Raw genomic sequence first — 72,089 nt, forward strand, 5'->3', positions numbered from 1 at the left:
AGTTCCTCTTACCAAACCAAAGTTGATTATTTTCCAATAATAACACATCCAGAAGTGTTTTTTTCCTCTTATACTACGTGCCAGAAGTTAATTTAAGTTGAAGTTTCCCTCTGACTGTTACAAAGCACTGACACTGAAGACTTCTTTCATACACAGATATAACATAATATAGGAGATAAACATCTCCTAACAGAAAACTTATATAGGAGATAAACATCTCCTAACAGAAAACTTCACTTCATATCAACAATTACACGTTTAATAAGTCTGCTTATGTGCAGCACCCACAATACAAGTCCCATATAAGTTGTTACTTGTATGTTGGATGCTACATATAAACAGAGTTATTACAATAAATCAAATTATACCATAGTGCTGTTGAATGCTCTTTTCTGATTGGTCAGAAGGTGTGGATAAATTTTCGGTTTATATTAATGCACTCGCGCAGCTAAAACTACTTTCCGAACCGTTGTGTTATAGAAAATTTATCCACACCTTCTGACCTTCTGACCTTCTTCTGGTATAATTTGATTTATTGTACACTGAATAATATTCTGGATCTGTAACTGAATCAAGAACAAACTGAGTGAGTCTTGAAAACCGTAAAAACTCTAAAAAAACATTAAACTGTAACACTGAATTGAACTTTTAATGGAAACCATCAAGCCAAATCCAAGTAGGAAGTGAACCAATCGGTTTTTTTTATGTTTTTTTTTTTTTTTTTCAGGCTGGTAAGGTTGGAATATAAAATCCTGATTTATCTTGAAGTGCACAAGTTGAAGTGCAAAAACTGTCCAGAGAGTCTTAAGTGCGAAAGACTTTGCGACACAAATTTTTAAAATAAATGACGTTTTGAAGAAGCTAAAGCATAGTGCCAGAAATCCACACTACACTTCCTGCCTTAATCTCTCTCTCTCTCTCTCTCTCTCTCTCTATCTCTCTCTCTCTCTCACCAGGTGAAACCTCACAGCCTTTGTAGGAAAGCTACAGGGTGGCGATAGACTGGATAAAATGACATGTCTGTGATTTTTATGAAATATCAACAGGCCACATTGGCAGCACATACGGGTCAGCACTTTGATCTCTGCTTTCTCTTTTCAGGACCTGTTATCTTTTTTTTTTTGCTGTGGCTCACAAGGAATGCTGAGCCACTTCTGCTCTCTCTCTCTCTCTCTCTCTCTCTCTCTCTCTCTATATATATATATATATATATATATATATATATATATATATATATATATATATATCCCAGTACAGATGTAGCTCCAGCATTTTTCAATTTTTCTCTCTCCAGTGCATTTGTAGCATATGGACAATTACCACTGACACAAATTTGATCACATTTTTCTGTACTGAGAAAAGAACAGAAATCCTGTTTACTTGAAACTCACTTATAATGGACATCTAAGGGCAGTTGTTGAGAAAGTTAATAAATGTTTATGCAGACAAATTTATGCACAACACTTTCACGACTTTTTCACTGAAAGCTGTTTGTAAACTAAGTACCCAACTATTTGTACCCAAATCTGAGTCATCTGTAATTTTTGTGTACTTTTGTGAGGGTTATGTGTTACTAGTGTAGCTGTGTGGTTCTGCTCATGTGTGTATAGCATAAATATTTAACTAGGAGTAACTAGAGCTATTCTTGTTTATAAAACTACATAAGAACAGTTTTGGAAAGAATCTCACATCACATTCTAAGACCTTTATTGTTTGAGTGTGAAGGTGCTAATTTTGAATTTGCGTTTTAGACTCATGTTTTAAATGTTATCAGAAACTACCTTTAGGCTCCATTATATGAATTTCATGTCAAAAGACTTTCTGTGTTGAAATCCTTGTCTATGGAAATCACTTGTATGCTACATAAGTGGCAGATTAGATAAAAAAAATTGGAGTATTGCTATAAAAATGTTATTAGTTACTTATCACCTCCCAGGGCCTGAGATATGAACAATCCTTTTATTCAGGAAGTACGTGTTTATGAATGTGAGACATTGTCAGTTCAGGTATTTGCCCTTGATTTGTAGTTAAATGTTTCAGTTGGAAATATGTGTATAAAGCAAGAAAATCACTCTTCCTTCTTTTTTCCCCTCACAAACACAATGCCACTTATTTTCAATGAGGTCAAAAGTTACTGCAATTTACACATGTGAGAATAGTGGAGTTTATTTATCTATGCCGTAATCATTCAAAACTCATAAAGTCACATGCCGTGTAAGGGGAGGACAGAGTGAACCCATTGATCAGAGACTATGCTGAAAATATGTAAAAATGACCCTAACGCCATTAATCATGTAGGTCACTAGAATTCATCCTGTTTTTCACGCTCGGCTTGGGGGTGAAGGCCTTGTTCCTGGCTTCAAAGCAGGACTTATTAAGTTCTTCTCATTCAGCTGAGACTTCGGCCAGCTTTCTTTGAAGACTTGATCAGTTGCTGATGTGCATTGTGGCAGTGCCATGGTTCAAAGTGACACCTTTATTTCACTGGCCATTAAAGTCAAGATGAGAAATGAATCAGTAAGTTTCCCATTTTTATTCCAATCACAGAGGCCAAAGAATAAGCTCATTAGCACTAATTACAGGTTTCCTATTCTGCTGCTTTTTCTTCTGATTTTAATTCCATAACAAAAACCGAATGCTAGGAACACCAAGAGCGAGAAGCCAAGTTCCACAAAGCGCTCCCTGCCCCACATTGTAAGCTCCGGGTTTAAAACCTCCTCCCTTGCATGTCTGCTTTGGACAATTTGTTCTCTGTGTAAAATAGCTGCTATAATTGAGTGCTAGATTTTTGAATCAGAGCATTGACTAGGAGTTGGAGAAAGGGGCAACTTCAAAATGGCTGTCTCCTTTCAATAAAAAAAAGGTGCTCACTTTCTTAGGTGTGTTAGGATTTCTGTAAATTATTATTAAATTGCTAAAGTCATTAGGTAACTATGTGACACGGATAAATGGAATGCAATGAAAATCAGGTTAATTTTGGGCACTGTATTCAACATACCTTGGTGGATTAAAGATCTTGTGACAGCCAATACTAACATCCATCCATGTACTGTACAGTAAGTTCTTGCTGTGAAGGAATATTTACTAAATTACAGCAGGTGGCTTTTTGTCAGTGGTGAGAGCGTTTTCCTGCATGCGTGCACTGTGCACCCCAGTGTTTGGAAAGATGTCACCACAGAGGATTATCTAGGAGGCTTTGGCACTCCTTCAGCAATCAGGCATGCTGCCAAATACACATGAGCTAACACAGACATTTCCTGTCATGTCTGAGTAGGGACTGTGACATATGCACTTCTGACATGTTGCTGACACCACAATGACACAACGTGATGACCTGATACAAATGCCGCGTTTCCTGCTAATTCTTATGATTTAACACGTGATAAATGTTTGTCAGCAGTGTCACCATAGAATTTTACAGCAAATCATCGAACCATCTTCGTGTGTAAGAATCACAGAGTAAAATATTCAAATGGGAATCTTACATTAGTTGCCACTAAACCAGCTTGGGGGAATTTGATGCCCTTTTGCCTCCAAGTAAATGCGATCATGTGGAATACGGTGCTCTGTGGTGATTTTAGATAACAGATAACTCTGCAAGCCAAAGGTTCAGGATAAAGCCCTGTCGATGCTGACGTTTGCCACTGGTGCAGGGTCTCTAGGAATATTGCTATCTAAGTAATGACTGTCCAAGGAGCATTGAGGCCAAGAGTTATTACCAATCAGAGTGGTAATAGATTCAACACTTATAAATGGAGGAGGGCACATTGCTGCAAGATGGATTATGCAGGGTTTGTAAGTTCAACATTGACACAGATTCATCGTAAATCATTATGCCAGAGACCTAGAGTGATTTCTGCATTATGGGCAGAAAATGGAGTTCACCCAGTCAATGGAGAGGGCATTTTTCACATCTATCACCCATGCTTATGTTATGGACTGCAGCCTGAGTAGAGCTAGCACTGGTGCAGTGGTATGTCCAGATTTTTAGACATAGCGTGGTAAAGCGTAGGGCAAAAGTACACTAAAGGGTGATGCAATTTAATTATAAATAGGATGAGGGTTCTTTTCTGAATCCTGGTGCAAACCGATTGGCCTCATTACTTTTTTTCATACTGAAATTCAAGGGATTTGGTCAAAATACCTATAATGCTACAATGATGATCTCACATGAGCTAGGTACAGTCTGCAGGTCTGCATGCATTGTATAGGATTAATAGACATATGAGACATATGTGGCCACACCCCTGCATAAAGGCATGTGAAGTGGCCAGTGTAGCTGACTTAGCTTTAGCGACTTTATTTACAAAAAAAAAAAGGCTAGCGACAAATCTAGTGACTTTTGAGACTACCTGGCACTTATCATGGCTCTCCAACTCACATTACAGCTGCTGGTTATACAAGTTGAGCAAGCAGGTTTGGTCAACTCGTCACTTGTGTGTAAAGCCTCACTGAGTTGTGCTTGCATGAGTCTGTATTCCCAACAGCAACCATTGTTCCCAACAACCAATCACTGGTCACCATTGTTTCTCTTACCTGCACACAACTTCCATCCATAACCATTTCCTTCACTACTTACTAACAGCACTTCATTTTGTCTGCATTGTTCATGGAAATTGTAATATGAACCTATTTTGTAAATATGCAAATAAATGGTTTGTGGTGCCATGACCAAAGGCTATTTCCTTCTATAAAAAATAAATTATAATATAATATTCATTTCTATTCTGATTAAACTCTATAAGTGTCTATAGAAAATGTCTTCCTTTGTAAGTGTCTTCCTTCTTCATGTAACATGTTTTGATATGAAGATATGCAAATTACAGCATTAGGTTATATTATATTCTCGCATGTATTAACTAGTTTGCATGCATTAAGTACTTTGTATGTATTAACTAGTTTGCATGCATTAAGTATTTTGCATGCGTTAACTAGTTTGCATGTATTAAGTACTTTGCATGAGTTAACTAGTGTGCATGCGTTAACTAGTTTGCATGAAATAAGTACTTTGCATGCATTAACTAGTTTGCATGCATTAACTACTTTGCCCTGAGAAAAGCTGGCACTGGATGTGGCACAGCTGAGCATAAGCAACTTGGGAAAAGTTGAACTAGTTGTGAGGAAAGAAAAGTATTAGTGTATTAATACCATACACATTAATTAAATGCATAAACAATAGTCTCTTGTTTTTGGTGTATAAATGCTAGTCAATGAAGAAGTCTAAACCGTTTTATAGTTTTATTTGGAAACAAAATAGAGGAGGGAAAATCCGCCATGTTCTGTGTGGTGGGGCAGCGCGCGCGCTCTGTCTCGCTGCGTGCAGCTGGCCGCGCGCGCGGAATCCGGATGTGATGAAAACCGTTTGAGTTGAACTTTTCTTCAGCTAACTTCACTCACGAGACGCATTCGCCTCAAAACTCTGCTGCTAACTGGAAATGCTTTTTCCAGAAGAACTCTCTTTTCTCCTGAAAAGCAGGTGAAGTTCCGCCTCGGTGTTATCAGTGAAAGCTGAAGCAGTGAAAGAGATTTATTTGGGCGGAGGATGAGTAAACAGGAGGCACACTTGAAGTGAAGAAGTGAAGCAGTGGAGGTGACATGTTGGAAAGGTAAAGCTTTTATCTAGCTTTCTGGCTTTCTGTGGTGAAATGTTACTTAAAACCAGGAGCAGACAGGTTGTTAACATGTGACAAAGTGAAATGTGTCGGCTGTTTGAGAGGGAGTGAACTGGTTACATGTTTAGGAAGAAGAAGAAGAAGGAGGAGAAGAAGAAGGAGGTGGAGGAGGGGGGCAAAAACTTTCCACTTGAGTTTAACGACATCTTGCTGGCTGACGTCACGTTTCTCCTCAGAAACAGCAGCGCTGAAGCTCCATAGCTATGTTTCAGCTACTGTTTTTGCGTCTTCTCTGACAGGGTCGAGGGCTGATACAAAAGGGTGGCTGTGTGTGTGTGTTTCGGGTGTGTACAGTATCTCCACAAGAGGTCTGGCTCATGTCCGCGGAGACAGTGTTACCTCCAGAGGGGCCTGTAGGTCCGGACAAGCACCAGCATGAGACGAGTCTGCTGCTGGCTAACTCCCAAGGTGAGAGATTTACAGTTTTTCCATCAGCTTGTATTTACACACGGTGTAACCAAGCTCAGAGCTCATCACTGCACTTTGCACATTCACTCTTCCTTCACTCTTCCTCTCTGAAGTGTGGACTGAGATGGCAGCAGTAGGCCTTAACATGTTGCCTGTATGCTTTCACAGTGTGTCAGCTGTGTGTCTGTAGATGAAGTAGAAGTTATGTGGTTCACTTCATGATGCAAAATCACAAAGTTTAAAGATAAAGGATTTCATCATCAGCTGTGGAAGTGAAATGCTTCTGAAGCTGCAGGAGATGGACACGGTTGTAGAAGCGTATCGCATGCACAGACGATGAAGAACTTTTCCTTAAACTGAGGTGCCATCTTTCTTTAAACTCCATCTACAATTATTTAATAACACTGTAGTTACAGGAGTGTATATATATATATATATATATATATATATATATATATATATGTATATTGTATAAAGTGTGTGTGTGTGTATGTATGTGTGTGTGAGTGGTCAATACTTTGTGGACACCAGACCATCACAGCCATATGTGATTCTTCCCCAAACTCTCGCCAGAAAGTTGTACACACACAATTGTATACTTTGTAAAAAAGAATGTCTCTGTATGCTGTAGCATTACAGTTTCCCTTCACTGGAACTAAGAGGCCCAAACCTATTCCAGCATGACAATGCCCCTGTGCACAAAGCGAGCTCCATGAAGACATGGTGTGTGAAGGTTGAAGTGCAAGAACTCGAGTGTCCTGCACAGAGCCCTGACCTCAACCCCACTGAACACCTTTGGGATGAACTGGAACACCGACTGAACCCCAGACCTCCTCACCAACATCAGCGCCTTACCTCACTAATACTCTTGTAGCTGAATGATCACAAATCCCCACAGCCACGCTCCAACATCTAGTGGAAAGTCTTCCCAGAAGAGTGGAGCTTATTATAACAGCAAAGAGGGAATAAATCTGGAATGAGATTTTCCACAAACACGTATGGGTGTGACAGTCAGGTGTCCACAAACTTATATAATATTTAATGTGACATTATACTGTATTATCGCTGTCATTTTGAAGACTGAATATGGTCCCAACTGCATCAATGCTGTTGCGAGTGTGCTTCATTAAGAAGATATATATATATTCATTTACAGTGATAATCGACTGCCCTAAAACAGTTCACTGCAAACAAAACATCTTCAACAAGCAGCAGATCCTCTCTGTCGACCTGCCTCGTGCTGACTTGTAGCTGTGGTAACTAGGTAGCTAAAGCAAAAGTTTGTTAGTTTCTGATTTCCGTCCCTGATGAAAGTTTGTTAGTTTCTGATTTTCTCCTCCTGATGAAACACTCTGGGATTCTTTACACACCAGGATGTGCTCTTAAAATGCTTTGAGTCACTCTCCAGAACAGGGAGATTGGATGTATATGAGATAATTACATGTATCAGAAAAAAAATTATGTTTTTTTTATGATTTTTATTTAAGTTTTTGCCACTTTATCTGGTATCAGCAGTTTGGGGGAAGTACACAAGGATCAGAGTCTATTTTATCAACTCTTTTATCAAACGGATGTACCGTTTGTTTTTTCCTAAGAATGGTGAGTATTTTTAGCCACATTTGTGGTGTGCAGCGAAGCCAGAAATTCAATTCCAAATACAGCAACTGCAACAGAAACACTAGCATGTATGTATACATGCTATGTATATATGTATATATATACACACACACATATACACACACACACACACATACACTAAGTATATATAATTAATGGGTGGTTTCATTAAGAATGCTAATGTTTTCATTATTTTCTGACTTGAGGGTTGAGGGAGTGTTTCTTAACAGGGACCACTACCAATTATAGTTTTTAATTAACTTTCTAGTTGCTGGTGAGATGATCACATATAAAATAAGCTTTGTCTCATTTTTTTAGCCACTGAACCGTTAACCAGCCTATTTATACAAAGCATCATTACAGTACTGTCAAAAATAGCAAAGTAGGACAAAGTAAGCAATCACAGGCTTTGCCTACAAATGGATAATCACAGGACCTTGAAAGCCTCACAGTTAACACTGGATTTCCCTTTTAGGTGCAGAGAATAGAACAATTTATTTCAAACTGTAATCACTAAATACTATGATGCATTACACGCTGGCCATACTGCAAGTGTGCATCGATTCATGAAGTCACTGTCTGAAAAAAGGCTTTCCATAAATCAGCCCTGGGCTCTGGTAACACCGTATTTATCTCTGAATATGAAGCTACTTCAGCATGTCAGCCACTTACTTTAGTCTTGTATAATAAGCAGTGCTCTGGGAAACAAAACTGAAACAAATGGTGTTGATGTTCCAGGAAAGTAGACATGTGCTCCTGATGACTCGTACTGCATTCCCCTCAATGTGAGCTTCCATAGTTGATCCGAAAACCCAAACTCAAGAGAAACAGGACCACATCCAAAACATGTAGGATGCCGTTTGATACGTAAAGTTAAACAAGCAATAGAGATATTCTCTCAGAAGACTGGCATTATCATCTATTGTATAAGCTTAGTTTTGAACATTTATTCTGAATAATCAGACTTTTCTATTGTATAGTTTCAGCATTAAAATGTATAAACACATCAATTTTTGTTATAATGTAAAAAATCAGGTATTGGATCGTACAAAGTGAGGGATGTTAAGCACTAATGACTAGAAGGAAGGAGCTAGTTTTTCAGAAAAACGGATAATTATAAGCTAAGAAGTACATGTAGATACAGTGTCATGTCACTGTCATGTCATTTACGACAGTATATAAAATGTAAAAGTGGCCTGTTTTTTTTATACCGCTATCAGTCATGCTTTTTGCTAACTTTTTTGCCTGTACTTTTTTCAGTTTAGATGAATACTGTCTTCCTGCCTGCAAAAACCTTGGCAGGTTTTACATACCTTTGAGCAAAGTTGAGAAAATTAGATCCAGAATTCTGGCTCGGGCTGTACCTCGTCGCCCACCCAGTTGCGCAACAGCTCACCAGTAATAAATTTGTTTTATCTGGCAAATTAAAGGTATTCTTTTTATTCCTGGTGCTGAAGCAAACCGTTCTTCATCTTTTTTCCCCTACCTTGGCTACTTTGAAAAGTGTGGATATATGCTTAATGCGTTCTCAGTTGGATTGTAAGTCTCTGTAACTTTTTTTTTTGTTTTTATAGACACATGTCAAACTGATGCTAACGGATTGCCTGATACCGCAGAGACGAGCACAACTCCATCTTCCAGAGACTGCTGTGCTGATGGGCAGGTGGGCGAGAACGGGGAGAGCTCCAGTCATGGTGAACCGATAAGAAGTAAGTGTTAATTTGTAGATTAAATGCTGACATAGCAAATACAGTGCAAAAATATTGTAGAATGTTGCCTGTCTTCATTCAAGTATATGTATAAAATGTTATTTGTTGAAGCTTAAAGTCGTACAAAAGTTCATGGTGCAGTGGTTTATTTTAACTTGTGGCCTGTGTTACTTGAGCCAAGTACTGGAGCGGAGTGTCCCAGTGTTTTCCACAGATCTGATATAGTCCTATGGGTGTGTGTGTGTGTGTGTGTGTGTGTATATATAATGACAAAGATATGACAATAGATATGACAGACATTAGAAACAAAATAGACTTTGGCTATTTCATTTGTGGTGATACTCTGTATTCTATCTGTCATCACCTGCATCATCATGACTGTAATGGGGTCTGCCGCGACCCCCGACCTCTCAGCCGTCTCTAACTCACCTGTCAGTTAGACTCCTGAAACTGAAACTACCACTTAAAATGTTTCTCATTATTTCCTCTTTATTTGTATTCTTGACTGCAGGTAACATAAAATTAATGTTGACATAATTTTTGGAATGTATATCTTTATCAACACATTTATTTATCTTACGATGAATTTATGTGGTTAATCATGTTGTTCCAGCTTCACTGAAATTCATTAAACCATAAAATTCCTGCACATAAAGTGCTGCTAACATGACAGGGCAGAATCTTCATTTTCAGAAATGCATTTTGACAAAATGTATGATGATATCGATATTATATTATTATTTTGCCCAGCCCTAATACCCAAAGTGAAATATGGTAGTGGCTCAGTGATGCGTTGGGGCTGTTTTGTGGCTGGTGGTTTGTGTGAAGATTAATGCCATCATGAATTATGCTAATTATAAGGATATTTCAGCCCAAAACCTGGTTGCCTCTGCCAGGAGGTTAGGACTTGCCCATAAGTAGAGCGTTCAACAATTACCAAAGATCCCAAATCACCCAGTGTACTGAATAATGCACAAATCCATTGTCCATCAGGAATCATAACATGTTTATAAAGCCTTTGTGCTTTTGTAACACCAATTTCATACAATGAATAAATCACCATACCAGTTTTTTAGGTGCTTTGTTTTATTAGTTACTTTGAAATGATCGATGACATGTTTTAAGGATTTTGGTCACCTGTTGTCTGGGTGTATTAACATATCACAGTTTGGGTTTGAAACAAACAAAAAAAAAGATTCATTCTAGAGAAGCAAATGCATATTTTTTGTATCCCCATGTCATTGCTGAGTTTTGCGATCAATAGCATACATAGCTTTTCTTCTATACAGCCCTCAAATAGCTGGTTGCAGAAATGCAGTTCAGGAGGTACGGGGGAGACACAGAGACAGACAAGGCAGAGTATAATTTGGCTGACAAAAATTTGAGTCAAATATAAAATTGTTTATATAAAATTGCATTGTATTTTTGTTAAGTGTATAAATGTATGAATATAGATTATAAGGGGGATTATTTAAAATATTTTTTTTAAATATTTAAAATGCATATAGTGATGTTCAAAATAAATGCCTTCGGATGCTCCTACGTTCCTCTGGGCTGCACCCTGAAAAGAGAGGTGACAGAGGTGAGATGATGCACTTCATTTAGTTCCTTGCTTTCAACAGCCGGTTTAAACACTTGATGTATTTTTTTCAAATATAAAAGGTACCATGATAGTTTCTCTCATCCTTACTTGCCTCATATGAAAGATACGAGTGCTAGATTCATAGAAGGTGAACTTCACTGCAAAAGCTACAGTGTTCTTAGACTTAACTTTTCTATTTTAACGTTTATCAAGCAGTAGAGCAAACAAAATAGTGTCTTCTTGAGCTTAACTCTGAAAATCTTTCTAAAGCATTGATTGTTTGGATTAATTTAATGGGCCAGTTAGCAAATTTATAGCTGTGGACTTGTTTGAAGATCTCCGTTATTAGGATACATGGAAAGAGAAATGTTTTATAATTAGTCAGATACGCGATATGAGACAGACTCTGATAAGAGATTCTGCGCCATAAACTACAAAGCATGCACATTTGGATCAGATCTCATAAAAAATTATCAGCACGGATATTAACGTTTCTCAGCATCGATACATACTACATACACGGAATGATATCACAACAACACATTAAAGTAGTTTTAATCTTTACACAGTTTGCTGACAATTGATTTGAAACTTTTCTGCATGTATTTACTTCTGATATTCGTGCCTGTTATCTACAGTGCTTGAGTTTGATTATGCAAATTGTGGTTTGTGAGCTAAGCACCGTAGTCTTCATTGGAAAGATGATTACAAAGAGAACGGCCTATTTTTTCATATAACAGAATGTGATGAATATGATTTGAACTTAACCTTCCACTTCATCCAGCAATTAATCTGGATCATAGTTGATAATTCTACATGTGGTTTCCTCTCCAAAGCCTCCTCTTTGAGAGCTGTGTGAGTAAGGAAATCCCGTTGTGGTTTGGCATTGGCATTGCCTGGCCTGGATCTGGGAATCACAGCTAAGAACTTGAGCTTGGTGAATTAGAAAGCTTTTCACAGGATAAAGTGTTGCACATATTTTAGAATTGAGCTTCAATGTAAACAATAATGTGTAAAAAAGTGTACTCAGAGCCTGATAGTTTAAAGGTTTTGCAACCTTGTATGTATGTTTTATGCAAATAGATTCACATCAATAGATATGGATGGAAAAGATGTTTCTTTCCTGAATTCCCCCTGCACTGGTAGGAAATAATTATGGAAAGAGATTTAAAACAGAGGTTGTGATTGGAAATTTCTCTACACTTGTTTTGGAGGGGAAAATTACTAACACACCCTCTTCCTACAGTTCCATTGTGTGGAGTGCAAAAAAAGACCTCATCACAGAGTGTCTCTCTCTCTCTCTGTCTCTCTCTCTCACACACACACACACACACACAAAACACGTGATCGATGTTACACATCATCGATATCGTGGGACAGTTCACAAGTTTTACTGTATAGTTTTCAGATATAAAACTCAGTTGTTCACATGGCTAAGGCCTTGTTTCACCCGTGGTACATCATGACAAAGGCAAACTGAAATTTAAGACAGGTTTTTTTTCCTTTGTATATATATTTTCTTAGAACAGTTTAGGCCGTCTAACAGCAGTTCTTTACTTTTAACTTTTTATCATCACCTGCTTAACTTAACGTGTTTCTAAAACATGTTTTTATTAATAAACCCTTTCTGAATGAAGTTAACCGTGAAGGACGAAGTATTTTTGCATTTTTAGAGCTGAAGTAGAGCTAAAATCTTCCTGGGAAATTGGAGTTATTATTAAACATGTGACAGACAAGTGTTATTGTGTCATAAAGAATTAGCGTCTATCATGTCCTAGGCCGCCAGACTGCAGGTTGTGGGTGTGTGTAGGATTTGTGGTGTTTCCAAGCATTCATAACTGGAAACAGTGTACCGTTTATTAATCGTTTTGTGGTGTTAGCTTTGCAGGACTGATATTTCAGAAGATATGCAAATGGGATTTCTTTAACGAACGTTTATTGTGTTTATTGTGAAATCAGAGGTTCCACATCCAAATCCGTGCACTCCAATATTTAACCATGATACCTCACAACTTCTCCATTTTGTTTAATATACAGGAGGCTTGGGACGAGGGATGATTGACGATAGCGTCGGGAATCGCTGATAGATTCCAGCAATTGCGATGGCTATCAAGTCAGACGATTTAAATGTCTGGTGTCTGCAGATTTAACATCGACAAAAATAAAGTGTGTTGTGTTCCGTAATGTGTGTTTCCTTTCCGTCTATTTTGTATACTATACGAACTTTAATAACCTGCTGTCTGTCTTCGGAGCAGAGCACCTAAACATCTCTGCTGTGTCTTATATTTCCGTGTCCGTGCTGCCAAACATGTAAAGCCAGGAATGTCTTCACTCTCAAAACATGAACGGGGTTGAAATTAAGAAAACGAAACAGCATGTTGTTTATCGGAATGACTTCACTATAAAAGAATTAAATAAGTATCGCTGTGGCTGTTCAACACAGAGCACATGCATGTGTAGTTTATATAATTTATTTCAGTTTGATAATGAGCTTAGTTACAGCTAATAACATGTTTATGTACAGTCCTGACTTCAGTTTTGCAGCATTCCTGACCTTATTAACAAGTAATTAACCCAAAAAAAAAAAACCAACTAACACTGACTAAATGCTAATCCTAGCAACTAGCAGCTACAGATGACTTGTAGCCAGCTTCTGGTATTTTTTCTGTTGTAATGAAGTAAAATGAATACAACATGCATTATATCTACACCCCCCCCCCATTAAACAATTACATCAGTTACATACGTATTGCAGTGCGACAGAGCAAATGATTTAGTGAAGAGATTAAGAATAATGACTTTCTGCTGCGTTATCACAGTAACTGTGTGCGACAACGAACATGCAACAACTTACAATCATCTGTCCAGCCGTCCATCTTCAGTAACTGCTTTGCTCGCCTAATTTCAGTGTGTTTTTGCTGGTCTGTTCTGAAACGTATTGCTCGTGGTATGTCAGGAGACCTACGATGCCATGAAGTTCATGTATTAGTTCTTCATATATTAAGAGTTTTGTTATTACTGTTATTTTTTTTACATATCTTTTTAATTAGCAGCAGTCTGGCTTGTTGAAAAGCTCTTGTTTATGTCTTTTTCTGTTGTCTAATAATATTTTTTTTTGTCAAGCAATTTATTATTATATTTATCAATATAGAGGCAAGTTACTAACTTGGTTGCATGTTAATCCATGGAACTAAAGCACTTCCCAGTTACTAAGTTACTTCCCAGTGGTATGAAACACTGTGAAAGGTTTCTTAACAGTACTTCCTTATTTCATTTCAGTTTTCTCATTTCATTTGTTTACTTTCTTATTTCATTTCTTTTAAGATGTGTTTCAGTCAGCGTTGCAGTTGATGCCATTTCAGTGTAGATGGCATAGCCGATGCATAAAACACTGGCTAAGGTAGTACTTTGGGAATGTTCCTTCTAGACTACTTTGACAATTTTAGCCATGATAGAAGGCACATTTTTATAAAAGATATAGAGAGCTGTCAGGCAAATTGATGATGATTGAAATGTCTTTTCTCCGTCATTGGTGATCGGTGTGGGAACTGCACAGGTTAGATCGTAGGATCGTGTGATTAACTGGTATTCAGTGTGAAGTAATATACTTGCTTTGCTGCCATTACAAGGCATATAATGTAAGTCTTTAAATGTTTTGCTTATTTTTAATAAAGTTTGATTATGTCTCTTCCAGAACAAATAAAACAACAGTTAAGTAATACATTAGCAAATGTTTAATCTCCAAGTCATGAATAGATTTACATCTCAGAACATTTAGAGTGTTCTGAGAGGTTAATACCCTCCAATGCTTACCATGTCTCTGATGATAAAGTTGGGGTTTTCCTGAAGTCCTTCGTAAGGATTGTATTTAAGTGTGTAGCAGAGTTTCTCGAGTGTCTTGAATCACACTTAAGTTGCGCGCTGACTGACTCATGACTCAACTTGCTCTTGACTGTTTCGTGACTCAGCTCAGACTCTATAAATGTCAGGATAAAACCATGAACAAAAGCCGATAGATTAGAAACACCAGCCTTAATGCAATAATGGAATAAAAACTTTCTCTTACTATCTTATGTGTGCGTCTGTCCATCGTCTATGAAAAACTCTGAAGCTGCTCTAATACACAAATATACAACTATAACTTTAGACACTGCTAAATTGGTATGTTTTAGAAGACAGCTTAAACAGTCAGAGATGTTTCTTAGTTTTGATATGTTTGTTACTGTGTTTCAGTCACTTTAGGGAAGTTAGTTGTGTTTTGAGTGGAGTGGATAGAATTACAACAAAAAAAATGTAAGACATGAGAGAGAGAGCTATTTTCTAATACCTCTATAGGTATTTCTCGGTGTTGTTAATCGGTCATGTCATTATAAAATGATGTCATCGTTTTATAATGCGATTGTTGCAAGTTTGAAAAGGAACACCGTATGACAGTGTGTTCAAATGAAAATGTGGTCTCCTGAATACTAGCCCGAAATAGCCATGCTTCAGTGCTTACTCTCACAAGGTTACATTGTTCCATGTCATTGTGCAGTGGCTCTGTTTATGTATATTATCTGTGTTTTTCATGGCCGCTTCATTATCATGAATACCACTCAATAAAAATAGTTCAGAGATTGAATCAAATTTACTTCACATTGGATGGTGTTTATGATGTCTGTGGTTAGAGAAGCTTGGTGGGGGCTAATATTTCATCCTGAGAACATGAATTTAGTACATGTGTAGAAAGAGGCACGGCAGTCTCAGTATGTTGTACAGAACTATTTAATAACAGACCGGATTGTGTACAAAATGTATTTAAATTGTCGACCCATATTAGTCACATAAATGGCAGGCACTAATCTTTTAGGATCTTTGTGGGTATTTTTTCTTTCCCTCAGACTGAGCAATGTCATTGTGAAGAAATTGGTTAAAAAGTGAAAGAATATAGCGGCATATGTTTTCCTCGCACCTGCGTATCCTAATCACTTTAGTTTTAAAGAATGGCTTCATATCATTCACGTTACACAGAATGCTAATTTTGTCTGATCACATGTCTCCAACGCAAGGGCCCATTAGAACAGAAGGCTAATTTTCAAGTGATTACTTCGCAGTGGGTCATGAAATCAAAGCGGTATAAATAGGGTGAAATGCTAGCACAGAGGTTGATTAAAATGGCCATTGTGATTCTACCTCTGTGATAATTATTTCCTCATTGTCTTGGGTGTAGATACAATTCATATGGAAAATTTCAAGCATTTTAATTAGCATTCTGCCAAAGCCTAAGCCTTTCAAAGAATTTCTGCATGTTGGATTTAGTCCAATTACCTCATGCAGGCATCCATTTCTTTCCATGTAATCATAGTGTGTTTGACTTTTCTCAACTTCACAATACCATTATGTCAATATATTCTGTGCTGAAACAAAATAAGGAACCTCAAACTTCTTAAACAAGGTAAGCTCATTCTGAAAGGGAAGTTTACATATGGAAATATGAGGTGGATGCGATGTCCACAGTGGTGTTTGCAGTCTACAGGGAGCTCGTATTCTGTGTGAGAATTGTGAGCTACTATACAGCAACACAGAACAAGGCCTGCCATCCAAAGCAAGAAACGGTGCCTTTCAGTGAAGGGAGAAAAAAAAACACTTCAAATGATAGTTGAGCAGGGGGATTACTGGCCTTCTAACAGGGTTTTGGCTTCAACATTAAGGTTAAACCCCTTTTCTATTACAGAGCTCTCTGGTGATGTGGCCCCCTCTGGCCCTGCGTGTTTGCAGGTTCACTGGCTCCGTAGTAGGTCATTCCGTCAGGCCTCTGATCACTCAGGGGTGACCAGGGAGCTGAAGTGCACACAGCGCTAAAATCGATACAGCCGTCTCCCGTTAAAAAGCCACTCAGACACACGAGCCCCTCTGTCCTTTAACCTGATTTTTAGGCTTAAGGTCTTGATTGGCACCCTAAAGCCAGAGCTCACTGACCCACAGCTGTCATATTAGTGCTGTTAATGTTAGAGATTGATACAGAGCAAATAAAGGAACCATGTCTATAGATGTTTTTTTATGAACTGTCCAGTCTGTGGGAGAAGCGCTTCTTTCCCAGATCCCATACTCTCTTTTTTCCTGGCCACTGATACAAGACACGTCATGCTTGTGTCAGTTTGTAAAGCTGATGTATAACGCTGTTGGACTCTTCAGCTAGTTTGTTTTCGGTCAGCCCTAAGCACTGGATGAGTTTTTTTTTTTTTTTTTGAGTTTGTTGGAATCTGTGAGTCATTTGCGTAACTGAAACTGAAAATACATCCCTCCTTCCATCTTGCCCCTTTCACCACTGTGTTGCTGGGTTTTTGTTTGGAGTTATTCGGGAGGCTGGGTGGAGCGTGCTGGCGCTGGCAGCTGCCACAGCTGCCTGCTCTGAGTCACGTCATAACTGATCTTTCGAGAAAATGTGGTAACTGTGTAAAAAGGCTAAATCTGTACAAGATGTGCATTTACAGCTGTACGTCTGGTAAAGTTTTGCATTTACTGCATTCCTCTGCTTTCCCAGAATAGAAACAGATTATAAGAAAAAGGCCTTAGTCATTAGATTAGTAAAAAGTGAAAAAGGAGAAACCCCTAAGTACTTTTTTTTTTTTTTTTAATTTTACAACTATTATGCCAGTGTGTTATTTGGGTCTCTTCAGTTTGCATTGTGATGATGATGGCACAACAAAAAAGACACTTCAGAGCCTGGATTCAGGCTCTTGAAAACTGAAAATGATTTTTCTCAGTGCATGTCATTTGACACAAATTGTCTCTCACTGAATGAGGTAATGATTTCTATAGCAGTCAGACATGTTAATCGCAGTAAATACAATTTTGAAATCAAAGAATGATTGATGATTGCCTCTGCTTTCCCTGGAGCTGCAAAGGATTTCTTCCATAAGAATCTCCACTCTTGTCTTTCAAGTTGCCTTCTCCACTGTAAAATGTAATTAAGCAGAACAAGGTCCGAAGGGGCTATTTTTTTCCACTCAATCAGCAGCCAAATTACCAAATTTGAAATTAGTAAATCCCAGAGCCTGGCTTTCCTAGTCATTATTAAAGAAGGAGACAGAGAGGGGCAGACACACAGTGGGTGAGTGTGAACGAGGGTGATTTGGAATATCAAACACCTTGTCAAGAGTCAGGTTTATACAGCAGGTGTATACAGTATTACACTCCACATTATTGACATTCGTACAATTTCTTTGATAAATTTACATTATTGTCACAGAATATAAAAAAAATGTAGCATGACACAAAACGATTAAGAAGTAAGGCCTGCTGTATTTCATTGTCTGGGTCAAGTGGGAGTAAAATAAGATATAACATGTATAGGTTTTCTGAAATGGTGTTGTACTGTAAACATTTTACATGACATTTCTTCTGACTAAACAGTTTGAGGCACTTTACTTTGATCATAGACGCAGGAAAATACAAAAGGTGTACATTTTAGCACTATAAACAGTATAAGACAGATTATATCTTAGTAAGGGAGTGACTTTATGCAAATGTAATAAACCACTTCATAGTTTATTTTCGAGAGAGTTAGAGTAGATCAAGACAAAAACAGATACAGATACAGATTTTGTGTGGTAGTGTGATTTATAGGTGTGTGTGGGAATGCCTTCTTTTTTTTTTTTTATTCCAATCCCACCCATTACCAAAGGAATTCTGATTTCTGAAGGAATCCTGCATTAATTTTTGTTCATTCTTTATATTTCCTAATAAATTTATTTGGTTCTTTTCCCAAAATGTAACTTCATAGGCCAACTCTAAATAAACAATAAATATAAACATAGAAATTCATTTACACCATAGCAACCCTTGCTGAGATAAAGCAGTGAGGGAAGGTCCCAGTTTACACACACCAGGCCCAGTGCACGTGCTTGAGTGTCCAAAATGCTTTCATGTGGCCTTTCTTTGTCCTGTGAGCTTCGTGTCTGACCTCCCACTTCAGCCTGCATGACGTCTGCCCACTCCCATGACTTGCTGGGGTCTTGTGTTACCCCAGTCCCAGTGCACACCTCCAGTGTGATCTGAGAAGACTATTTTTAAACCCCACTACTCAGTAAAGGAAGTCCTTGCAGTAGAGTTGGAAGGTCAGCTGATGTATGAGCTCTGAAGTGCCAAAGGAAATTTGCAGTCAGAATCTTTTGTAATAATATTCATTCATTATTCTTTTTGACATAATCCCATTGTATTTGATATAGGCAGGAAATGTATAGTTTCTAATGAAAAGAATGTCCTTGTGGATGGACCAGCATGAGCAAGTGTGTTTGTTTGGAGGAAAACATGCCACCCCAGGCTGTTTTCGTAGAGGACAGAAGCTTGGCTAGTAAGTCACTGCATATTTGCAAATGAGACTTTCAGTCAGGAGGGCAGACACAGGAGGATAAACGAAGTTTTCTGTTTGGCTGTATTATGAAAGAGATGCCAATAGAATACATACAAATTCCATTTTGTATGGGTTTATCCTCAATATGCAACTCTTCTTTCAGTCAGGAAAAATCTTTCTAAGGGACTGTGCATAAATAATGATCTGATATGTACACCTTATAGGGTGATTTTAGTTAGAGAGTTAGAGTGATTTTAGTTAGTGTATATAGTAATACACTGTAGCACTGTGTTTATTTTCCCATGGTAGGGCCTTAATTATTATTATTTTTACCTATTAAGAGATGATAAGAAATTTGTTACTCAGTCATTTAGCTGGATGACTGAGGTGACAGATGAATTACTGAATATTACAACTGATGGGCATTTCCCTAAACAAATCCAAATACAGGACACAAGGCTAAGTAAGTGGTGAAGCAGAGAAGTCTAACTCCCTTTCTTATTTGTGATTCAGCTTCACACTGACAGTAGTGCAAATGAATGTGTGTGAATGTGTGTACCTGGTCTTCCTTACCTGTCTCCTACAACCTCCCATCTGACTGTCTTTTCTTTTTTTTTTTTTAAACCAGTCTTGTTTATGCTGCTCCTAGCCGTTGATATTCATACATATTCGTTCTTGGGAGGTCTGTGATGCTCTGGCTCTGTGTCTTTGGGGTACAATTTTAAATTCTTCCAATGGAGCTATTTTCTGTGACACAAAAACGATGGTGTTTATCCACAGTTTTACATAGCGAGCGGCACAGCAGCGATGCCGGTTCACTCCAGGCGCCTCCTGCACGGTCCCTGTGAGGGGTATCCGCCGTACACATGGTGACAAATGGCAATTATATTTGTGTGTTCTTCATGAATCCATCAAACACTGGCCTTTTAAAAATGCTCCCAAGATATTTCAGCCTGTCAGATACAGGGGACCAAATTGGGATGCTGCTTAGACAGTCAAGAAGCACTCACCCCCAGTTTGCCTGTGATGTGTTTGACAGAGTGAGTAGAGGAGTACCATGTATTATTCAACTACAAATGTACACTCTCAACAGTTGTTGATGTGTTGGAAGCAGAGCGGTTAGAAGTCCAATTTGAGCTGCCCCCCACCCAACATGGTGTTTTAATGCAACCTGTCAGCTTGTATACAACCGTAGTCAGAATACTGCATGCTCTTCTGATTAGCTGCGTCTGTTTCAATACCTAGTATGCTAAGCTTGAAGCATTATTCATATTTCTTATAGATTATCTGTATTCAGGGCTCTTCACTTGGTTTTTGGATGTTATATATACAGTATTGTACTGCACTAGACAGTGTCCTTAGCTGCTGTCATTCTTTTATGCTTACTTTCACTAATGCTTAGTCATAGACTGTGTGTGTATGTGTGTATAACCTGTTCTTCAGCTGAGACTGTTTGTGTACATTTTGACTGCATCCGGAGAATTGGAAATGTGATCTGACACTTACACACTGTTATTTTTTTTCATACAGTGGGTTTCTTATTACTGTTTAGTAAAGGAATGTGCCTTATCAGGAACGGTTATAGCACTAAAACATCTTAGACTGGCAACAAACGTTGACTTCATTCAATAATAATGTTAGATCACTCCTCCTAAAATGTACAGTATGTATCTTTGTCATGCTCTGTGCTAATACACATCCTGGAGCGGCCGTGGTGGTATCTGAGGAATTTTCCATTGAGCCTTCAGTATCGTCTCTCAGTGTTTGTATCCATGACATTTTTAGACAAAGGCATAAGTTTGGTCAGAATCTGTTCAATTCATCAATACTTGGAAGTTCGTTTAAAATTTGGCTAACAGCTGTGTGGGATAATAGGCAGGAGCTTATTGGGCATGCTTGCTGTTGGACACCTCTGGCTTGAAGATGCATGTGGACGGTTGGCCCCCCAGATGTCTGTACTTGTTTAGGAGAGCATGCATGTAGATTGGTCAGAGGATGACGATCGATGCTCTGCCTGTGTTTAATTGCATTGTTTTACATTTGCATTCCTGTCAGAGATCTCCCTCGGTGATGTGTTGTTAAAAAGCAGTGGGCTGCATTTTTTTTCTCCCCTCTTGTTAACTGTAATTGCACTTGTTGGTGTTCTGACGATTCAAAAACGACAGGAAAAAAGCTGTTCTCTTGCAGACTTCATTGAAAAGCTCAGTTGTTTTGCAAATCAATGCTTTGTTGTAAGCTGTCAAAAAAGTTGGTGTATAATTACTGTTGTATAGACTTTCACAGAGAAAATGCAACATGAAACCCAGGAATGTACAGGAGCAAAGAAAGATGAATAATTCAGAGCTCAGTAAGTGTCTGTGGTGCGACTCCTCCTCTGATACAGATAGTGAGGAAGGCAGCTCTCCCAGTAGAGCCGAATACACAGGAGATCTTCCTGCTGAATATACCGCTGCTCCTGTTTCATCAGGTAGATCAGCTCATTCCAGCATCTCCTCATGCCTGTAACACACAGCAGACTGTGAGTGAATGAACATCATGGCAGCATGGACCTTATTATGAGCAGAGACAGCACGAAAGTCACACTCTCAGTCGCACGTAGGCTGCTGTTCTGCTTGGACAGGCCTCTGATAATGGATCACAGCAAGTGTGTTCTTTCCTTTAGCTTTCTATAATAATCTCTATGCTGAATGATGGGCTTCTTCTTTCATCTGCTGCAGTGGAAATTTGCAGGGCATTTTCTTCACCCTCACAAATCCAAAACCTCCATGGGTTTTATTTTTGTGCTGGCGCGAGCATAATTTGCTGGTTAACACTAGTGTTTTTTTTTATTTTGTTTGTCGCAAGTCAGTTGTTTTGTGTTTGCTCACTTTTGGTGTTTTCATGGTCATAAATTAACCTTCTGCACTCATGTAGGTGGAACGGCATAAAAGTGGATGTGAAATTCGACCACTGTAAGTCTAGTGAGACTTAAGTTAGTCCAAAAATGTTCATGTTGCTGCCTCCTGAGACACCTCCTAGTGTAGATGGAGAAATAGACAGTATTTTCCTGACAGCCTGGTTTTGTTGATGTTCTATATTGAAGTAATTCCACATCACAAATAGGCTACATCACCCAAATATTAACTTATTACACCGGACTTAATTCATTCATTACAAACAGCTCAGTTGTGGCTACTGAAGGCTAGTTTACACCGAACGCTTTTCTGAAGCATCTTATAGTTATGCACCTTGAGAACATGAACCCATTCCCTTTCCACACATGTGAGTGAAATGACCGCCACTGAACTCCATCTAAGTCCAAAAAACATAATTTTTACGTAATATGTACCATATGCACTTTTATATCTTGTTTTTTAATGTGTGGTACTATCACAAAATTGAGCCCCATATGTGTTAATTAGGGATTGAAATATTGAGTCATTAGTTTTGGCTTGTTTGGCTTGTTGGCCTGGTTTATTTTGAAGTGTTTGTTAATAATAGGCCAGCTAATGATAGTGAACTCTCCTAGCAGTGCTGTTGTTTGCCCTAACAGAAATAGCTTACTGGTCACAGGGTGGGTAATATTTATTTGTGTTGTGTTGAAAGACGGTTTAGGGTGCAGAGGCCAAATGAGTAAAATGTTTTGTTATGAAATAAAATATTTTTTGATAATAGTATGCTAAATCGATACTTTTATTAGTATTATACTTGATAAGACTTGGGACACTAATTTACATGTAATACTACAATATAAACAAGTTTGAATCATTAATTTACCTACTAAATTTTTTAGTAAAATTATTACACTAAATCTATGTCTTCTCTCTCTCTCTCTCTTTCTCTGTGTGTGTGTGTGTGTGTGTGTGTGTATGTGTGTGTGTGCATGCAGCCCAGCCTCAGCCAAGTGTTGGAGAGGCCACACGGCTGCACAATGGCCTCCATCCAGGCATGAGCAATGGTCATAGAACTCCACCAGGAGCCACGCAGCCTGCAGCCTCTTCTGCGTCCTTCTCTGAGACGAGGAAACCGCCACCTCCTGTCTCTCAGCGTGTGCAGACAAAACTCCGCTCCAGCCTGTCCGTCAACAGTGACAGCAGCAGGAGGAGCAAAGGCAGTTCCACAGGCTCCCACAAACCTGGCTCTTCTCCAGAGGGTAAGCAATACTATATACACACACACACACACACTTGCTCTCTGTCTCACACACACGTCTGTTTATATGCTTAGTAATTTTGCATAATTATTGCACAATCCCTTTAAGCTCTTGCTTCTCTTTGGACTTGCAAACTAATCCACAACCATAATCAAATATATTAATGCATTTAGTCATCACATGTCAGTTTTTTATAATTATCACACTAGATTTTTTTCTTTTCTTTTTTTTTTTTTGTTTCTCTGGATATGTGTCATTGCTCACAAGGCTAAAATTGTGCAAGGTCTTTGATAATCCAAAAAAGCAGCTAGCACCTTGTCAGGTCTGATGATGATTTGAATGCAGTAATGAAGGAGCTCACCAGTGCATTAGTAATGGTCACCAAGGTGTGACCTTTTAACAAGGCTATGGAGAGTGGGGGGTCTGCCATATGTCAGCTCCACCTCTGCATGGGCCCTCGCTCTGCTCTCTCACAGTGTCCTCTCATTAAGATCTGCTCTGTGGCTCTGCAACACACACCTCTGCCCACTTCAGCCCGTCTCTCACACACGCGCACACACACACACACACACACACAGTACCGTCTCACACCCCCCACTTTGGCTTAGTGCTCTTCATGCTGCCCTTTATACTAACATTTCTTATAAAGCATATGTCCATTGTGTGGTTACAAGTGGCATTAGTTTAAGGTGAAAATAGAGATTTAATATAATATACGTACATTATAGTGTGTTTTCTTAAATATGAATGGTGCCACAAGCTTATCACTGAAAAACTTTAATTATGGTAGATGGGAAGATTGTGGCATGGATTTCATGCCCCCATTGATTTGACAGAAGTGTCTGTTTCAATAGTATCATACCATCAACTTGTTAATTGGTGAGAAAGAAAAAAAAAAGCCACTTCAGTAAGTCTCATTACTGCTTTTGTGTCTGTTATTTGTAGAATTGTGGTCTAAATCAATATGCTCACTCAAGTATTTATTTTCCCACTGGAGAACAGCAATCTGTTGTGTTTTAATGTTTACATGGATTAGCATAATCTGTTTGCATGGGAAATTAGCTTCTAAACAGGTGGGAAAGCAGAAGAATAAAGCCTTACAAGGAGCCGCTCAGGGGATTCTGCTTTCTGCATTCTTGGCTTGCATGCCTGGCACTAATATTCAACCGTGATAACAGCAACCCTGTTGCAGAGACGTTTAATTGAGAGCTGCTTTGTTTCATGAATGGGTTAGGACCTTGAGTGCTAGTAAGTTTGTGCTGTAAGCGTGCACTCATTTCAGCTCTCTCACAAATTTAATTAGGGCAACAGAGTCCACTGAAAAGCTGCTATTCAATATTTTATATTACTACATTTTTTTTTTGTTTCTACTCCTCAGTTCAGCCAAATATTTTTCCCCTGGAAAGTTTCTAGCTTTTTCTAGAGCTTACCCCTGGCTGTGCACTGTGCTTTTACAAAAGTTAAATATCTACAAATAACCACTGACAAATCACATGCATGCCAGGTGAGCTTTCCGATGCTTTATCATGTTATATAAATGTTATATAAATGTTTTTTTGTGTCCTATCAGCAGTGCTATCAGCAGTTATTAGATGTTTGCCAGTGTCTTGCTGTTGCAGCATAATGTCCATATATAATGCAGCTTTAAATTTTACCTACTTGACTGCGCATTATAAGTCTATATCTCCGCCTGTCTCTTGCTCCCCCTGTCATTTGGGGTCTGAGGCAGAAGGTAGTCTTTCTCCATTTCAGTGTTCCTACACAATTCACTGTTCTGTGCCAGATCCATCTTGTTTTATGTCAGGCTGCCCCTCTTTTTGATGTTAGCCTCTGGGTTTTTCCAGATGTCTCATACTGTTTCCTCTGCGGTGCTCAGGCTGGTTTGGGTTTCTTCAACTCTGGGCTTTTTCAGCTACAGCTGACATTAAGCATAACATGTTCCTAGAAGTGATGTCAGTTTTGCAGGCCTGCCTGTCTCCTGCGTACATTACCCAGCCTCTCATTCCTTAAGATCCATAATAATCACTGCTGATAAATTATGCATCCAAGGGAATGCATAAAGCACTGTATCACATAAATCTGCATCTAGAAACTACCAATAAAAATCTGACAAAAAAGTTTTGGACTTTGAATAAGAAGTTGAAGTGGATTTCATCAGTGATTGTTATTGTATGTTTAATAATTGTAAACAATCAATTTAATTGGTGAGTCATGATGAAGGACAATGTCATGGTTTCAGAATATAATCTGACAGATTGCCTGACTTTTCAAACTGATGATGCATTTTAGCTTTTAGTTGATCTGCGTGTAAGCATGGTTATTGTTTCACCAGGTCAGCTCTTCTCCTGATAACAAAAACACATTGATTAAACAAACATGAGCATTCAGGTTCTTGAGCTTTCCTCTTTATTCTTCTTATAGGAGCTCCAGTCAGACTCAGTATTCTCCCTGACAGCTCACTGTGAACCGATGAAAGCCATGCAAATGTACTGTTTGGAATGACACTATCAAGTCCATTTCTCTAAAATATGTATCAAGTCCAATTACTTGGCTCATAGTTGTAAAAAGTATGCCCAGCAGGGTGCTGTTAGTCTCTTAAACACTAGTTCTAGTTACCCGTGTGATGTGCCTCTAATGAAATGTAACTTTCATTAGAGGCACATTTTTGAAAATTTTTGTTCAGAAAGCTCTACAAGCTATAATTATTTAGGTACTAAAAAAATTTGCTGTTAGAATTGTCTGCTGTGGTTGGCACTACATTTTTACCTTCAGGAAGCGTTTGAGTTTTACATTTTAAGTAGTATTATAATAGTAATATAATTATGACATAATAACTGACTAAGCGAAAAAATACCATCTGCTATGTCATTTATGTTCTTTGTCATTTATGTAAACACCTTCTTCAAATGGCCATTGTAAGAAAACCTGCAGAAAAGCTGAGTAGCTGTCATCTTAAACATCTGTAATTTGAAATCATGTGCTGCATCCCTATAAGAGGTCAGGAAAGAGGTCAAATATTAATCAGGGATGAGAGAAATGGTAGCATTAGTGCAATTTGCCAGGGAAAATCTCGGACACTGGTAATCAGCTTTACGTGATCAAGCCTGTGCTCTTGCATGATGATAACCCCATTATTCCCAAAGCTACTAATCAACCCTAAAGTGGAATTCATTCCTTTGAATTTCCCTGATTCCTCCCATCTCTCCTCCCTGCTTAGCTGGTATCCTCCCTACTCCCTCACACTCCCACACCCCCACACAGTTATGTTGTGATTCATAAATCAGTTAAAATGTACTGAAAATGCATAAATATCCACAACTGGAAACATTTTTTGAAATAAAATGTAGCATTTTGAAACGTAGTACTCTGTTGATGTCCTGCAGGTTTACTATTTATTATAGATGATTATTGATGTGCTGCACATTTGGGTTTACTGATGTTTTTCCTTTGCTAATTGAATTGTCTTTTCTTCACCGGTTGGTGGGAGCAGACTGTTGTGTGCACTGCATCCTAGCCTGCCTGTTCTGTGAGTTCCTCACCCTGTGCAACATGGTGGTGGCTCAGGCATCATGTGGCGCCTGTACATCAGAGGCTTGCTGCTGCTGCTGCTGCGCAGACGACCTGGGAGACGACTGCAACTGCCCCTGCGACATGGACTGCGGCATTATGGACGCCTGCTGCGAGTCCTCCGACTGTCTCGAGATCTGCATGGAGTGCTGTGGCATCTGCTTTCCCACATAAAAGCCCTGTTTGCCAGTAGATAGCACATGGAGACAGAGACATCCTGTGTGTGAAAGTACATGTGTGTGTTTGAAAGTATGCATGTATCTACACACACTCTCAAGTGAAAAATACAAGCAGATGCTTTATCAGTTTAAACTGACTAAAAATGTTCTGTTTTATATTTGTGTATGTAAAGGTTATGACTGTCAGTTATGCTATTATCTCTAACTACTTTACTAACTCTAACTCCAGAATTGTTGGCAGCTTCATGAGCATGGGCATATATTACTTTATAAAATAAACATTACACACAATTCAGAATGAACTGGAGAAACTACTTACCTTTTCTCTAACAAAAAAATAATGATAATATCTCTAAAAATGTGGCATAATTTTTGACAACCCTAATGAATATTTAAAACTAATGCAAACAAATTCTTATCCCTGGAAAAAAAAAATCTTGCTCCAGAAATTTTCTTTGACAAAGTCTGTTTTTGTGAATGAGGTTGTACATGTTATTTTTCAAAAAGCAAGATTTACTAAGCAAACATGCAATGCCATACTTTCAAAAAATAAGTTTGTAAGTTTATAATGCATACATTTTTTATGGAACTTATGCTTCCAGTGCAGAATCCAGGAGTGTGAAAACAAGCCCACAGTAAAATATGTTCTTATGAAGATTGATAGATTCATGAATCTCACTAAACACTAGGATATTAAAGTGCAAAACCTGGTTGTTGACTTGGCCATAGATGGATCTTTCAGCAAGATCATGAGCCTAAATATACATCCAAATGGTTGCAGAAACACAAAATTAGTGGATTGCATTGGACATCTAAGTGTCCAGATTTGAGCGCTGTTGAAAATCTTTTGTCTGAATTGAAGAGGGAAGTCCACATGTACAAATCTGGGAATATAAAGGAGCTTGAAAAGTTCTGCATAGAGGATTTTTAAAAAATCCCATTCGTTGTATGTGTCATTCAGAATATATACATATATATATATATAATATAATATATATATATATTCATTTTCATGAATCATGTCAGTAATTCTGGAGATGTCCTTTTTTTGACAGTCTGTCATTGGTGTTTCGTGTCTTACTCAGTTTAAACCATGATTACATTACTGTAGATTACATTAGGGTAGGCTTTAAACTACTATGCTCTAAAACAACACTGTAATTTCCACAGGTTCGTGACTCTCTTATACGGCAGAGGTCAAGGCTCTGTGCATGTTTTATGGGTATTTTTTTAACTTACTCAACAAGCCTGGTTTTTTTTTAGTCGTCTGTTTGGTAAAGCTTTCTTTAAGCGTTGTCTACTGTATCTTGATTCATTACAGGTCCATAATTTTGAGTGTGATTAGAAGGTGTAATAAGCAATAATGAATTATGACTCAAGTATGAACATAAAAAAACCCCAATATCATACAGAATAGGATCTTCTGTGTAGACAGTCCTTTGTTTTAGGTTAGTTTAACAAGTCTTAATCCCATTCATATTCATTTTTCTCCTTATTTGGTAACCAGACATGGTGTTTTCTCACACAGTCTTGGTGTTCGTTACTATAGAAACTTTCTTTTTAACCTCTGCTAATGTAAAAGCATAGCACATTCTTCTCTTAAATACTGGACATATTATTCAAAACAATATACATTCCTGAACCAGCATTTTTGAGATTGGTTGTACGTGTAGTCATTAATCTAGATGAAATGATTTAATTGATTTTCATGTTACATTTTATTGTCATAATGGCCCTTATTCATTAATGTTGCTTACAGTCAAATCTGATTGAAAAAGTAGTGCATGCAGATTCCATCAGCAGTTTCCTTATTCATCGATTTCATCTTTGGTATCTCAGTATGATCAGGCTCTCATCTGGTCAGAGTGTGTGAAAATGTGAGCGTTACACTTTACAAGTACTTGATTTGCAGTTAAATCATCAAAATGTACATTATCAATAATTATAACAATTATAATAAGTAGAATAGTATGAGTACATTTGTGATTATGGGAACCTCGTACACAAATATAGGTAATGGGGTTTAGTGTAGAAGCATAAATAAGGCATATGAGGGTAAATTGAGGTATGCAGCATATAATGCAAATTAAGGGACTAGTGCATGGAAGCTTTATTCCACACATCTGAAGCTGATTCATCATTTGTGCCAAGTCACCACTCATTTTGATGTCGTTCGTCAGTTTCCTGAATCACTGAGACGCAATCTCAGTCATACGTCATTCTGTGCACTGAAATCTGTGCTCATGTCTTCATAACTTTGATAAATAAGGGCCAATATGTTGTATTGATACATTTGGTACGACTTGTTTGTGTTTTTTTTGTGAAAACTGACTCATCTCTGTTAAATGTAAAAGACATACTTGCTAAACTGCACTTTTCAAAGAGGGATAGGATTGGAATTAGAAAATAGCAATGTTGGATGCACTAAAATGCGTTTTTTTTTTTAATCTCAAGACTCTGAGAGCACAAACAAAACTCAGTAAAACTAACTTTTTATGTTTTAGCTCTGAGTCACTGCAGGGTAAATGTGTTTGTTAGATATATGCCAATTTGGTAATTACATTTTTTTTCCTGGATACTTAATGTAACGAGTGATTCATAACCCTAAATTTACCAGTAGTTTGCTTGGTGTATGAAACACTTGAAATAACACAGCACTTCTTCAACAAACTGTATCTGTAAATGTTTAAAATAAAAAAAACCACACACACACAAACAAACCCATTTTTATGGATGCAGGTGCCAAAATTTATATGACAAAATGTGAATACATTTTTTCTTTTTTTAGTTTTTGCATATTTATCCTTTCATATGTACAAGCAGGGTCCAGTTTTCCAGTACCGTTATAATGTCACATTTTAACATAATAATGTATGTTAAGTTTTCTTTATTAGATTATTCAAAGTGATATTGTTTGTCAGTATTCATTGTACTACATTCTTTTGAAAATCATTCTCAGTTCTTTTATCTTTCTCTCCCTGTAGTCATCTTAAGTAAGATTTTTACTGTATGTATGTCTTAGAATATATGAAGCTTTGCTTGCTTTTTTGGACTAGAGATGATTTTTTTTTTTAGAATAAAAGAATTTGAAACCAAACTCTATGGTCATGCTTGTGATAGTGAAGTGTAGAGATGATTATTTTGCACCCGTTCACTGTAAGAAGACGACTGAGATGTGTTTGGTCCTCTGCTTCCGACCTACAGTCCTGTTGGGGAATTATCATTGGTCTACGCATTGTTGTACACTACATGTCCAAAAGCTTGTGGACCTGAGCTTTACATACATATGTGGGTCTTCCCCAAACTATTGCTACAAGGCTGGAAGCACACAATTGTATTGGATATCTTTGAATGCCATAACATTGCACTCTCCCTTCACTGGAACTAAGGGAACTAATGTTTTATTTAAGTGTTTCTCTTTTTTTTTTAATTTCCATGTGAGAGAAGAGGCCAATATTGTGATGTTTTAGACATCACACAGCTTGTGTAAAGTCTAAATATCCCTTTGTTGGCTAAAATGTGACAGCTCATGTGGATTACATCTGCACTGAATCACGTCATGGCCGCTGGTAAACACAGTATAGACGCTCTGTTGGACGAAGGCCATATTTGCCGGACATCTCCCCCTGTTAACCTCTTCATTAAGCCCAGTAGTGTTTCCCTTCACTGTTTTCTGCCCAGATACAAATGTCTTTCCAGACATATTGCCAACCTCCAGTCACTATAAAGGGTTTATATTCTGTTCTTCCGCATTCTGTTGCTTGTACCATCACAGGTACCAGTGCTTCCATGATTTCTGTTTTTGTGCTTCTTTGTGAAGCGCAGGTCATTTCCTTTACCATGTCAAATGAATCTATAGAGACCACCAGTGTCTGTGTTCTCAGTAGAAAATAAATGTCAGTCATTGCCCTCCAGTACAAATTGCAGCTTATTTTACTGTTCTTGCATCACAGGCAAAATTTTTCATGAGTGTGTTTAGCAAACAGATAACATTTGACCTCAGTTGCAGAATAAAGCAATTTGAGTTATTAATACCATAATGCTGGGAAATAATGACCTTAATTTAATCCTTTACTAGTAATAAAGGCTGTGAAGCTGCATGTTTTCTGTGTGTAACGGATTATCACATATACACTATATAACGCAATGCTACTCTGGATCTGTTTACCATGACAAAAATCCCTATCTGTATTCATTATATAAAGAGTATATTCACTCACTGTCCACTTTATTAGGAACCTGCATATTCATGCCGTTATCTAATCATGTGGCAGCAGCACAATGCATAAAATCATGCAGGTACGAGTGAAGAATGTCAGTTGATTTTCACGTCAAACATCAGAATGAAGAAAAAATGTGATCTCTGTGACTTTAACTGTGCCATGATGGGCTGGTTTGAGAATTCCCGAAACTGCTGATCTCCTGGAATTTTCACACACAACTGTCACTAGAAGTTACAAAGAATGGTGCAAAAAAAAAAAAAAAAACATCCCGTGTGTGGAGGATCTGAAGGCTGAATATAGTAACTCAAATAAGCACTCTTTACAACCACAGTGAGCAGAAAAGCATCTCAACATGCACAAAACATATCAACAGCAGAAGACCACATCAGGTTCCACTCCTGTCAGCCAAGGACAAGAATCTGAGGCTATCATGAGAACAGACTCACAAAAACTGGACAGTTGAAGACTGGAGAAAGACCAGGTGATTTTTTTCCTAATCTGTTTTTCTAATCTTTATATAAAGTTAGTAAAATTGTGTCACTGTCTAAATACTTATGGACCTGACTGTATATATACCAGCACAGTCAGCATATCTGTGAATTCTGGCTCTGACAGTTCCTCAATCTCAGCTACATCACTCCAATTTATGATTATCTGAACTAGAAATGTGCGCAAGACTGTGTTTTTAATCTCACTTGCACAGTTATTATTTTTGTTTGTACCTGCCTGTGATATAATGACCTTAATTGGGAACAAACTAGTATCCTAATTTATCCTAACTGCCGTGACCCGGACCAGGTAATTACTAAGGATGGATGAATTTACAATGAATGTGGACTTTGTTTGTCCCGTGAGCTTCATAACTGAGTATTCACTCGCGCCTCCTGCTCACGCAGCCTATAGTGGGCACAGGCTTTCTGAAACTGGACAGTTGAAGATTGGAAGACAAGGCAATCTTCACCTGTCCAGTGTGGGTGAGCCTGGGCCCACTGTAGCCTCAAATTCTTGTTCTTGGCTGACGTGAGTGGATCCTGATGTGTTCTTCTGCACTTGTAGCTCAGTGGCCTGCACGTGTTGTGCATTCGGAGATGCTTTTCTGCTCACCACGGTTTTTAAGAGTGGTTATTTGAGTCATTGTAGCTCGCTAATCATAATCGCTTGAATGAGCAGGTGTTCCTGTTAATGTGGCTGTTGAGAATACACAGTTCTGACAGTCTTTTCAGCACCATTTCCTTCCATCAGCTGTCTAAACCTAGGCTCAAGTGTCCACAAAGGAAGGAAGCCTTCAGCCAACACCCAATGCATAATGTATTACTCTGTCCTCGCATACATGTCAAAGTTTCAAGGACCTCCAAAGTGCCCTCTTATAGATAGTATAGTATAAGAATAGTGAAAAGTGGCAGATCCATCAGCATGGTAAGCTAAACAGAGACACGAAGGACAAGGAGGAGGAAAAAATAGAGTTCAAGTAATGTCACTGTCAATTAATCTCTGCAGGTCCCTGTTAATGCCTGCATGCGTACGGACCCCGATGCTGACGGGGTCGTTACCTGAGGAGTTTAATCGACTGTGACATGGACCCTGAGTGTTTTTTCCTTCATGATTATTTGTAGTTCATCTTCAAAATCTGAATAGGAATCATTATCCATAAACCTTACACAAGCTAAACAAAATAGCGTATGTATATGATTGTTCTGATTCAGAAAGTCATACAAAAATAAGTCATCTGCCTCTGTTTAATAACAGTTTCACAGGATCGCGTTTAAGTGGGATTCCTGGCAGAGCACTCAAAGCTTGCTCACTGAAGACATCTTATGGCAAACAACTATAGTGTTTGTTCATTTATTTTGACTTTAACAGGGAATTTATATTTTAGAAATTATTAACTGAAACAAACAGAGCAAATGAAATGCAAATGATATATCGTAGTTGCAGATGTGTGTCTGGTTGTTACTGTATTCACCTCCTTAAATATTTAAAGACCCATTCCACAAAATCTGGGCTGCTTTACAAGAGCACAGTGTAATATGTAATCTTACTTTAGCAGGGAGCAGCATTACAGAGATGTAGTGACAACAGTCTGCACTGAGTGAGATCAGGAAAAAAAAAAGCCACCATCCACAGACGAGGCACAGAGCGATTTTTAAAGTTTTCAGTGTTCAGCTTTTTGAAGTCTAGCACTTTGAGACAGAAAGAGCAGCAGATCCTGATATATGCTGAACATAGTTTTCCTTTTCATGTATTCTTCCTTAAAGGTATTGCTTTTTAATACCTTCTGTATTATAATTCTAAGCACATGCATATGCGTGCATGTTGGAAGCTTGGATACTGAAAGAGTGCATGGATCAGTATGATGTGTGTGTGTGTGTGTGTGTGTGTGTGTGTGTGTTTTTAAGCAGAAATGGATGCATGAGGCAGAGGAGATCGTCCATTCTATTAGTAAAACATTAGCCCACAGTTACACCTTCAACTTTTTTCACTCTTTGTAAATTCTTTGGTCCATTGGAGAGGCAAATTGGATAGGACATGTGGAGCGGAAGTCCCTGTTTATTTACTTGTACGCAGCCCTTGAGCTATAAATTAGATGTCACCTTCACTATTTGTCATTCTCTTATAAGGAGGTGTTTTGGAAACCAAAGCAGTGGTTTGATTGTTTGCTCTTAACATCACTTAAATGAAGAGCTTGGATGGCCTGGAGTCAATCTGAGGGACCGAAATGACTATTTTGTGCTCAGTGTAGACAAGGCTATGTACTAGAGTCAAATCACTGCTATACCCCCAAATATTTGATTGTGACAACAGATAGGCAGTGTGTGATGTAACATACTTCCTTTAGAATGTGAATTTGAACTCTGAACACACTCGATGAGCTGGTGTTTTGGTTGTATAGCAGAGTTAATCCTTTTCAGTGTTTTCACCATTTATCCATTGATTTGGTGTAAAATTACTGGGTGGAAGTAGTGTCTTGTGGAACAAAATACAGAATGTGAATTCCAAGTATGTTAGAGTAGTTTTAGCTTTAACAATTAGCGGATTGAGCAAATTCTCATCTGGAGACTTCTTCACACTGAGTCAAAGCATCACACGAACCGTGCTGGGGAATAAAATAGTGCTGGGTAATATGACAATACAGCATGATATTGTGATAAAAATCAGATATTTCACAGGTATCATCAGTACTTTTATAACACTGACCGACTCTGTTGTTATTCACAGTAACAAGCAGGTGACTGGACGTTAACATTTACTCCCAACTGTTTCCTTGTTTTTGTTAAATCATCTGTTAAAGAAATGTAGCCATGACAAAAAAAAAAAAAAAAAATCCTGCTGTTTGTTGAATGCTCAGTTCTGATTGGTCCTAAGGTGTCAGAAATTGTTGATTAATTTCCTATAACACATTACATTTATGTGCTTGTTCTGATACGTTACTGTATCTATAGTAACAACATACACAGAGACTTGTATGCTTTTACACGCCACATAAATGAAAAAAAATTGTGATTGTTGATATTTTGTAGTTTTCTGTGAGGCTGTTTTTATTTAAAATTTAAGGAAGGAGTCTCCAGTGTCAGCGCTTTGTAACAGTCAGTAAGTTTTCCATCGCATGACAGTCTTCAGGACAGAGGATTTGCATTTTTTGGTTTCTTTGTAACTTGACAAGCTCCTTTTTTTTGTCTTATTAACCTCAAGAGAGAGAAAAAGGAGGTTGGTGAGAGATTGACTTTTTACAGCTGCTATAACGTTATTCTGTGTATGATCTACAACATGGAATGTAACTATAAATGGATAAAAAATATGACACATCATTCTTTAATTAATAAATGAATAACAGTTGTAATCAGTGTCAGATTACTGTGGTGTAAGAGGAATAAAACATGGCTTGGCTGTGTTGTTATAAGAAAATAATGAACTTTGGGTAGTAACAGTAATTCCGCTTCACGTCGGGCTGCATCACATCATTTTTTTGATGATTCACACCATTTTTTGATGATTATTCTCATATAACAGCATACCTGTCATGTTTTATTCCTTACATATCACCCACTGCTAGAATGTTAGATCTGCTAATCAAATTATACAATACATTTAACTAAAACCTATTAGCATTTAGAGCCACGCTGAAATGATAAATAAATAAGAATAGCAATTACCACGAGTAGTACCCGCAGTAATAATAATGTGACATGTCCTATTAATTTATTATCTTGTCACGCTTGTTTCTTCAGACAATAAGCTCATCTGTTTTTGTGTCTCTGTTTGTCTTGTGTACTCAGCATTCAAAAGCAGTCTGTTGTACTGACAAGTGTGTTGCAGCTGGAAGGCAGTGTATTATTTATGTTCAGGGCTAAGCATTGCATCTCTGTGCAAAATAAGGAGCATACACAAGAAACTTCACAGGTGCAGAAGAGAGGAACCTGTGGAGTTGTCTCGTAGGAATAACTTTTCTTGTCCTGATACCTTAGGAGTGCAGCTCATACAGATTAGGTTCTAGCTTTGTTCTGTCTCGAAACACTCCTCTACACATGCTAGATGTGTGTATCTGAGAACATCTATATGCACACTGTATTGCACAAACACTATTTTCATTATACATTATATATTACAGTATACTACTTACATTATACTACTGTCACTACTAGTAATAATAATAATAATAATAATAATAATAATAGGTTTCACCTGATATTTCCTTAACCATTCTGTGTATGAAAGTGGTATTTGCCCTGAAAGAATACAGGCCCTGCAGGAGATATAGTAGTTGTGACTTCTCTTCTTCTCCCTCTCGCTCTCTTCGGAATCAAAAGTGACTAACAAAGAGAAGTGCTTGGCTGCTTGAGGAATATTCATGATCTTGCTTCCAGGTTAAAAATGTATATGCAAATCCACTACATTAGAGCATGCACAGGTTGTTAATAAATTAACACGTGGCAGAAATAATTCAGCTTAGCGGGATGATTCTCTGTGCAAGCTGTCAGCTGTCGCATTGTTCTGGATGGAAAGTGACGCTGATATGGCAACACAGGCAGTGAACTGTGATGTCTCGGTGTAGCGACTAGCAGCTCTCAGGGCACCGGCACCATCTTGCTTTTTTGTGTGTGTGTGTGTGCGAAAAAATGGCGAAGCAGAACTAGATAAAGAATGAAGGGATCCTCTATCAAATTGACACATTCATCATTATTTTCTGATATATTTATAATGCACTATAATGTTATAGCAAACATTGAGATTAGTGCATTATGAGCTAATGTCACACAAACCGCAAGGTGGAAAGTGTTTCACATTTGTGAGTACGTTACCATGTTTTAGATTTGTTTTTATTTATCTAACTATAGTAATATATTCTTGTTCCAATATTCAGCTAACCCATTTCAGTGAGCCTGAGCCCACTCTAGCCTCAGATTCCTGTTCTTGGCTGACAGGAGGGGAACCTGATGTGGTCTTCTGCTGTTGTAGCTCATCCCCCTTTAGGTTTTGATGTGTTGTGTGTTCTGAGATGCTTTTCTGCTCACCACGGTTGTAAAGAGTGCTTACTTGAGTTACTACAGACGTCTCCTCAGACTACTCAAAACACAAAGGCTGCAGAACTGCAGCTCACTGAATGTTTTTTTGCTTTTCAGACCATGTTGTTTAAACTCTAGAGACCGTTATCTGTGAAAATCTCAGGATATCAACAGATTCTGAAATACTTAAACCAACCCATCTGGCACCAACAACCATACCACAGTCATAGTCACAGAGATCCCACTTTTTCCTAATTCTGATGTTTGATGTGAAAATTAACTGAAGCTCTTGACCTGTATTTGCATGATTTTATGCATTGTGCTGCTGCCACATGATTGGCTGATTGTTCAGGTATTCCTAATAAAGTGGTTGGTGAGTGTCCATGCAAAATAGCTTTCTGTTCAGTATAAAGTACATCCCCATATAATTATAAAAATGTAGCAAAACAGCTTTGTTAATTTGATAATTGTTTAGCCGCTAACACTGAACAATGATAGCAGTGCTGACAGGTTAAAGCCTGTGTGTGGGTGTGTTTTCGCTTCAGTAATTGAAGTAGCTTAGGCGTTGCTTTCGTAAGCGTTTACATCCTGTGGTGCCAGCTGTTGACGTGTGGCACTTCTCCTCGCTGTCTCCAGAATGTTAGCGTAGATGGATACAGGGAGCGCCACAGCCTGACAATCTGTTTGTGTAGCTCTAGGTACAGCTATGTTAGATGTCAAGTGACTCACAGTAAGTTTTAATAAGCACCATTTGTTCAGTCTCCTGTTTAAACACGCTGCCTTAGCATATTGTTAAAGACTGTGCCCTATCTTTTAATTAACTCCCGAGCTAATGTGGCACTTAATTGACTAATCAGGAGATTTTGTTTTCTCTAATTTAGTGGAAAAACCAGCAGCGCTTAAGCTTTTTACTACGAGTGTGAGCAGAATAGTGACTACTGCCAGTCTATTAGAAAAGAGGACACACTTTTATTTTTTTTCTCTTTCCTTTTCTGGTAAAAGGAGTTGGATTAGCACTATACTGCTTCCTGTACACTTTTCATTGTCACAGAGGGTGTACTGATGTGTTGAAATATCTGGGTTGTAGAGGTAAAGAAATCTACTATAGTAGGAGAAATGAAAGGCTGATTAAGGAGTAACTTTTTCCTGCGTCAGTGCCAGATTTTGTGAGAGCACTCCGTTCAGCTTTTCACGGAGACGCGTATGGCAGTGGGATTTATTTGATATATGAAGTCATTGATAGGGCTGTAAAACGGGTCGTCTTGAACAGTCCCTGACATTCATGCGGTGTGAAATTTTCTGCCCAGCAATGAATGTTTGTGGCTTCTTACTGCTCCAAAGGAAATCTAGTGTTTGTTTTTCTCCAGCTTTGATTTCATAAGAAATGTCTCCCGAAACAGGGAGTTGAGCCTCAGGGTGAGAAGTGTACAGCGTTCCAAGTGTGTGTTGAGCTGCCACATGCTCACATACTGATTGAATGGAAAAGTGGCATCAGAGAGGCCTGATAAGACAGCAGAGTTTCAGAGCCAGTAAACAGTGTGTCATCAACGTGGGGAAGGAGAGAAAGGAAGGAAGAGCGATGTCCTGTCTGAGGCACACACAGGAAAAAACAGCAGAGCTTATGCACACACACACACACACACACTCAGCCAGACCTTGGTTTCTGTGCTGGAAAATATCAATACACTGTATGGTGCATTAACAATACATTTGTCAGCATACATTTATCATAACTGTATGAATATGGCTTTAATTTGTTTTTAGAAACCAGATACATGGATTTGTTTGAGGTCCTGTTATGATTTTTGTTTCAGCTCCATTCAAATGTGCACAATGTACAAATAAGCTATTATATAGTGAAAAACAATAAACGCAAATACAGTTATTCACAATTACTGGCATACATCCTCAAATATGAATATATATATATATATATATATACCTTCTAATATACTTTAGGGTATACATAATTATGCATGCATGCCGTACAAACAGGAAACACAAACATACGGACCAAAATAGCAAGATAATAATTAAACCTCCTGTGGCAGACTGCAGAGCTACTGTGATACATTAATTGGGCAAAATTAGCATGAATTAAAGCAAATAACTGTAACGTGTAATTTATTACTTATCAAGCGTAGTTTAGCAGTGGAAGGCTTCGATTTCCCACAAGATTGCTTTAACAGCTATAATGCATTTCTTAATTTACTTTGTGGAAAATCAATTTTTTTCAGAGTTCATTAAGCATCAATATGTTACAATGCCGCTCCCCAGAGCGCACTGCTACAAAAAACATTATGCAAATTGCTGCCAGTGCGTTTTCCGTATGTAAATAGATACTAACACCAGTGTCAAGTCTCAGTGGAAAGCTTTGTTAGTGAAACCTTTTGTTTCACTGCTTTCCTGATATTGAAGATGAAAATAGTTTGCGCAAGCTGCTTTATTGTTTTTTTGCACCTTCTGATTTTAGGCATGTCGACTGAAAGAGTTTGATTAATACTTCTTTATTTTGTCTCCTTCCTTATTAACCTCATCTGTTCTGTTGTTTGTGATGTTATCGTATGGTCTCTTTTCCTGTTCAGACAGACTACTCGAAGCATTCAGGAATGGATCTAGAAGCTTGTAATCTCCTGCAGGATGAATGAGGGCACGAAGCAGAAAGGCTAAAACTTCACTATCTGTTTAAAGCTGATTATCTATTTACACACAGATACACTTTCTACCTCACAGCCTCCTACGCGCACAACATACAGCTTGTTTTTTTTTTTCTTTTACACTTAACTGAAGAATGTAATGCATCTTCAGCAGACCGCAGTTTCACAACGAGCTCTGCCTGTGGAGAGCTTTTTCTGGACAGTCGAGTGGAATCCCTAGAAGGTGCACGACAGTCTGCTGTGGAATTGCAATATTTCATCAGACAAATAATACACTTCACAAGGGCTCTCATTGCTCGATCTCATCTGATGTGGCCTATATGGCAATCCTCTTAACTATGAGTCTATCTTTTAGTGTCATTTGTTCTTGCCAGATTGCAGATAACAGATGATTTCATTGAGTTTAGGCACACACATGTTAGCGGGTGACACAGAGCTCTGTAGGATTTGGCGTATTTTATTCATTTTGCACAGCCAGCAATGCTTGTTATAGGGCATTATATATATATATATATATATGTGTGTGTGTGTGTGTGTGTGTGTGTATGTGTATATATATATATATATATATATATATATATATATATATATATATATATATATATATATATATATACTGCTTATACTACACAGGGTCACAGGGAGCCTGGAGCCTTTCCCAGGAGGACTTGGGGCATGAGGCAGGGGACCCTGGATGGGGTGCCAACACATCCCAGGGCAAAATCGCGCACACACACTCACACACCCGTTTACCCGATATGGACAATTTAGAGATGCCAGTCAGCCTACACCGCATGTCTTTGGACTGGGGGAGGAAACCCTCGAAGCATATATATATATATATATATATATCATATTAATATATATCATCTATAATATGCTAAAATCGCAAAAAAACTTGTTTCATAAAGCAATTTGATTCAAGGACAGCTTTGATTCTGTGCTTATACAACAACTGCATAAAACAGTATCACTTCTTCCTTGTTTACTGTGACCAGCGACCTCACACACACACCTGAAGCCCAAAGTCTCCTGAAGAAAAAGGGGAGAGGAGAGATAACATCAGAAAGCTAAGTTGTGAACATCCACTTGTAGTGAGAAGGAACAAATTTGTTCTAAACAAATGTTTAAATATTATGTACTGAATATTAAATTGACATTACTAAATAATGACTACATGTATGAACTGGAGGAATGAGTTGAGTTGTAGGCATGCGCTGTCTCACTCAAAACTTGCCTTACGCAGAGAACGTGTTTATCGAGACTGATTTTCACCCACAAGTGGCTCATGAGTTGCTATTGCCACCTTAGTATGATTTAAGATTTATACTAAACAGCAGTTGTCTTTGCTCAGGGTTTCAGCTGTTACAGTATAAATGTGCTGCTAAATCAGTTCCTAGTTGATTCCTATTTCATGAACTCATGCAGATCTGTATTGTATTGATCTCACAACCTTGGAGCTTTAGATTTTTATTTTTTAAGCTTTTTCGCCTTGTTCAGCATTGCATCTTAGAGATATCCACTGCTTCGAGTTTTTTTTCCATGCAGTTCTTTTTTCCTGAAGGCAGTTTTATGTAAATACGCTGAAATGCTTGCTAAACCCAGGCTGACTCAGCAGTACCCAAAGATGCCAGTGATCATCTGAGCACAGCGAAACTCGTTGTTTGGTTAAAGTTAAGGAACCATGTGCTTCCTGATGCATGGAAAGGGGAAACTCTGAGATCCTCTTTCAGTGTGTGTCTAACTGAAAGCCAGGATGTCACTGCTACTTTGCTCTTTCTTCCTTTGATTTATGTTTGTGGCAATAGAATTTTTATGATGTTTTCTTGTTCAGTTTCTATGCTTATCTTGTCCTTTTCAAAGTCTTATCAGCCCCGTATGTCTTAAATATGCCTTCTGCTTTTTATAGTCATTAAGATGCAGAGCAGATCCTTAATCTGTCCATCTGACAGTTGATCATATTGTCAGAGTCTTATTCTGATGGCTTTAAGGAGGTGGTACTCATGTTTAGCCCTTTCTTTGCTTCTGTGCTATAAATGTTAGCTCAGTCTTGAGTCAGGATCATATCATAATAGATGTCAGCTGAGAGCCGGCCAACTAGGATAAGCAGCAGAAAGGTTAGACATGTAGGAGAACTCTGCCATTGTGACTACATGCCCCATTAGAAGCACTTCAGGTGTGGGTGGCTTTGTGTATGTGTGTGTGTGTGTGTGTGTGTGTGTGCCGGACCTCAGCTGTTAGCCGAGCAGCACAATTGCCTCTGCACTGACAGGTAGTCACGTGGTAAGAGGTGAGCTGTGGGAGTGTGAGATGTGTTTAAGCCCCAAGGCTAAAGCCACTCAACCCAATGGGAGATCACACGACTCGCCAGCACTACCAGTCAGGCAATGGGGCATCTTATGCTGTTCTCCGTGGCAGTTGTCCACATTAATAAAACATGCATTGCAAAATGGTGCCAAGATATCGGCCTAACATTTGACAATATGCTGTCACCGTGAGAGGTGGTGATATCAGGAGCTTGACCTATGAACACACTCCAGCAGTGCTGCAGTCCATAGTTACTCCTTCTCCATACACATGGACACAAAGAGTTATCCGGTCTTCTGGGATGGAAAATGAACATGCTTCCTTCTGTTCTGTTGTTACGTGTGAATCATTTACATCTATTCCATTAAAAAACCTACTGAGATGCTTCCTGCTTTTGCCTGTTTTTACTGGCATTAGCTTTCTCTCATGTTTGAATTTGATGCATTCATGTGTAGTTGCAGAGGACCATGCTGCTTGTCATGCTTGTCTAGCTAATTTAACCTAGTTTATTTCTCTAGGTGGTTTTTCTTCTGGTTTTTTTTTTTTGTGTCTTGGCACGCTGACAGATTCACGTGAATGATTTGCTTAAATGTCTTTTTTTCCCCTGAAGTATTTCCTCTTTGGGGTTGTTCACCCACAAATGTTTGTAATTTACCCCATAGCAACAGTGAACAGTTGTTTGTTTCCATTTCTTCTTTTTGTTAATGAGATCTGGCTCTGTTTGAGCTTGTAAAATTCTGTTAAATTCAGGAACACAGCTACCTGTTTTTCCATCTCATCTAATCTCTCTCTCTCTCTCACTTTCTCTCTCTGATGTCCACCCACTGTCCTTTGGAGTAATATGAAAATGCTGTCTCTTCCTCCTTGTCTCTGGCCCCTATGCTCTAGCTGTCTGTTTTGCCTAATTGCACTAGCAGTAGCCCGCATGCTAATTGCACAGGGCCCCCTGTCGTCACATCATTTACATGGCCAGCTTGATTCCGAATTTAATCTGCTTGAAGGGTTTGTATTTCATGCTCACATTAAATTCAAACACCCTGTGAGATTTAATAAAGTGTGTGTGACAAAGACAAAGGAAAATGGTCTCTGTTGTGGTGGTGAATATACTTTGTTTATGTTTTGGTTGCATAATTTATATGATAGTTTCCTCAGCATTATGTTTGCCTGATTGTGAGTTTATTGAAGAATTTGAATTTATTCAAGTGATTTATTGTGAAGGCTACAAAAAGTGAGTCACTTCACATCTGCATGCTGGTAAAAAAAAAAAGATAATAATAATAATAATAATAATAATAATAATAATAATAATACCACACGTTGTATATTCAAGTAGTGAAAATTAAATTATACAAAGAAATGTGATAGAATGTACAAGGATAAAATAAAAGATGAAGTGAAAATATAAGTACAAAAATAAGGAGATTAAAAAGTACACAAGTATAAATAATAGTAGATGTAGTAGAAGCTAAACGTAGTGCACACAGCTACCAGAGAAACATGACATTTCAGACAAAAGTCTTTAATCAGCTGTGCTTCTGGGGCTGGAGGAGGTGAAACCAATATATATATATATATATATATATATATATATATATATATATATATATATATATATATATATATATATATATGTATATATACACAAAATATAATACAACATATCAAACATATAATAAATATGTAACATGATATAAATATATAATATGCAGGAGTCCCGTTAGTCTAGCATCATAGGATTAATGTATATTTTAATATTTTTAGATCATGATGTGTCTGAGCAAAGAAGAACAAATCCAAAAAAAGCTACTCATAGGAAATCGAAATCAACGAGAACCTATTGAGCAGGTTCTGTAAATAAAAGCTTTTTTTTTTATTTTTCTCCTATGATGCTGGACCTATGGGACATCCACCCTTTCATTTTTTTCTATTTCAAGAAAAGAATCCAGTGCCCAGCCTAGACCAGTTGGAGATTGCTGGATCTGAGATTTGGTTCTCTTTCACAGGGAAATGTTTGTGCCAAAAGAAGGTGTTTTCGTCTTTAGTCGAAAAACTCTCTCTCTCACCCACTCTATTTCTCTCTCTTTCTTCCCCTCTTTTCTTGCTCTGTGCACAGTGGTAGAGGTAGACAGGGCAGCTGACAGCTGTTCACAGCAAGCTCACAGCAGGCTCAGCCACAGCAGAATAATGAAGCCATTGTGGCTATGTCCAAATTCCTCACCCTGTGCCGCCATACAGAAGAATACCGCCCACTGTTTAGAGCCCTGCCCTGCTGCAGTGTTCAGCGAGGGTACGAACTCTTTTACAGAGCTGGGATGTTGATGTTGGACGACTCTGTAGAGGTTGGATGGAGGGGAAAGAGAGGGAGTTGCCCTCGTCAGGCTCTATATACTGTCGTGCTTATGTAAGACGTGCTCCATCTGAGGACAACGTAAATTCGTTGGCCAGTATACCCAGCCTTAATGCCTGTTCCTTGGCATTCCAGGGAATGGTTCAGTGTCCAAATCCACAACTTCTGTTCTCTTCCTCTGTCACCTCCCTTTATAGAGTGCTGGAAAGCTCATGTTGACTTTCACCTGAACCTATGGAACGCTGCTCAGTCCGCTGAGGACAGTGCACGTCAACACTGACAGCTCAAAACTGAAATAGCTACACTCATTAACTCCTGGGGAAAAAAAAAGGTGGCAGCGCTCAGAAGCCTGGCTTATTTATTGCAGCCCTGTGCCATCTGCATGCCATATTGTGCTCCAAGATTTTACAGTGCTGTGTCTGTCTTTCTGCCTTCCTTAGTTCAATAGATGCAGTTGGCAACAGTGGGCTGCCAATATCAACCCAATTATAAATATTTATAATCTGCACATTAAAAAAAAATCCTGTCAATCACAAAGACAAGGACAGATAAGCTTAGAGTATATCCGGGAGGCAATTTGCATGCCACAGAACTTGTGATGCATTCTGTTTTTCAGTACTTTGCATGCAAGCCTCTTTTTTTCCTCCCAGATTAAATATAGAAGTTTTGTTCCCAGAGAGCCTTGACTTATTTTCTTGTTCTCTGAATGTTGATGCCATGCTGGTGGTGATTCATTATTGAAGGAGAAAATCACTTTAACATGGCTCAAGTTTGTTATGTGTGCTCTGTTCTTGTGATCCATTTTGCATGGCTCTGTTGTCAGTGCTGAGAAATGGCCCTCATGTTGAGGTTGGAGGAGTAACTGTCCTCAAACGAGGGCTTTACTTTTAATGTGAAGTCACTGGAAGAGAGAATGGTGATAAAATTTCAGGCCACTAGAATGATATGAATACTGGATCAGTAGTTTTTGTTAGTAGAATATAAGTTGAACAAGTTCTCATGTGCTCAGCTTACTGTAAACATAACTAAGATCAGTGTTACCGTCACGTGCATCAAACTATGACTAGCCTGAGCTGACAGTGACTTTGATGATGATCTTAAGCAACTGAAGAGATCATTGTAAACCTGGACTTCTCTCTCTCTCAAAGACTGTACAGCAAAGATGTAGAGCAGTAAACAGTAAAAAAAAAATAGTCTCAGGTACAGTGTGTGCAGTTTTATAAGGAAATGAGCTGTTAGTTTTACTGAGCATCTTGCGAAACCAGCCACAGTTCTTCTTCTTTTGACTGTCGCACTTGCTTCTTATTTTTGCAGCGAAACCCATGTTTTTTTTTGACTGAAACGTGTATCTTATGTAATATGCTGCTTTCTTTACTGACATACAAACATTTTCCTGTAACATTTAATTTTTCCTGGAAAACTAATGTTTGGAAATTAAAAAATCTTTGTACTGACACGATAATGTAGTCATAGTCATAAAATAAAAACCTATAACAAAGTTTGTACTAAAAAAAATAGGGTGCCTAAGACTTTTGCACAGTACTGTATATGTATTTACCAAGGGTAGCATGCTGGCACAGCAGGTGGCATTGCCACCTCATAGCTCCAGTGGCTCTGGTTCAAACCTGAGCTCAGGTTACTACCTGTAAAGTTTTAAATATTCTCTCCATGTCCATGTGGGTTTCCTGCCATGCTGCTAGGTGGATTAACGACTCAAAATTGCCCCTAGGTGTGAATGAGTTTATGACTATGGTACCCTGCGATTGCCTGGTATCAATCCAGGGTGTATATTCCCACCTTACGTCCAGTGTCTCTGTGATACACTCCCAATCCTCCTAAATCCTGACCAGGATAAAACGCTTACTGAAAATGGATATATGTTGTATTCATCAACCAGGCTGATCCATGTGCTTGAGTAAAAATTCACATAGGCCTATTAGAACTGAAGACTGAGATCAGGGTCTGGCTCTGGTGTACAATAATGTGATGGTACATATGCTCCTGTACATCCACTACATGGGAGTTAAAATGCATTTACAGCTTGATATATTAATGGCGGAGGCAGAAGTGGCTCTTGTTGGTGCGTTCTGTGATAATTTCATGCTTTACTGATGGAAAACTAGGCCCCTGTGCATCGCTGAATGAAGCTGTGAGGGGGGCTGTTATTGCCTCAGGACACTCCACCCCAACAACAAGAAAACTAGAGCAAGGGAAGCGAAGGCGCTGCCTGCTAATGCACTCTAAACAAGATGATGAGTGCATGGAATCCCCTTGTGGAGCTTCTGCTAGCTTCAAAAACATCTTTAGAGTTTGTCTTTCTCTTTCCCTCCTCACTGCTCTTATGGAGTGTTGTAAACCAGTTATGTGTCTGTCTTTTTAAACAGGCGCCAAGCGTTTCCCCTGCCTCTGTGGTGATTTGACTGGCATGTCATTTGCATTCGCTTTGGCCAATGAAGCACTAAGGATAAAGTACTTAAAATACTTCAGGCACTTCTGCTCAATTGCTTCGATGTTTTGGAAGTGTGTGCATGTGTGTGTGTGTGTGTGTGTGTTTGTGAGTCAAGAGGGTTAGAAAGTTATGAAATTGGTATGTCTCTAAGTATTTGACATAGAGGAAACCACTGTAGGACGGCTGCTCAGATATATGTCAGTCTATGTTTATATATATATATATATATATATGTGTGTGTGTGTATATACAGTATACTATCCATATATACATACACAGAGAGGTGACAAATGAAGAAACAACAGAAGTTATTGGGCCACCACAAGCCACCACACCTGCTTCAGTACCGCTTAGTCTGCAGGACTCTGGAAATGTACTGAAGGGATGAACATCATTCTTCTGAAGATATGTTTTTGATGATGGTAGTGAAGAGCGCTGTCTAACATGTCAGTCCAAATTCTCCCATAGGTGTTCGGTTGAGTTGAGATCTGGTCACTGTGAAGGACATAGCATATGATTTACATAATTTTTATACTCATCAAACCCTTCAGTGATCCCTCCTGCCCTGAAAATTAGGGGCGGGGACATCCTGGAACAGACCACTCCCATCAGGAGAAATATTTCATCATAGGATAAAGGTTTCGGTCCTGATCAGTCAGAAGATCTTTGCAGTCATTCTTCCTTGTAAGGGCTGAATCGGGTATGGGGTTGATCTCAGCAGAAAATACTGGATTGGATTTTGGAGGAAAAGAGAATGAGCCCAGTCCTATTCTGTAACAAATCTGAAATATCACTGATTTAATTGTAACACAGTGTAATATAACACTAAAATAAAGTAGACCATGTGATAATAACTGCTAATAGTATACAGAATAATGTAAGTTTTGGGATGCTTTCAGGATGATAAGACTCAATCTTTGGAAAAGTGTGTAAGGGAACACATAACTAGGTTGTGGTTGGATCTTTGTGTCAGTCAATTGTGGAGATTCAGATGTCACACTCTCCTCTGATTCCCATGGCAATGGTACCCTATTCTCTTGCAGATAATGATTTTAATGGTATGTGAAAACTGTACATTGCTGAAGGATACCTGTTATCATATCGATATGTTTTGAGTCATTATCCATATGTACTGTTAAGTGCTGTCCTATCATTCTGCAGCATTTCACTGAAAGTGAGCAAAAAGTATAGCTCTATACGCTTCAGAATTCATCCTGCTACTTCTATCAGCAGTCACATCATCAATAAACACCGGTGAAACAGTTCCATTGGCAACCATACATGCCCATGCCATAACACTGCCTCCACATGTTTGACAGATGTTGTGGTATGCTTTGGATCATGCTTTGGAGCCCTTCCTTTCCTTCTCTATACTCTTCTCTTCCTAATCTTGCATCAGAACTTGTCAGGCTTTTTTTAGAGTTTTTTTTTTATCAAACTCTAATCTGGCCTTTCTGTTCTTGAGAGTTAGCAGTGGTTTGCACCTTGAGGGTTAGGGTTAGGGTTAATGTATTTACATTCATGAAACCGTCTCTTGATTGTAGACTTTGACAATGATACTCCTACCTCCTGTGTTCTTGACTCGGCTGGATGTTGTGAAGGGGTTTTTCTTCACCAAGGAAAGAATTCTGTGATCATCCACTTTAGTTGTCTTCCGTGGTCTTCCAGGCCTTTTGGTGTTGCTGAGCTTGACAGTGCATTCCTTCTTTTCAAGAATGCACCAATTTGTTGATTTGGCCACTCCTAAACTTTCTGCAGTCTCTCTGATAGGTCTGTTTTGTTTTTTATCCTAATGACGGCCTCCTTCACTTGCATCGACACCTTATATATTCTGAGTTCCCATGAACAGCTACGAAATGCAAATTCAACACTTGGAATCAACTCCCGACTTTTTATCTCCTCAATTTGTCATGAAATAATGAGGAAACAGGCCACACCTGGCCATGAAACTGCTTTTCAGTCAGTTGTCCAATTACTTTTGGGCCTGTGAGAATGGAGGAAAACTGTAAAACATGGCTGTAATTCCTAAATGGTTAATGTAGTATTTCTGTTAAACCCCTTGAATTAAAGCTGAAGGTCTACACTTTAATCACATCTTGATTGCTTAATTTCAAATCCATTGTGGTGGTGTACAGAGGCAAAATTATGAAAATTCTGTCACTGTTCAAATACTTATGGACCTGACTGTGTAACATATGGATATAAATAAATATAAATACACTTTTACAGCAGTGAACAACAGAAGTGCTTCATGGTCTCCATCACAAACATATCTTCCTGTTTCGTTCAGTGCCTTGATGCAGTGATACAGGATTATTTCCAAACATGACTGAATATTGTCCTAATCAGATAATATATTATAATCTAGTTATTTGATGCACCAGACATTCATTGCAATGTTTAGTAATGTTATGGTTTATGGAGCTTGAAAAAACTGAAGGAGAATATAATTCCAGCATTAATAACTATGACCTTACACCTTTGTTCACACCTTGAGCTACCTTCTCCTTAGACCTAGACTCAACCACCCACAACCCACTCTGCTTTCAATAGGGAGTTTTTAGTCTTCTAGTGTGTGTGAATGTGTGTGTGTGAGTATGTGTGTGTGTGTGCACTGTGTCACATTCATTTGCACAACCAGTGCTGCTTACGGCATCTCACACAGCAATGGAGGAGCACAGGAAGGGAGAGAGAAAGTTGTGAAGTGAAGCACTGGCCTGTCACAGCGGCTCAGAGTCTGTCAGAGTCCTTCCACTGGCTTACTCTCCCTCTCTCTCTCTCTCTATCTCTCTGCCTCTCTGCTTTTCTCTCTGTCTATCTCTGCATCCTGAAGGTAACGGCCATTATACACCTCAAACAGGTCTCCCCATCCTTGGTGGGAGAAGAATAATGACGGGTGGTGTGATAGCACTTCGCCATCTTCCTTTCTCCCTCTCCAGGTGTCTCACCTTCATTTCATTTGTGCACGGACCGCCGGACTTGTAGTAGAGCAGCTCAATCACTCACCTTACTGATGATTCCTCCTTACCACTCCACATGTCCTCTTAGCATGGGGTGAATTACTTACTTGGTCTCTCTCTCTCTCTCTCTCTCTCTCTCTCACACACACACACTATGTAAATATGTTTCGTATTTATGTATATTATATACACTATATATAATATATATAATGATCAGGGCTTACAGTGTATCTTCTGATGCCATAACAGACCAGATGATATAACAGGAAAGGCTGGAATTAACAATATCTACATTATTTCCACATTTCATGTTGTAGTAGCAGACCATTTATAACTCCACTAGAAGCTAAAAAAGTTATTTTTTGTGTAAAATGCCTAAAAAGTTCCTGGTGTTGATGGAAAGTCATTTCTAACCATGTGAAATACTGACTTCTCTCTTAATAGATCTCTATTCATTTTCAAATGAGTTGATTAGCCAGCACAATGTCAGTGGATTCAGGGGCCCATTACACATTTATGACAGTCAATTACAGTACATTTACAATCCAAATGAAATTTCACGAGGGTTGATATTTAAAAAAGCCGTGTGTGCATCTGGCGCGCTTGACTCCTCCTTATGTGCTGTGACAAATGCATCACATCAGCGCCCCCTGTGGTCAGCGATGGTGCTGCAGTGAGGAAGGTGTCTATGCAGTCATGTTGTGTGTACTGTAACTTAAGGTTTGTTTATAATTTATGTCATTGTTCCTGCTTTGTGAGCATGTAAGTATTCATTATGCTTAAATATAAACATTACAGGGGTGTGGATGTGGAACGGGGAAATCACTTAGAGCTGGAGCGTGTTGGTTTATATTGTCAGTGTACATTATCATAGTCATGTCTGAGTTGGTTAGGGTGTTTGTCTCAGCTATAAAGTATTTCATTGAGGCATGGGTGGTACAGGATTTCTCTGTGACACTGACTCTTGTCTGAAACTCCTCCATAGTGCCCCTGTTATGGGTTTACTTAGCCATATTATAGCATTGCAGGTTTGTGATGACACACATTGATACATTTAGGGATGGCTTTTTTTTTTTTCTTTGAGTGTAGTCCAATCTTTAAGTGCAGACGTGAAGCGGCTCGGCCTCATGCTCAGTCTGCTCATCCCACAGCCCTCTGCCTCTAAATAATTCATCATCCAATCAATCATCTTCTCTTTGTTTTGGACCCCAGTGCATGAGATGAAACGTCAGGCTGCCAGACCTGTTTTTCTTTATCTGAGCTCTGGAAAACATAACCTGCCCAGATTACACTCTCCCCCAAAACACACATCAGCACTTCTCACAAGGAACCGAGCACACACACGCATACACGTGCGAAAAAATTCACTTGTATTGACACACGGACACATCCATTTTCTCCATTTTCTCATCCTTAGAGTTTTATTGTCCTAAGATTTCTTAATTAAACGTTGTGGCATTACTAAAGACTTATTTGTCAATAGTTACCGTAAATAACTGGAATTAAGTGCATGGATCTGATGTGCCAGGGATTTTTATCTCACATTACACTAGGGTGGTCAAATTTCCTTACAACTTGCATTCAAACTTTAGTTACTTAAAATACTTAGTATTAGAATGCAGTCATATAATAATTAGATGATAATTGTATACTGCCACAGACAAAGCATACATTAGCAGTAGTGAAAACTATGAATTCTGTTCTGCCTCAGAAATGTTTTTCTTGACTAGGTGTCAGAAAATGGGTTTTTCAGTAGTATCTAGACCACCACCTTTAATCATAGCTTTAAGCTTGAAAAAAAAAAAATCAATGAAAAGAAAACCAGAAGCAGATCGCATTCTTTCTTTGCTGTCAAATACAATACAATGAAACATAAAAGCAAGAGACAGTTATAAACAAACAAATAAATAGACTAACATGAAATACAAATGAAAAGACAGCAGTCATTGCAATAAATATCTAATCATAGTCTAATACATTGCCAGTATATTAAGGCAGCGTGACTGAGTGTGTCCTACTCGTTACTGTCACATTAATTTGCGATCACTTTATGATATGATGTTCTTTAATGTAACAATATGGCTTCCACCTTCATTATTTGGCAGCCTCTAAAATAGCACTTGAGCCAACACATCCTATTTTTTTGCACAATGAACTAGAAGTAGCCTAATTTTAGTAAATGTTTTCCATGTAAATTCCATCCTTGAGGTAAGTAATGATTAAGATGCTGTCTTGTGCCTAAAAAAATACCACAAAAACCTTTTGTGGCCTCTACAGGATGAAATATTGTGTTTACAGCAAACTGTCAGGCATTGGAGCTGGACCCAGTACTACTCCTTTTGAGTTGATACTGCACAAAATGGATTTCAGGTCAAGGTCAGTTCAGGCGAATTATAACGTCAGCTACAATTACAAAGCCACTTTATATAAACACACACGCCACATTTAGTTTTCTAGTAAGAAATGAATGAGCAGGTTTTTGTTGTCGTTGTTGTAAGTTGCTTAATCATATAACATGAGATGCTGCTGCCACATAAATAAACCAGGTCATATGAGCATGTGTGAAGCAGTCATCCGGGTTCCTGTGCAAACAAGCCTGGCAGCAACGTGTCCCTCTTACGTTAATTTTAATTGGCATCTGGACATGAGAGTTTATCACAAAGAAGATAAAAAAAGTCATTATAAATGTCACTCAGTGAAACTAATTTCCTCCAGGGTGTTTGTGTACTTTTTGTTTGTATGTCATCATATTAGGCTAAACTTAATTTTTCTTAAATGTCTATTACATTTCATGGTATCTACTTGCAACTGGCACTCACACTCTGTAAGCACTGTATTCAGGTCATGGTCACGTTGGAGCCGGAGTCTGTCCTGGCAGCGCTGGGTGGGAATACACCCTGGATAGGATGGCAGTCCATCGCAGGGCACCATACACACACTCATTCACACCTAGGTGCAATGTATGTTAGCCAGTCCAAATACTGGCATGGTTTTGGGACATGGGAGGAAACCAGAGATCCCAGAGGAAACCCACATAGACATGGGGAGAACATGCGTAGAAACTACACACAGACAGTAACCTGAGCTCAGGATCGATCTGGGAAACCTGGAGCTATGAAGGTGCAACACCACCCACTGTGCCAACATGCCACCCTTGACAAACAAAAAAATGCAGCAAAGCAAAAAATGCAGTCTGCTTTGTCAGTGCACATTATTCTATATCATGTTTTTTTGTCTTTATGGAATGTACTTTTGTTTATAGCCATACTTTAGACACAACTGAAAAACTCAGAGAGACAACACAAGAACAATGTGGCAACCTCAGAGACACAAACTGCACATGGGTAACTTTAATAATTTGAATTGGCCACCCAGAAATACAAGTTATGTTTCTGTGTAAGAGAAATCTGAATACTGAAGCCCCCTCCAACCCAGATAATCTCTATTCCTATTACACTATATGGCTCTAATCCAATTACACTATATGGCCATAAGTATGTGAACATCTGACCATCACACCCATATGTGGCTCTTCCCCAAACTGTTGCCACAAAATTGGAAACACAGAATTGTCTAGAATGTCTCTGTATGCTGTAGCATTAATATTTCCCATCACTGGAACTAAGAGGCCCAAACCTGTTCCAGCATGACAATGCTCTTGTGCACAAAGTGATGTTCATGAAGACATGGTGTGTGAAGGTTGGAGTGGAAGAACTCGAGTGTCCTGCACAGAGCCCTGACCTCAACCCCACTGAACACCTTCAGGATGAACTGGAACACCGACTGAACCCCAGACCTCCTCACCAACATCAGCGCCTGATCTCACTAATGATCACAAATCCTCACAGCCACGCTCCAAAATCTAGTGGAAAGACTTCGCAGAAGTGTGGAGCTTATTATAACAGCAAAGGGGGAATAAATCTGGAACAAGCACATGTGGTTGCGATGGTCTGTTGTCCACGTAATTTTAGCTGTATAGTGTATATGCTCAATATGCAAGGTGAAATAAATGAATAAATTGATGGATGGATGGACTTTATTGATCCCTGAGAGGAAATTTGGGAGGTTACTTATCTGAGTCCTAAAAAACTGTCATACCACTTAAAAGAAATTGGACTTTTAGGACACTTTTAGGACACTCTCCTTGTTTCTTTTAAAATTCAATATGTATATATACACACATATATGTATATATTTTTTTCCATTTTAAAAATCCAAAAAAGTTTTGGAAATGAATGTTTTTATAGACGTATGATTACAAGTAGAAATGGGATCTTAGATGAATATGATTTTTTTTATTTGAATTTGTAAATATTATGAAAATTCAAATAATATTTGAACAATGACCATTCTTTTGCTGGCCCTTCACTGCAGTGTGTACTGTATGTATAACACAAAGACAAACATATCCAATATGGATGTACTCATATAGAATATTCCTGCCTATAGCAAACCATCTATGTGTTGTTAACAGTGCTGCCTCCAGCTATTACACCGCAGTGTTAAAACAGAGAATCTTTGAAAACGTATACCTGCATCCACAGCCGAATCACTGAACATGATTTGTGTCAGACAAATAAATCCTCTTATCCTCTCTGCTCACCTTGTGTGTGCGCCTGCTCTCAGTGGCAGACAGACGATCAGTAGCACACTCCTGTTTGTTAGCTGTGCATTAGCATTGGTTTCTTTGACCATGTTAAATCATGAGGCCCTTTTTTCTCCTTTCAGCACTTTAAATGGCATGTCACTGCAGGCTATTCTAAAAGCAGCACAGGCCTCTGATCTCCCAGCTGTAACATCGTGGCTCGCTTAGCTTGTGTGAAGGGCCTGTCTCTGCCTCTAAGCTTGTGCAGGAGTGGAGCCCTAATAGGGGGAAATGTCTTGGACAACTGATTTGAAGATATTTTGCTTCATGCGCTGAGAGCACGGCAGGTGATGCGGTGTCTCCTTCTTTTGATGTAAAACAACACAGAGGCACTACTTATGATAGCTACAGAACACGCAAGACTGAGATCTTCTCATTCTGCCTCCTGTTCAAGCTACATCAGAGGGGCTGACATCTATTATGGTAAGGAAAGACAAGTGTTTGAAACTGAATTCAAGTGTGCGTGGAAGTGTCAGGATTTACAGCAAGCCCGTTTTTCCCCCCTTTGTCCCCTGCCTTTCTTCCCCCTTCTCATTTTCTTTAATAAGATGCTTTAAACCAAGCATGTCTATATGAACTCCGCAGGAGGAAGCATGAAAGGATGCTGCCAGCCCATAATGAAAATATTTTACTCTAAAAGCCTGGCTCGTTCCCAATGACTTGAGGTGTGTGTTTGTGTGAGCTTGTGTATTTTTGTTGGTGGGCTGGAAGCACAAGGAGAACTGGAAATTCTCATTTCCACTTATTCTGTTTCTGGAATATACTATAGAAATTTCTCAAATGAATATGTGTATCTTAATGTTAGGTTGATGTTGCAAAAAGAGCATCTCACAATGTGTCATGACATCCAAGATTAGTACCAAAGTACCAGCAAAACAATAGTGTAACACTGAAAAAACTACAAAAAATATGGTTTCTGTATTTTTATTATTTAATCTCTGCAAAATATGAAATATTTAACAAGAAAAAAAAATAAAAAATAAAAAAAAGCTAATTTTTAGTGTCGAATCAGCTACTTGTTATTGTGACTGCCATTGGACTTGGTCAGCTTTAAATAAGGAATAAAACACAATGGGGTGTACTGTTGTAAGAAATGAATCAACGACAGGGTGGTATGATGTGGGACAACTCAAAAACTTATTAGATGTAATAAACAAGACATTTATTACTTTCCTATAACAGCATGTTCTGAAGTGTTTTATTCTTCATATTCCACAGCCACTTGTGAGCTATTTTTTATTTATTAAAGAAAGACACATTATACTTTTTTATCTGTTTGTGATTACGTTTAATGTTGTGGAATATATGAGAAACCATTTAGCTTTCATTAGATCTTCTGTTATATGTTCCTGTCTCTGGGAAAAAAAAAAACGCAGCTTGTCATGCTACAGAAAAAAAAAACATAAACACAATGTCCTCTGTTTCTCCTGAAGACTCTCCTGTGGCAGAAAACTTAATACTGACTATTACAAAGCGATGACCCTGGAGTCTCATTCCATAAAGGTTAAATAAACGTCTCCAGACAGAAAACTTCAGCATATCACTGATTAAATGTTTATCGTTGTTAAATAACAACATGTTTTTTAATCGGTTTATTATTAGCGTTAGATTATGTGGACTGTCTGCTATACAAATCCCTGTGAATGAGTTGTTACTATAGAAACGATTAGGCGTTAGAACGTGTTCGAATTACGGCCAGCACTACTATCGGAGCTCCTGTTATAGAAAATCAATCAACACCAATCAGTGTAATCAGATTCAAGAATACAACAGCACTGTGGTATAATAGATTTTTAATAAAATACTTACACTACCCACGACATTCTCAGAAAAGCATATTGTGCCATAAAATGATCACAGTATCAGTATCATATTGTAATATTGCAGAGCCTTACACCACTTCTCGTCTGCCTCCCATGTTAACTCTCTGCACAGCTGTGGGACGGACAGAGCTGCACTGAAATATTGTCCTCGGAGCAAACCGGATGTCTGGAGGCTGATAAATAGCAGCAGTGGTGAGGACACATTAGCCATAAACGATACAGGCAGCTGTAAAAAGAAAAACAGCTTTATTTCCCCGGCCCTGGCAGATACATTACTGTGACGGACACGGCACTCGGAGTAAATAAAACACAGGGCAGCATAAAGCCGGCTGGCAGAGAGGGAGCGGGGGGATAGAGAAGAGAAGACTGTGTCAGGTGGAGAGCTGAAGCATCACCCTGAGCGCCGTAATCATGCCCCCTAGGGCTCTGCGCCAAACGCTTCCTGTGTGAATGAGCAAGTTCTCTCACCCTGCCGTTTGTCATTCACTAACACCTCCCTCTCACTTATACACACAAACACACACAGTGACAGTCTTCAGCGCAATACACATAGCAGTACTTTCACCTCAGCTTGTTCAAATTATAGAGTCTAACTGTGGGGGGAAATCACTCCTGTGAGATGGTGTGTTGTGTTCGGATAGTGTGTGTGTGTGTGTGTGTGAGAGAGCGAGAGAGAGAGAGTGAGAGGGAGAGAGAAATAATGCTTAGCCATTAAAAATACTTTGGACTGAATAATCAGGTGAATATTATAGAATGTAAATTGTATTTTGTAAGAAGTAAAACACAACAGGAAGTGCTGTTACAGGAAAATAATCAATCAAGGAGTGATGTGATGCGGCTTCATGTGACACAGAAGTTGATTATTTTCCCATAACAGCATGCCCCGGACTTTTATTCCTCTTACACCACAGCAATTTGCCAACAATGATTATTTTTCATTTATTAAAGAACAACGATGAATACTTTTTATCCAGTTATAGTTACATTACTATGGTGGAACGTCCATGAAACAAGTTAGTGTCTGTTATAACTCAAACAGCTGTAAACGGCTGTTCCATTCTCTCACACCTCTCTAAAACGCAAAGGGCAAAGTCTGTTGTGGAAAATTAATCAACACATTCTGACCATTCGGAATTGAGAATTCAAGAGCATTGTGGTGCAAATCAATTTAAAAGAAAACAGTAGCTGCAGTTGTGTTGTCTGTGGCTGAAGCATTAGTGTGTAGTTGCAAATTTTTATGATAATTGGGATTTAATGGTGGAAAATATTTCCTCAGTGAATGTGAATTTGAACATAAACTGATATTAGAAGCCTTGATTTTGTTAGAATTTCATCAGCTTCGTTTTAATTAACCTTATTGTATAATCAAGCGCACACTACCAAATGAAGCAAATAATTAAGGTGCTGGCTTAATTTGTGATTTGGCCAATTTCTACTTTTACTTTCACATGTTTCTCACTTTGAAAAACATTTACCAGTAATGACCTTAATGAACAGGAGCCAGTGCACAGTGAGTGGAGTTCTGTGGAGGAAGCGTGTGCAGTGAGTGAGCACAGACACGGCAGTGTGTTTCCCAGCGGAGCTCTCAGTCTGAGTGTGTCTGGGTGTGTGTGTGTGTCTGGAGCTCTCTCAGAGGAGAAGCTGATAGGGCTCACGGGAGCAACATGGAGAATCTCCACATGGCGAGGCCTGCCCCAGTGCACACTCGCATAGAGAAGACAGTCGGTGCTGAATGTCATTACCGAATGAGGACTGCCCATGCTAGAGGAATACTTTATTTTCAGGCCCTGTTAAAATTCTTCTCGTCCCTCACGTTGCTATTGAAGTTGTGTCGGAACCATGTTGGGGTCAAGCTTACTGATATGTAGAGTGGCAGTAATTTCAAAACATTTGGCTGACACGTGAGAGTACGTCTAACTGCGCAGATGTATAGGGTTTATAGGGCGTAACATACCTATGAGATGGTGTTTAAAAATCTTTAGTGTACAGGACAGACACCATATGGCTCAGTGGATCATTTGACCCCAGTGTGAGATCTCATCTGGTAGTACCACAATCTCTCTCTCTCTCTCTCTCTCTCTCTCTCTCTCTCTCTTTAGCTTCATCATAGGTCTCATGGGCTCTGCTCCTCAGGACAGACGTTTCACTGCCACAAAACTGAACGCCTCACTGCTTTCTCAATCATTCATGTGACAGTTAGCAGCCTACGGTGCCTAATGATTTTCTGTCATGTTCGACCCGGAGACTAACCGAGTATTAAATAGCAGCACAGGATGGACACATCATCTACAAAAATGCTCTCGTTGCCAGATCCATCACGGCACAACTGATATCTCAAACTATCATAATTATATTGGCGCCTGCTCTTGTAAATCGAAATGATTTTTTTTTTTTTTTAATAAAAGCTCTCTCTCTCACACTGATGAAGCTTTGATTTAGTGCAGTGTACTATTTTAAAGAGCACTCCTCCATATTATGGACTGTGTTACAAATTATATCTTTTAGCCGAAATATGATAATAAAAAGTTCTGGGTATTTGGTGGGAAACTTTGGAATCAGAGTGACATTACTTGCCCCCACAGGAACCTTACTGGATTATTAAGGCAAAGCCCAAGCCTGCAAGAAACAGCATCACCCAAAGCAATGCACTAAGCATTGAAGTCCCTGTATACCTTATTCATTCCAGCACAGACTGCACGAGAGGCTTCCTGCACATCAACATTGTTTTCTGGGCGCGTGTCTCTACAGGCACAGTGCCGCTGGAGTGGCATGAGTATTTATTATTCAAACACCTGTGTTCCTGTATTCTGTTTTTGGAGCCGGGGCGGTGCAGAGGTCTGTGTTTGGTGTTTGGACATGCTCAGCTGTCTCTCTGTCACTGACAGCTTCACATCAAACCTGCCAGGGCCAGGAATTCCCCCATTAGCCCTAGAGCTGTATAGTGCAGCGCGCTACACTGTGGAGAACAAAACTTCTGTTTGCATGTGCAACTTGTCTGCCCTGGAGAGGGCCTTGATTATAGAAGCAATTAAACGGCGAGTGTAATCACATTTCAGGGATTGTTTTTTTTTTGTTAGGGGAAGAAAGGAGCGGATTATTGCTTATCTTGGAAAAAAAAAAAAAAGCTGTCCAGGGGCTGTCACGTTGCTACAGGGGAATAACAACAGTTACGGCTGAAAAATATGTCACTCCATGGCTGTTTTTCTTCTCTCTCTGTCTCAGGCACACACACACACACACACATACACACATACATACACGCACACACGCACACAAACACTATAAAATCCAGCTCTCTTTTCTGCACATATGTCTCCATCCTCTACCCTGTGATTCAGGGAGGCAAAGCTTCACTTCACTTTGTATGCAATATTCATATGGTGTCTGGAAATGAGGCTTAAAGGTCTGGTCACCTGAAAGCCTTGGCAATCAGTGATCACCTCTTGTCCATATGGAAAAAAAGAAAGAAAGAATAATTCCTTTCCACGCTAGGAGTCGGCTGTGAACAGACTTTTTGATGAGTGACAGTCTCAGTCATCTAGATGTGTTTTATGTGTGGAGCTCATTAATAAAGCAGAGCCTCAGAGAGAGAGAGAGAGAGAGAGAGAGAGAGAGAGAGAGAGAGAGAGAGAGAGAGAGAAGAAACTCTGGAAGGAGAGAGAGGAGAAAGTCAGCCACGGAATATATATACATTTGTGTGTGTGTTTGTGTGTGTGTGTGTGTGTGCATGATGTCAGGTGCAATTTTGTGCGAGTGATCTCGTGAAAACAGCTTTCAGTCATACTATTCAGTAGCTGTTTGTTGTTACCTCTGATTTTGACTTCTGAAATTTGTGCTTTTATGTATATGTGTGATCAATAACTCTGAAGTGATAGAGCGATAAGATGTGAAAGCATCGTCATCGTAATTTCATAAATAGAAAGTAAAAATCGTCAGCTTCTCATGTAAAGAGACCAAAACCATTATTAAAAACAGTGTTAAATATATGCAAATATGTAATGTTTTTCTATCCTTTATCTTTTCCTGTATGAGAATTGTTTTTTTAACTTCTTTTTTCATTTCCTCATAGTTATATCAGTGATAAATTAGTAAATTAGGTTTGTTTTTCATCTTTTTTTGCCATGTTTAAGAATAGCTTAACAAGGATACTTCCTTTAATTTCTAATTGTAAATCTCCATTATTTTTCTAGCCTTTCCTTATTATCATTGTGTGTGTGTTTATGTGTGTGTGTGTGTGTGTGTGTGTGAATGTCATAGTTAAAGGCACACTCTAGTGTTTTACAGTTTAATCCGTAACATGACTGATTACCAGGGACTGTAATTTTGACACATTATGAGATAAAAAAAAATCTATTTATCTCAGCAGTTACTGTATTCTGTCAATAAACATATAAATATACCAAAACCATTCTAATGTAGTTTTATCCAGTTTTTATCCATGTAGCATATTAAAAAAGTAATTACTTAGGTTTTATGTGTGACGAAGCAGCAAATATGTGATTTGTATAAATATATATATATATATATATATATATATATATTCGAGTAAAGAGTTTTCCATTTTTATCACCATGTTGTTTGTAATATTTGCACTTATACCATAGCACTGTTGAATTCTTAAATCTGATTGGTCAGAAGATGTTGATTAATTATCTATAACAGCACGTCTCTGATGGAGTCTCAGCTGCAAGTCAAATCACAGATCTAATGCGTTATCGTTTCTATGGTAACAGCTCGTTCACAGGGACTTGTACAGCAGATGCTCATGTAAGTAATAATAAGTAGATTTTAAAAAACCCTGTTATTTAACAACAAAAAAATAACGTATATAGACATTGGTCTAGTGAGACTTTCTGTGTGAAAATGTTTAACATTCATAAAAGAAGACTTCAGTCAGTGTCAGCGCATGAAGGTGAAGTTTCTCCTTTAACTTTGTGCTGCAGGGAAAGTCAGGACAAAAGACTTTGTGTGTTATGTGACAAGCGTTTTTTTTTTTTTTTTTTTTTTTTTTTATTAGTATATTAGCTTCAAGAGAAAAAGAGAAAAGAGAGGTTCGTGAGGAAATAAATGTTCATAGCAAAAGTGATAACGGGAACTAACTTGTTTCACCGACGTTACGCAAGATAAAATGTAACTATAATTTGATAATAGTTGCCATTCATTCATTCACTGTAAGTAGAGTAGCAGTGGATCTGGAGTCTATCTCGGTAACACTGGGTGCAAGAATGGAAATTCCTCCTGGATAGGACGCCAGTACACACACCATCACACACTTATTAAAATCTAGCAGCAACTTAGTGTAGCTTTTCCATCTACCTCCATGAGTTGAGACAGTGACAGGAAACCAGAGAACCCAGAGGAAACCCACAAAAACACGGGGAGAACATACACAGAAACTCCACACAGACAGTAACACAAGCTCAGGACTGAACCTGGGGTCCCTGGAGCTGTGAGGATGCAATGCTACTCACTGCACCACCATGCCACCGTAATGCATTCAGTGTTGTTCTTTAATGAATAAACATTGTAATCCTTGACAAATTGCTGTGGCATAAGGGGAATAAAACACTCCGGGGCATGCTGTTCTAAGTAAATAATCAACTTCGGGGTAGTGACAGTAACTCTGCTTTATGTCGGGCCGCATCACACCACCCCATCAGTGATTATTTTCCTGTAACAGCACTCTTCCAAATGTCTTATTCCTTACATATACTACAGATATAGAAGACAGTGTGGAAGTAAAAAAAAAAAAAAAACGGTTTGAACGTGGCAGTACTGTAAGAGTGTGTTGTTCTTCAGAATGTGATGTGTTTCTGTAGAAATTTTTTTTTAAAAGCTCATATTCACGAGCCCTGAGGACCGCAGCTCTTCTAGCTCTGCATAACGAGCGATTTCTCAGCTATCACACACAGTGTGTAGTGAACAGATTAAATGTGTTAAATGTAAAATTTTGTAAATATATAAAATATTCGTTTTCTTATTCACAACAGTTCTTAATGAGTGTCATGGAAAAGAGTTCTTAAATGCTTGCTGTGGGCACGCAACATGAATACTTCACACCCACATCTGCTACAACCTCCAACTCCCATGATCCTCAGCCAGTTCCTGAAACCTATCACCGTGACGATCACCAGACCTCTAACAAGATGCATCTCCGTCACACTTAAATAAATCACACCGACTTTCATTTAGGCTTTGTGATGTCTTGTTTGTGATGTCTTGTTTGTGATGACGTCTCAGAGCCGTTTGCATTCTCTGGTTAGTATCATTGATATGACCTGTGCTTGTTTCCTGATTACACACACTCCTGTCCTAGTCCTGCTTCCTGTTCTCTTGTCTCTCATTTTTTTTCATAATTGCCTAGTCCCTTTGGTTTGTCTTCAGCGCATCCATTTTTTAAAAGACATCATCCATTGGGGTTCATCAGAGGAGATTAGCATCTTTCTCAATCAACACAAGATAAATATTTTTCTCCATAAATTCTTTAAACCCACAAGCCATAAATCATAAGTCTCAAGCTAATCTTTCTGATCTGAGGAAAAACACTAATGGACTTGCGTGTCACACTGTTTAGTGAATAATTAACAGTTGCTCTGTGTGCATTATTGATCTCCTGGTTGTATTTTACTGCTCCTCTGGAGTGTCTTCGGTTAATAAATACAGTGCTTAGTACGTGCTCTTTATTTCAGCATTCGCCTTTAAAGTAGTGCTTAATGTTTGCTATTTCTTCTAAGAACTTTTCACATGTGTTTGTTTGCTCTTACAAATACTTAATTGGTTCTAAAATATATTCTGTTACAGATAAAAGAAAGATTTTAATTCAGATATCTGGGATGACGTTTGCAGTAAGATAACCTCATCCGGTGTGTAAGGCCTGTGAGACCTGTATAGTGCCTTTGATGGATTTGCATCTACTTGCTGTTTCCATGGAAGGTCATGTGACCAGCACTGTGTACAAACACGCTTAACATTTTAGCTTGCAGACTAACGTTGTAGCTTTGGTTTCGTTGGTGCAGAAACGCAGATGGTGTTGGTGGCTCTCTGATTGTAACGCCGCACATGATAGAGACGTGGCAGCAGCGGTAGTGACCCAGCAGCTTATGCATGCAGTCTGTCAGAGTGAAGAGCATTTACATTATCAATTAATGGAATATTTATAGGCTTAGTTTATGTAAATGTGCCCAGTTGGAATAGTGACTGGCACCTCTCAGCTGGAGCTTGGACCGTAATTACATTTTCGGGGGGTGGGAGTGACCAAGTAGGGGTAATTTGGGAAAGCCAGACTAGGGCATGTTCCTACAGGGGACAGTACAGCATGCTTTTCTAGTCATGTGACTCATGTGAAGACAGTAAACTAGAGTCTATACAGAACCTTAATTATCTGTATGATGTTAATATTTAATCTTACAGCTAAGCCAGTGTGGGCCTGTGCCACCTCTTAAACATATTTCTGTGAGTATATACAGTATGTCTCTACAGCTACAGGTTGAGGAATTAAGGGATGTAACACTGTCTGAGCTTTTCACTGACTTTAATATATTACAAATAAGTGTCTATAGATACTAATGTAATTGTAAACAGTATAAATATTGAACAGATACATAAATAAATATTTATACTGAACAAAATAATACATAAATTATGTATATGTATGTGTGTGTGTGCAAGTGTTTGTGTGTTTGTGTGTGTGTGTGTGTGTGTGTGTATTTGTATCTCTTTCACACATTCACACTCCACTCGCACTTTCAGTGGAGTTTCTTAGGCTATTCTTAGTTGATGCTAGCTAACAGCCTATCCACTTTTATTTACCCAAACCTAAATCTAAAGTTAGCTAACTAACAAGAACCTGTGATCCTCTATACCCAGCTATATAGGATCACCAACGTGGTCCAGGTTCGAATCCCAGCCAAGGAACCAACCACATGTCAGTGCACTCCCAGTGCTGTTCCCAAGCCCAGATAAAATTGGGGAGGGTTGGGACAGGAAGGGCATCCGGTGTAAAAACTGTGCCAGAAGAATGACAAAACATAGTAGCTAGCTAGCTTAATGCTGTAACTACTTACTATTTCACTCTGTATATGAAGTATTTTGGATAAGGTCTAATGTTTATTTTAGTACGCTTTCAGCCAACACGCTTTCACAACTGCAACAGTTTCTGATTGACATTACAGTCTCTACTCTTGTGAGTAGCACAGCTAAGGTAATGCCGAACTGTCGAAATGTCCCCCAGGTCCTGCTGTCCAGTAGATGGTGAATTTGCGGTTATTATGGTACACTTCAGTAATAAAAAATTTAACACTGTGCTTAATTTGGGGATAGTGTAGACTGACCATTTTCATAACTGACTATATGTGAAACCTCGCTTAAACCCTTAATAAGTCAGATATTCACAGAAATAGGAAGAAAAAAAAAACTTCACAGAATTAAGTCTATCCTTAGCTCATTTAAAAAGGAAAGGTTTTTAGCGGAAACTGCACAGTTTGGGTCTGTCTCACTAAGAGACATGCTCTGTCTGGTTCCTCACATAGGAGCACACGGGGAGTGTCAGAGTCTGCATTTGGGTTGCTTAGTGGGAGAAAAAGTGCAAAATTAGTTTTTTTTTCCTCTCCTACCCATCTTGGCACTGAGACAAAGACATCCTTTTCCTCACGCATAGTTAACCTTTTCATTAAACCACATTGCATAATTATTGTGAGGACTGCCAGCATCCTCTTTTGTTGTTTAATTAGCCAGTTAATGTTGTTAGACTGTGCTGCAAACCGTTCATTTGTCTTGCTTAAGGAGCCTCTCTTGCCATAACAGAAGGAAATTGAGTTTGTTATTTACTGTGAACAGAGACTGTGTGATGGTTATTAAATTTTAATAAGCTCCAATTTACACTGTTGTATGTTAGATGACAGCAAAGACACACCAGTGTGCACTGACCAGCAAACCCTTGAATTTGTTCTTTTATCAGGTTTTTTTTAAAGACTTCCTCACTTATTACACAAACGTGTGTTTGCGCTGTGGCATTTTGTGCATCACTTTATTGGAAGACATAGTGGGATGGTATAGCAGGTCATATGTGAAGTTGCAGTCACTTATTGATCCTGGCAATATTCCTCAGCACTTAACCTTTACACTAGCGGAGCAGAATATGAAGTTCCTTTACGGAATGTGTACTTTTATGTTCTCCATTCGTGACAGTCCTAATCGATAGCTTCTCCCTCATTAGTTAGCCGAGCTCTAAGACTGGCCTGTTCCTGCTGAAATTTATCTGCTTACGTCAAAAGAGGAACCAGGTGCTAGGCTTGTGCGATATAGATTTTTCCCTGATTGCAGTTTTCCATTTTAAAATATCTCGATAAACGATTTAATCGTCCAAAACCGTTAGCCTAAATAAAACAGGAAAATGAGCACTTCAACCGTTTCGGGTTTAAGGAGAGTACGGGAGGGCATAAAATTGTTATCTGCCGTGCAGTCGGGAACTGTGGCGATCACAAAAACTCAGCTGGATGGTGGATTTTTAAGTGAAACTGCAGTAATACTCAGGAAAACAGTTAAAAAAAAGACATAACAGCACATTTTGTTATCATCTTTTTTTACAAATTGGTTGTCTAAGGTCCACATGGCTGACATTTTCTCTGTTGATGCTGCACAGGAGAGCGTTGGTCAAAAAAAATCCAAAACAGAGCATATAATCACTTTGTCATAATCGTCACCGTTAACATTATTTGTAAAGTGCTAGATTTGACACATTGTTGTAGGTTTATTTAATATTTTTGGGTCAAAAATCTTCATCATTCATCTTCAAGTCAAGAGCACATGAGATGGAGGAAGGGGGCGGGGCTTCCAGGAAGTGTCTGTGAATATTGGACAGTTGAAAACACTTGTGCGGATCATTCCAGATGTTCACTGGCTCGTCTCTTTGGTGTATTTTTGATCGAGCAAACACTGACTGTTTTTGTGGAGCTCCGACACAAAATGTATTATGGTGGGCAAGTCTGGTAATATAAAATAAATAGCATGGCAATGCAATATCGTGCAGAGATTATTATAGGATATAAAGTTATATTGCACAAGCCTGATAGGTACTTTCACCTCATCAGTTATATGTTGTGGAGTCAGTTCAGGTATGGTTGGGTGTGTGTGCTGTTTTTATGCAGTAGTAAAGTTTGCTATTTGCTGTTTTCCGCTGTATCCTAAGTAGATGTTACAAGTCTCAGAGGCCCATGATGAAGAGTAGGCTTTATTTTCCCAGGCAGAAGTGGGGTTGGGGTGTGCCGTGGCACTGTTTTTGTTTTTTTATTTCTTTATTCCCCTTATGCAAGCAAGATGTTGTTGGCTATGCCCTATTAATCACTTCTGTCTGCATCTGTTCGTATGTACACCTCCACCTGTATTTCTACTACCTGGGCACGCTCCCACCAACCAAATTACATCCATCTTCGCCGCGCAATCGCCTGACACATTATCTCATTAAAATGTACAAAGAAAACTCCTTCTCTTTATCTGCGATAATCTAATTAGCATCAGGCAGATGGTTTAATAAGCGATATCGCTGCCGTTTAGCCTCCCAGGCGCCCAGGTGGAGAGCTGCCGAGCCTCTTCCAGTCCTATCTCTTTTCCCTATGAATGGCTCTCCAGGGCTCACATTATTGCTTCCTCTGCCTGAGGGTAGCACAACTCCCACTTTACAGAAACGAATAAAGAACGGAAGGCAGAGGGATTAAAAACTAGACAGAATTCTAATGATTTTGCCTATTAACCAAGTCTAACTAGCTAACAGATGTTAGACTTTGCTTAGTGAATCATAATTTTCATTTAGAGCACTTTTTGTGGGAGTCGGGGGGGGTGGCGGGGTGGGGGGCAGGATTGTTTGTCTTGTTCAGGTTGTGATCGTGGATAACGACGCTTTTGGAATTGCCTACGGCTGAAGATCAATATCGTATTATACAACGGACTCTTTGGCCTTGCATTTTTTGGCTTTGACTCGTGACTGAAAAGAGCAAGGGAGCAGAGAAAGAGTCAGACCATCATTAGAAGGGGGGAAATGTCCAGTGTCCAGATTATATTACAGCAGCATTTTGCTTTTTTTCTGACAGTTCTGCTGGCTGATAATGAGGCCTTGCGCCCACTGTCCAGACATGAATGCTCAAGTGATGCCGCCGCATCTGGAATCTAGGCAAATAGGAGCAGGGATGGCTGTAAAGTGGAGGGGCAGATACGCTCAATTACCTCCTCAACTTTCAGCAGGGCTTTTCCCACTGACTGGCCGAGGGGAACTGTAATGAGAGTGGATTTAAAATAAAAAGATGTGCACATCTACAAAGAAAAGCCAGTGCAGCCAGACTTGGATTGACGTTTGGGAATGGCTGAGGTCAGTGCTGTCGGTGAAGCATCACACCGATAAGCAGAGCCACACTGCTAACCATCACTCGCAATTCCAGACCACCTCTACCCAGCACGAACGGGCCTTTCCTCCACTTTCTGGTGCCTTAACAAGGGCCTAATGGCACTTTTTCTAACCTTTAAGGCAGCACTCATTATAATGCAAAACTGCATGAATCAGTTAGTACAGGTTAGATGTTGGAGAGATCGTCCATGTTTACACTTTGGAGAAAAACATAACAAACACAAATTACATGGTCTGCGGCTGTGTTAATCAGTGTCTGAAAGTCTTTCAATGGAAAAATGATTATTTCTCCATCAACATCATTTAGAGGATCATTAAAGGAGGCCTGTGCATGCGGCCTCGGGTTAAGGATTAGAATTAGTGCTCTCGCTGCCAAAGCTACACCAGTGCCAGCATGATCTATGGGAACCCCTCTATGGTAATTGCACTCAGCTGTGAATTGGAACAATATCTAATTGTGTGGTGGATTAATTACTGGCATCTGCAGTGTGCATTTTTAGACAAAAATCCCATAAATAACAGCAGGTACATTCACACAGATGGGGATTCTTCTACAAAGCCATCATTTTATCCTGGGAAAACTGAATGTCACCAGGCCTGTTCTCTTCATGTTTTCACTCTCCCCGGCTTGTGTTTTACTGGCATAAATAATTACTGTGCAATTAGGGGCTGTTTTTGGAACATATAAATGCGTATTAAGCACATTTACACCCAGCACTGTGTTTTTAAACTCAAATCTTCCCTGAAATCATAAATGTAATTAAACCTCCAAACCATACAGGCAGCCTTTAAATGTTTGTTTGTTCTCCTGAAACACTTTTTCCCTGCTGTTTTACAATCAGTTAAAAATGCAGTGGAGATTGTGTGTCACTGCTGCACAAGTTTTCTCCTTTATGATCCTTTATGCATTATGCACTTGCAGTAAATGCATGCCAGGCTCTCGCAGGTGTGCCGCGCATGACGCCACCACAGAAGCCCCATGTGTGACATTGTGCAGCCTTTGGTCAAAACTACGAGCGCGTCTGCTTCAGGTTTGCATTAAAAATATTAATGCCCATATTAATTTTGTATTGACCTTTCTTGGCCGGCTCCATCCATGCAGTCCAAACAGAGAGAGGGGCTGCTTTAATTCCGTGCCACTGAAGACACACACGGTGAGCCAGTGATGGCTAATGAAAACGGCAGTCAAACAGTGAAGCTTTCACAACATATTAAAGCAGCAAGATCAATAGCCTACTTTATAATTATCATCAAACATTCCATACTCCCAGGCTGCTCATGTGCCATGCAATAGTATTGGCCGTTTCTGCTTTCTGAGTTGGTTAGGGCTAAATTGTGAGGGGAAAAAAAATTACAAAAACTTATTAATGTTTTAAGTGAGAGCGTTGCAAAAACCACGAGGAAACTTTATTCACGGTAGTTAAACGCCGAATTTACGGATGACTCAAGAAAGCCTTTTGATTTTCTTAAAAAATTATCAGCCTATATTTTATACAGTGTCTCTATTGTAAAATACGTTTATTATTGTAAATTATTTTCTTTAAACCTCCTGTGCTTGAAGTCTATTAAAACCCGAATGTGGTGTTGTTGAAACATGAAAGGCTGGGGGGAAAAAAAAGAGTGGAAAGTGAAAAGGGAAGGCATTAACACTCACATTGTGTTTTTTGAAAGTTGACTCTGTGCGTAAAGATCACTCAGGAGAAATTACATTTCTGCTTTGATTTAATTAAAGCTAAATATTGGCCAATCATCAGCGACCGGCCCAGTGGATGCTTGACACTATAATTATCTCCTGAGGTGCTTTGTCTTAACGGCTGCGCTGGAGCATGAAACCAATTCTAGTGCTCACTCATCAGGGGCGGCGTTTTTCAGCTCTGTTTGCTTACGCCGTCCTTAAGTCGCTTCTGAAAGGCACTCCTGGATAAAGGGCCTCGCTTTGTGACTTGCACTGGTCAGGCATTCAGTGGAAGCCGGCTGTTAATGATGAAAATAATCACTTGGTTTGGTGATTTCACAGTTAGGCCTCGTCTCCAAACCACAATTAGTTTCACGTCCAGTGGTGATGGCAGCTAGATGCAAATGTTGGCAGATGTGCCAAGAGGACAAGTACTGTATTGCACTGATGTAAGCATGCAATGAAGCTTTTTGCTATATTGTAACTTGTACATGATGCACTGTGTTGCTTTTGATAACACAGCAATATGACAAGGAGCTAGTATCCATCCATATATACCGTCTACTGTTCACCACTGACTTATCCGCTCTCTCTTTCTTTCTTTCTTTCTTTCACTTTCTTGTGTTTTTTTTGAATTATTGAAGATTGTCACTGCAGTGACCCATTCCTTGTCAGCAATCTAGTACCTGCAACTATAGCTATGGTAATAAGTACTCTCTCTCTCTCTCTCTCTCTCTCTCTCTCTCACTCTTTCTTTCCCTTCTGTAATTTGTGTTAGTGATGGCAGGTTGATGGCTGAACAGCGCTGTATATTGTGTGTGTGTGTGTGTGTGTGTGAGGAAGGGCCTTCTCTGTCACTGCCATGTCACTGTGAGGAGCCTGGAGGAGACAAGGCGAGCGTTTCTTCGCCTGGCGCTCTGCAGCTCACAGCTGCGACTTGTCACATTAGTCAACTCAAATTTTAAGAAAATCAACTCTAAACTGAAATTCTCTCGACTCCCACGCCTGTTCCTGTACTGCTTCTAGGCCAACAGCACTCCCCCTCCCACACACACGCCCTCATGAAACAGACTCCCAAGGGGCACAAGTCATCAATCTTAAATCACATCTTCGAAACTAATGGCAATCCACTGTGCTGGTCTGCTAAATTGAATTATTAGTGGATTGTCAAAAGCTGTTGTGTGTTTTTTTTTTTTTTTTTGAAGTAGGTACTGAGCGGCTTAATTAAAGAAGCTTGGTCTATGTCAGTGTGTGGCAGTTGAGAACTTTTGATGCATCTGGTCATCAGCACATTTTCCAGAGAGCATCGTCTCACTGTACTGTACATAACAGATTCATAGGGACAGCCTTTAGCATGTATTTATAAGCTCTGTACGTGTGTGTGTGTGTGTGTGTGTGTGTGTGTGTGTTCCAAGGTGCTGCTGTATGCGCGACACTTGAAGGTGATGGATGAAAGTTGTCCTCTCCCCAGGCGTAGAGCTGAATTAAAGTAAAAGCTGCTGTTTATTCCCCTGCGCTCCAGCCTGCGAATGGCGTTTGTTAGCGATTGATTTAAGCCGAGGGGGGTCCCAGTGTGAGGAAAAAGCCTGCAATTTCCTCTTGATGGAAAAGATTATTAGATTTGTTTTGTCTCGCTTTTCCTTTGCTCATGTCAGCAAATCAGATCAATGCTCTTCCTTGTCAACATGTGCTCCTTGTTGAGCAGTCAGAACTAATTTGTCTGTGTGCCACTCGTTATTTTTTCCCCCTTTTTTCATCTAAAAGTCTTCGTTTCTTGTGTGCCTATCAAGCTTTTTTCTGTTAAGAAAAAGGGCAGTGCAAAATCTAAAAAATAGTTTCCTGTTCACTTGGAATTTGATTGGAATTGAAGATGAATTGGCCATGTCCCGAATTATGTCCTAATTTACTGTATGTGGAATTTGAATTAGGAAAAATTTATTTTACTGCAATTTCTAGAATTTAACTCAGCCACACAACCAGCATGTCATTCAAATCGTACATATTTTATTGATTTGTCTTCAGTAAGAGTTTTACCGTGGTCAGAGTCATGCTGGACCTCAGAAACGCTGGTCCTGAGGTGAGAATACACTCTGGATGTTCACAGCTACAGACAGCAGAGATGAAATGGAAGTAAAACGGAGACTTGTGTTTAACCTGACCCCTCTCAAGTTTTTCTTCTGAGAAAATGACCACATGAATCTCTTAATGTCATCTTTTGAGTTTCAGTCGCATACTTTCTCGGATCTGCCAGATAATGACGTGTCAGGTTCATTCACAAATATTACCAGACTTACTGCAAGCATAATGTTTTTACAGTTTATTTTTGATATACTGTCAAATGCTAAGAGACGTGCCCTGGTGTACACTTTATATGCTTAAAATGTAAGTATACTTGGAGAGAAGCGCACGAGTGTACACTTTATGTGTCAAAAATCTAAGTATAGTTGAAGAGAAGTGCACTAGTGTACATTTTATATGTGAAAAATGTAAGGATACTTTACAGTTTACTTTTGATATACTGTCACATACTAAGAAGCGCACTAGTGTGCACTTTATATCCTAAAAAGTAAGTATATGTGAAGAGAAGTGCATGAGTGTACACTTTATGTGTTAAAATGTAAGTATACTCGAAGAGAAGTGCACTAGGTGCTAGGTAAACTATTAGTTTACTTCTAGATGAAGTAAGAGGAGTATGAAAAAGTTGTGTATGTGAAATACTTGTTTGTACTTATTCAATATGCTCATTAAATTATTTATTAGCTTTTTGTGTAAGAATGTTTTGATTTATAATCCTTACACCAAAATGTTCAGAATATATCTTTACTGAGTGTTTGAAATTGTTTTTGTAAAGGGGCTTCAACTCTCAGATGTTTTACTCAGATATTGTTTTAACATGATTTTTTGAC

At 38.9% G+C, this 72,089-nt stretch overlaps 1 protein-coding gene and 1 long non-coding RNA gene across 2 annotated transcripts; one reads left to right on the forward strand and one right to left on the reverse strand.

Moving 5' to 3' along the window:
• Positions 1 to 5,322: 5,322 nt before the first annotated feature.
• Positions 5,323 to 30,298, forward strand: mdfic (MyoD family inhibitor domain containing). Its single transcript, XM_026923280.3, has 5 exons — positions 5,323 to 5,606; positions 5,912 to 6,080; positions 9,272 to 9,406; positions 23,192 to 23,455; positions 26,946 to 30,298. Exons 2-5 carry the CDS (start codon positions 5,990 to 5,992, stop codon positions 27,194 to 27,196), a joined length of 741 nt encoding a protein of 246 aa, XP_026779081.1. The 5' UTR covers positions 5,323 to 5,606; positions 5,912 to 5,989; the 3' UTR covers positions 27,197 to 30,298.
• Positions 10,491 to 16,413, reverse strand: LOC117599567 (uncharacterized). The gene is made up of 3 exons (XR_004579967.2): positions 14,802 to 16,413; positions 13,843 to 13,949; positions 10,491 to 10,967 (listed from the first exon to the last, which is right to left on the reverse strand). It is a non-coding gene; the product is annotated as an uncharacterized LOC117599567 (long non-coding RNA).
• Positions 30,299 to 72,089: the final 41,791 nt, after the last annotated feature.

This window comes from Pangasianodon hypophthalmus, chromosome 18 (genome assembly GCF_027358585.1).
Source record: "Pangasianodon hypophthalmus isolate fPanHyp1 chromosome 18, fPanHyp1.pri, whole genome shotgun sequence".
In the NCBI taxonomy this organism is placed as follows: Eukaryota; Metazoa; Chordata; class Actinopteri; order Siluriformes; family Pangasiidae; genus Pangasianodon; species Pangasianodon hypophthalmus.

Coding starts and splice junctions, on each gene's coding strand:
- mdfic (XM_026923280.3), top strand. CDS start 5,990: ATGTCCGCGGAGACAGTGTTACCTCCAGAGGGGCCTGTAGGTCCGGAC. Junction 6,081..9,271: donor GCTGCTGGCTAACTCCCAAG/GTGAGAGATTTA, acceptor TTGTTTTTATAG/ACACATGTCAAACTGATGCT. Junction 9,407..23,191: donor TCATGGTGAACCGATAAGAA/GTAAGTGTTAAT, acceptor GTGTGCATGCAG/CCCAGCCTCAGCCAAGTGTT.